At 43.6% G+C, this 72,089-nt stretch overlaps 1 protein-coding gene across 1 annotated transcript; it reads left to right on the top strand.

Annotated features, from left to right (window-relative positions):
- The first annotated feature begins 23,407 nt into the window (after positions 1-23,407).
- LOC148139365 (interferon-induced protein 44-like) lies at positions 23,408-58,193 on the top strand. The gene is made up of 7 exons (XM_087980727.1): positions 23,408-23,465; positions 23,548-23,593; positions 23,690-23,891; positions 32,056-32,184; positions 46,691-46,850; positions 46,944-47,041; positions 56,391-58,193. Exons 1-7 carry the CDS (start codon positions 23,456-23,458, stop codon positions 56,553-56,555), a joined length of 810 nt encoding a protein of 269 aa, XP_087836853.1. The 5' UTR covers positions 23,408-23,455; the 3' UTR covers positions 56,556-58,193.
- Positions 58,194-72,089: the final 13,896 nt, after the last annotated feature.

Below are 72,089 nucleotides of genomic sequence, written 5' to 3'. Positions count from 1 at the left end.
CCTCAGCACTGACCCTCTGACAGTGAGGCGCTCCCTCAGTACTGACCCTCCGACAGTGTGGCAGTCCCTCAGCACTGACCGTCCGACAGTGCGGCGCTCCCTCAGCACTGACCCACTGACAGTGTGGCACTCCCACAGTGGGTTTATTGGCACAACCAGTCAGTTACCAATCACCAATATCCTGTAGGGAAGAATACCTTACCTGGTGTGGCCTAGGCTAACATGATTAGATCGGAACTGCACTTTAAGGAAGCCTAACCAGCCCCTCTGTAACCATGTCTAGGTAACTAGGACTGTCCATACCTTTAGAATTTACTAAAGTCCACATTCTGAGAATTAATTACCCAACAGGAAAGGGTACGTCAAGTGTAAATAACTCTTTGCTCCTTTCAGTTGGGGGAGTACTTACTGTCTGTGTTTCTGGGTCCAGAGCTAAAAGGAATGCGTTAATGGTGGATGATTTTCCAGCTCCCATCGGTCCAAGTAGCAAGATGTTTAAATACCATCCACACATTATTTTCATGGACTCAGCTCCACTTACCTGCCCTCTCACCATAACACTTAATTTCTTAATTGTTCAAAAAAATTATCTATCTGAGGACAACGCAACTACCTCCCTGGACAGGGAATTCCACAGATTCACAACCCTCTGGGTGAAGAAGTTCCTTCTCAATTCAGTCGGACATCTGTTCCCCCAATCTTGAGACTATGCCCTCTTGCTCTAGTTTCACCCGCCAATGGAAACATCCTCTCTATTTCCATCATCTCTGTTCTCTTCATAGTGTTACCAAAACAAAATATGATCTACCAAGACAGATTTCAGGCTGGAATTTGACTTATTCAGGACGAACCTCAGCTGATATTGTAATAGGGTCTTTAAAAGATTACCCAACAAAATGATCTTACGTCTACTTCTGTCTAACAGTAATGACAACTCACATTAAATATACAAAGAGGTGTACAGTGACCATGTTTTCTGCAAACGACTGGTATCAGTCTTGAGTCTGAGCATTACTGTACTTGAAGGTCAGAGTTAAAGAATAATCCCCTCGCTCCCCTGTGCTGCAGGAAGACCCAAACTTACTCTGTGTGTTCAATACAAAGGAAATCTCAGCAGGGAAAACAACCCAGAATTCTGGAAATTCGGCTCAACTACCAACATCTATGCTACTGGTAACCTCCACCACACTGATTGCAAAGTTTAACTATCCAACTATCTTCATCATCAATTCCAAGATATCTCTGTATATACATAGGGGTGTCACGGTGGCTGAGTGGTTAGAACTGCTGCCTTACAGCGCCAGGGACCTGAGTTCGATTCTAGCCTTGGCTGACTGTGTGGTGTTTGCACGTTCTCCCTGTGTCTGTGTGGGTTTCCTCTGAGTGCTCCTGTTTCCTCCCACAATCCAAAGATGCGCAGGTTAGGGTGGATTGGCCATGCTAAATTGTCCCATAGTGCCCAGGGATGTGTAGGTTAGGGTGGATTGGCCATGCTAAATTGTCCCATAGAGTCCATAGATGTGCAGGTTAGGGTGGATTAGCCATGGGAAATTGTCCCATAGTGCCCAGGGATGTGCATGTTAGGGTGGATTAGCCATGGGAAATTGTCCCATAGTGCCCAAGGATGTGCAGGTTAGGGTGGATTAGTTTGGGGTAAGTGTAGAGTAATTAAGTGTAGAGTAATAGAGTAAGGGAATGGGTTTGGGTGGAATACTCTTTGGAGGGTCATTGGGGACTTGTTGGGTTGAATGGCCTGTTTCCACACTGTTGGGATTCTATTCTATTCTGTAGGTATTATCTATCCTTCAGTTTCTAAATATTTTTAGACTCTTCTTATTTCTAATAAATGTATCTGATGACACAAAAATAGCAAGTTGTGAGAGGGTCACGAATAGTTTACAGAAATACATTGATGTGTTAAGTCAGTGGGCAAAAGATTAACAAATGGAGTATAATGTAAAGCTAGTCATTTTGGAAGGGAGAGCAAAAGAACAGAGTATGATTTACATGAAGAAACGCTGCAGAGAGGGACGTGAGAGCTGGCACACAGGCAGCAGGTAATCAGGAAGGGCCATGGAATGTTGGCCCTTATTCCAAAGGGGTTGGAGGATAAAAGTAGGGAAGTCTTACCGCAGCTGTATTTTGCTGTTCCTGTTTTTTTTATTGTGGACTGAAATTGGAAAAGGACTATCTAAAATTAATATTGTTAAAGAATAATTGCATTTATTTAAGAAGAAAACAAGTCATTGATATTCATTGAAAGTGCTAAACTGCGACGATGCTGTGGCTTAAAGAGATTATTTTTGTCCTGTTTTTCTTAAAAGAATGAACCAGAAATGCTGAGAAGTCTGTAAGAGAGTAAGCAGCCTTTGGGGCCTTGGATTTTATTGATGTTCGAACAATAGAAGCAGCCTGAATGGGTGTGGTCAAACAATAATAGAACCAGCATCTTCAGTTTTTTTTTCAGGCGTTCAGTTGCAGAAGCTGCTGGAGTTGTGAAAAGCTGCCACGTCTCCCTTTGCTACAGGTAAAAGCCAGAGTTCATTCTCTCTTACAGGACTGTCCTTTCATGTTCTTTCCTTCTGGATTGGAGAACTGCATATGAGACAATCTGTTTTCTAAATTTGCCTTTTCTCAAGGGTGTGTTTATGGAATGTTAATATATTAGGACAGTTAATGAGTAATAGTTACTGTATCTACGGTTGTGTTGAGTTTTCCAATAGATTTGTTATTCCAATTCCTTTTTTTAAATCTTTATTTTAAATCTGGTAATTTGACCAACTGAATAACATCTGGAATGCAGTACCTGACATTTACCTTTAAAATAAGAAAATATTAAGGTCTAGGCCACTTTCTGAATATATTTTGAGGTGAGGTGAAAGGGAAAAGAGAATAGTTCTGGCTGAAACAAAAAAGAAAGAGAAAAGGAAATGAAACATTTTGAATTCCAATTGAAAGCAGAGGAAAAGCAGAAAGAGAAAGAAGAAATGGAGAAAGAGAGAATTTGAACTTCAAAAGGTGGTAATTAGAGAGGCGAGTGGACTTAAAAGGGAAGAGGTGATGGTAGAAGGTAGGCTTAGTGAGGAGTCAAAGAGTGTGGTGCTGAAAAAGCACAGAAGGGCAGGCAGAATCCGGGGTCCAGGAGAACTGACTTTTTGGGTCATTCCTGATGAAGAGCTTATGCTTGAAATGTCAATTTTCCTGCTCCTCGGATATTGCCTGGCCAGCTGTGCTTTTCCAGCATCACATTCTCAACTCTGATCTACAGCATCTGCAGTCCTCACTTTCTCCTAGGCTTAGTGAAGAGGTTGGCGATTACAAGCAAACTCACCATAGCCAAAGGCCCAGTGGGGATCTGTTTAAAATTGTTCAAGCATTGCCTAAGTTTGACTAGAAGGATGTAGAGGCCTTTCATTTCATTTGGGAAAATGGCTAAACATACGAAATGGCCGGTGACCATGTGGGTATTGCTGATCCTATCAGAAGAAATATCTGGGGATTATAATGAAGTGAAAAATTCTTCAGTGCATATGAGCTTGTGGCAGAAGCCTGCAGACAATGTTTCACGAATCTAAGGAGGGATCCTACTCAAACCTATGTTGAGTTTGAAAGGATCAAACAAAGTAATTTTGATAGATGGATAAGGGCATTAAAAATAGAGCAAACCTATGATGCTCTTAGCGAGACGATTATTTTGGAGGAGTTCAAAAATTCACTTCCTGAAGTAGTGAGAACTTATGTGGAAGAGCAGAGAGTTAAAACAGCAAGGTTAGCAGCTGAAGTAGCTGTTCCTTGGGTCATAAATCAAATCATAGAAATGGGGGAAAAGAGAAATTCTCAGGTGCTAAAGGAAAAGAAGATCCCATTAAAGACAATAAAGATATTTTATCACAGGGTCAAAAGGGAAACCCATGAGGAGGTAAGAGAAATAAAAAAGCTCAGAGGTTTTCATTGCAATAAAGTGGGTCACATGAAATCACAGTGTTGGTGGGTTGGGAAAAGCACTAGGAAGGCGGATATGGGAAGACAGGATCAGCCAGTGAATTTTGTTGAAGTGGTTAAGGAAAGCATAGTGGAAGCTAAAAACCTGCAGCAGAATGTACAACCTGGTCAGGGGTTGGTTGAGAAGAAAGTGCCAGATCTCTTTTAAAGAATTTAATCGAGGGTAAGGTTTACTCAAATATGCCAGGAGCAGCAGGTAAAGAAATTGAAATTTTAAAGAGATATGGCAGCAAGTCAGCCTTTGATGGTGAGATTTTTATTTATTTAAATCAATTGTGGGATGTAGGTGTTCCTGGCTGGGTCCAGTATTTATCAACCCCTGTCCCTAGTTGCCCCCTTTGAGAAGGTGGGGGTGAGCTGCCTTCTTGAACTGCTGCAGTCCATGTGCTGTGGGTAGACCCACAATGTCCCTGAGGGAGGGAGTTCCAGGATTTTGACCCAGGAAGGAACGGCGATACATTTCCAAGTCGAGTTGGTAAGGGGCTCCGAGGGGAGCTTGCAGGGGGGGGGGGAGGTGTACCTGCTGCCCCTTGTCCTTCTGGATGGAAGTGGCCGTGGATTTGGAAGGTGCTGCCTGAGGATCTTTGGAGTTGCTGCAGTGTGTCTTGTAGATGGTACACACTGCTGCTACTGAGTGTCTGTGGGAGGAGGGAGGGGATGGTACACACTGCTGTTACTGAGTGTCGGTGGGAGGAGGGAGGGGATGGTACACACTGCTGTTACTGAGGGTCGGTGGGGGAGGGAGGGGATGGTACACACTGCTGCTACTGAGTGTCGGTGGGAGGAGGGAGGGGATGGTACACACTGCTGTTACTGAGGGTCGGTGGGGGAGGGAGGGGATGGTACACACTGCTGTTACTGAGCGTCGGTGGGGGGAGGGAGGAGATGGTACACACTGCTGTTACTAAGTGTCGGTGGGGGGAGGGAGGGGATGTTACACATTGCTGTTACTGAACGTCGGTGGGGGGAGGGAGGGGATGGTACACACTGCTGTTACTGAACGTCGGTGGGGGATGGAGGGGATGGTACACACTGCTGTTACTGAGTGTCGGTGGGGGAGGGAGGGGATGGTACACACTGCTGTTACTGAGCGTCGGTGGGGGAGGGAGGGGATGGTACACACTGCTGTTACTGAACGTCGGTGGGGGATGGAGGGGATAGTACACACTGCTGTTACTGAGTGTCGGTGGGGGAGGGAGGGGATGGTACATACTGCTGTTACTGAGCGTCGGTGGGGGAGGGAGGGGATGGTACACACTGCTGTTACTGAGCGTCGGTGGGGGATGGAGGGGATGGTACACACTGCTGTTACTGAGCGTCGGTGGGGGGAGGGAGGAGATGTTACACATTGCTGTTACTGAGCGTTGGTGGGGGAGGGAGGGGATGGTACGCACTGCTGTTACTGAGCATCGGTGGGGGGAGGGAGGGGATGGTACACACTGCTGTTACTGAGTGTCGGTGGGGGAGGGAGGGGATGGTACACACTGCTGTTACTGAGCGTCGGTGGGGGAGGGAGGGGATGGTACACACTGCTGTTACTGAGCGTCAGTGGGGGGGTGGGAGGGGATGTTTGTGGATGTGGGGCCAATCCAGCTTTATCCTTGGTGGTGTCGAGCTTCAAGTATTCCATCACACCCTGACGCCTCCCCCTTCCAGATGGTGGAGGATTAAGACACTCCAGCCCCAGCTTGTCTGCCCCGCCCCATCATTTTTTCTTCTCCTGTTTTCGTCTTGGTGATTTGTTTCTTTTACCCTCATCTTCTCTCATGGCTTCTGATGATTTCTGGCCTCAGGTGACGACTCCCAGCCCCCGCCAACTCCCAGCCTAGCACAGTGGCCTCCTGGTGATGTTGAAGAACCTATGCCCGAAATGTCGACTCTCCTGCTCCTCAGATGCTGCCTGACCTGCTGTGCTTTCCCAGCACCACAGTTTTTGAGTCTGACTGTCCAGCATCTGCAGTCCTCACTTTCTACTTGTCAACCTAAGCTTGGATAATGTGCAGGTCTTGTTGCATTTGAATGTCTCCTAATTTGGTATCTGAGGGATCGCACATGGTGCTGAACATGATGAAATCATCGGTGAACATCTCCACTTCTGAGTGTATGACGTTAACATGATTAGTCAATGAATCTTCAAAAAGTCTTTGAGTAATGAGACTTTACAAATCGTCATCAACAAATGGCCTACCCCTGCCTGTTTGTCTGTATTAGGTTAAACATAATCTTGTAGGTTTACACATTTCTCACAAAAAAACGTTTGCAACAAGCAGTACTCTGTAATTTAGTGGAAATTGAAAATGGAACTCCACACCTCTCAAAAGGAAAGGCTAATTCCTCATCCGCACCTCCCCCGATCAATTAATTTCTTGAATAGCCTTCCACAAAGCATCAACTGTGCTTATGATGCTCTTCCTGTTAAAACTCCTGTGCAGAACAATAGGGAGGAAAACCAAAGACCATGTTGGTTTTAAGGATGATATCGCCACTCAGTGAACATGATTCGGAGATGCCGGTGTTGGACTGGGATGTACAAAGTTAAAAATCACACAACACCAGGTTATAGTCCAACAGGTTTAATTGGAAGCTCGTGTGCTTCCAATTAAACCTGTTGGACTATAACCTGGTGTTGTGTGATTTTTCCACTCAGTGAAGGAACAATGGATAGCAGCTACAATATTTGCATTTGTGTCACCCCTAAACAAATGAATAAATGTTCCCAATTTCATGTACATATAATATATACATGCATATATGTAGCCCTCTCTCTATATATATATATATATTATATGTATATATATATATATATAGAGAGAGCTGCATATAACGTTCTGGAAAGATAAATAATGAATGTCATTATTATAGAAAATACTAAACACCTCTCTCTCTCTATCTACATATATATATGTGGAGAGACAGAGAGGTGTTTAGTATTTTCTATAATAATGGCATTTATTATTTATCTTTCTAGAACGCTAATTTGAAAGGATCTCAGCAATCTCCTTCAGTAGACATTATACACCTGTATATCACCTGGCCTCTTCAATGTCAATGCAGAAGCAATGGTCAAAGAAGTGTTTGAACATGGACTCGTTCCATGATCTATGGAATGAAAATAAACATTGGCCAAACTAAAGTGATGAAAATCTCAAAATTACCAATAAATGGACCACCTCACTGTTTGAGTTTTGTATTCAGATTCGTCTTCCATGATATGGCCATCGCCACTGCCACGCTGTTCTCATTCTTTGATGCACCTTCCACCCAGAGATATGCTTCCTAAAGACTAAGTACTCTTCCTTCTGTTAATATGAATATTTATTTGTAATTTTGAGATTTTCATCACTTTAGTTTGCCAATGTTAATTTTCATTCCACATTTCATGCCTGGTGTTACTGGTCTATCTGTCAGTTCTTGTAAATCCCCTTCTGTGCTTGTGGACAACGCTTTCTCATGTGAAAATCTAAGTGATAGTTTTCTTTGCCACTCCTGCTCCCAATATTAATGGCAGATATTGTGTCTTCAAACACTTCTTTGACCATTGCTTCTGCATTGACATTGAAGAGGTCAGGTGAGATACAGGTGTATAATGTCTACTGAAGGAGATTGCTTAGGTCCTTTCAAATTAACGTTCTGGAAAGATAAATAATAAATGCCATTATTATAGAAAATACTAAACATCTTTTCTCTCTCTCTCGCTTGAGGGCTGCATATATGTACATACATGTATATATTACATATATATGAAAATGAGAACATATATTCGTTTCTTCAGGTAGTCAAACAAATGCAAATATTGTAGCTGCTACTGTTGGAATACTGCATGCAATTCTGGTCTCCTTCCTATCGGAAAAATGTTGTGAAACTTGAAAGGGTTCAGAAAAGATTTACAAGGATGTTTGCAAGGGTTGGAGGGTTTGAGCTACAGGGAGAGGCTGAATAGGCTGGGGCTGTTTTCCCTGGAGCGTCGCAGGCTGAGGGGTGACCTTATAGAGGTTTATAAAATCATGATGGGCATGGATTGGGTAAATAGACAAGGTCTTTTCCCTGGGATCGGGGAATCCAGAACTAGACGGCGTCGGTTTAGGGTGAGAGGGGAAAGATATGAAAGAGACCTAAGGGACAACTTTTTCACGCAGAGGGCGGTATGTGTATGGAATGAGCTGCCAGAGGAAGTGGTGGAGGCTAGTACAATTGCAACATTTAAGAGGCATGTGATTGGGTATATGAATAGGAAGGGTTTGGAGGGATATGGGCCGGATGCTGGCAAGTCGGACTAGATTTTGTTAGGCTATCTGGTCAGCTTGGATAAGTTGGACCAAAGGGTCTGTTTCCGTGCTGTACATCTCGATGACTTTATCCAAAACTGAGACGTGCCAGACAGATCTCATCAAAGTGGGATGTGTGGTAAGAAGATCTAACATGGCCTCTGGTTCATCGGTGTGTCTCCCAGTTGTGAAGTCCCATTATGATGGAGGCCAACATGTGCTTTGCCTTGATATTTGCTTGCTGCGTCTTTATGCCAATTTTTCATGATTAAAGGACAAGTAGATCCAAATCCTTCCAGACACCCATGATTTCCAGCCTTTCCCCAATTAAAAAAAATACATTTATTTTCGAACTACCAAGGTGAATAATTTTGAAACTATTCACATTATATCAACAGGAATTCCTCAGGGTAGTGACACCATCCAGGATAAAGCAGCCCCTTGATTGGCACCACTTTCACAAACATCCACTCACTTCACCACTGACTTTCAGTAGCAGCAGTGTGTACCATCTACACTGCTGAATTTCAGCAAAGATCCTCAGACAGCACCTTCCCAAACATAAAACATAGAACCAATACAGTGCAGAAAAGGCCTTTTGGCCATTGATGCTGCACCGACCTGTGAACTAATCTAAGCCCATCCCCCTACACATTCCCATCATCATCCATGTGCTTATCCAAGGACTGTTTAAATGCTCCTTATGTGGCTGAATTAACTACATTGGCAGGCAGGCCATTCCACGCCCTTAAAACTCTCTGAGTAAAGAACCTGCCTCTGACATCTGTCTTAAATGTATCACCCCTCAATTTGCAGCTATCCCCTCTCATACAAGCAGATGTCATCATCCTAGGAAAAAAACTTTCACTTCCATCCTTTCTAATCCTCAGATCATCTTGTATGTTTCTAGTAAATCCCATTTTAGCATTTGTCTCTCCAATGAGAACAGACTCAAGTCCCTCAACTTTTCCTCATACGACCTTCGCTCCAGACTAGGCAACATCCTGGTAAATCTCCTCTGCACCTTTTCCAATGCGTCCACATCCTTCCTGTAATGGGGCGACCAGATTGACACACAATACTCCAAGTGAGGCCGCACTTGCATTTTCTATAGTTGCAGCATGACATTATAGCTCCGGAACTCAAACCCTCTACAAATAAAACCTAACACACCGTATGCCATGCCACAACTTCCACTTAGAAGGACACTGGCAGCAGAAACATGGGAACTCTATCACTTGCAAGTTCTTCACCACTCGTCATCCTGACTTGGAAATACATTGCTTTTCCTTTACTGTTGCTGGGTCAAAATCCTGGAATCCATGCGCCCCCCCGCCCCCAACAGCATTATAGGTTTACCTACAACACATAGACTGCAGCATATTAAGAAGGCAGGTCACAACCATCACCACCTTCCCAAAGGCAGCCAGGGACTGGCAATAAATGCTGGCCAATCAGCAATGCCAACATCCCATGAATGAATTTAAAAAAAAAACTCCATTGGCCATGCTCTTGCACTTTCATGTAGCCTTTCCAAATCCGCTTGAAGACTCTTTGTATCTCCCTTGTTTCTCATATCTCCACCAAACTTTGTGTTATCAGCAAATTTTGCAGCATTATATTTAGTACTCATCATCAAATTATTTTTATAAATTGTGAATAGGGTCCAAGCACTGATCTTTATTGTCTCCCATTCTTAACAGCTTGTCATTCTAAGAATGATCTGTTCTCTATTTTCTGTCTGTTCACCAATTATCAATCCATGCCAATATATTACCTGAAGTCCTGTGCACTTTAATTTTATTTACTAACTTCCTATCCATAAAACTTTGAAAAACTAAATACATCACATCCATTCGTTCTCCTTTATCTGTGCTGTAAGCAACATATTCAAAAACTCAAGCATATTTACCATAGAATCCCTACACTGTGGAAACAGGCCATTCAGCCCAATAAACCCATAATGGCACTCTGAAGATTAACCCACCCAGATCCATTCCCCTACCCTATTATTCTACATTTACCCGCCTCATGCACCTAACCAACCCATCCCTAAACACTATGGATAATTTAGCATAGCCAATTCACCTAACCTTGCACATCTTTGGATCAAACATGAATTCCATTTCATAAATCCATTGTCGAATCATATCATTGTTTTGTAAATGCCTAATTATCCCATTCTTAAAATAAATTCTTCCCTGTTGATATCAAACTAATACTTAATCTCTAGTCTTCCCCTCCTTTCTAACGTAATTGGGTTATCTTTCCTGTTTTCAAGTCTGCAGGAACTTTTCCAGGATCTATAGAATTTTGAAAGATCACCACCATTGCATCCATTATCTTTATTTCCATGTTCTTAAACATTGATAGTAATTTCTTTATCTAATTTTTAGAAGTCCCTTGGTTTCTTATTATTTCTGGGAGATTTTCTGTACCTTTGTCCATGAAAATAGACAATATAACGGTTTAGTTGCTCCATCTCGGAATTCTTCATGAAAAGCTTTCCTATTTCTGCCTGCAATCGACTCATATTTCATCTTGTTAATATTTTCCCTTACACATACGTAGAGACATTTTTACAGTCCACCTTTATATCATTTGCTATGATCTTGCTTCCAGCACCTTTTAGAGTTCCAAAGACTCTCAATTCTGATCATTTCTCTATCTCTGTCATAAATGAGTGACCCCTGATTTTTAAGTAGTGAGCTCTAATTCTACAGTCTCCCATAAGATGAAACATCCTCTCCACATCTGCTTTGTCAAGACCCCTCAAGTTCCTGTATGTTTCAATCACGTCACTATAGGCTCCAACATATACAAGTCTAATTGTTCAGCCCTTCCTCGGAAGGCAACCCACCCAGCCGTATTCATCTTATAACTCTTCTCTGAACTCCACCAATGCATTTACATCTATCCATAAATAGGAAAAGCAATACAGTGCACAGTACACCAGGTATGCCTCAATGTTCTGTATAACTGAAGCATCAATTTTCTACTTCTGTATTCAATTCCCCTCATAAAATGCAATAAAAACATTTTCTGGTTTCCCAACAACTAGCTGTGTTTATTCACTAACCTTTTGTGATACAACTACTTGTACATCTAGATTCCTCTGCATCTCAGGTCATTTCAATTTCTCATTATTGAGGCAAGATGATCTTTATTCTTCTGCCGAAGTGGACACATTTATATTTTCCCACAAGACCAGATCTTTGGTCATTCTCAAAGCCTGTCAGTATTATCTTGTAGCTTCGTTGCTTCCTCCTAAAAAATGGCTTCTTATCTATCTATGTGTCATCAAATTTTGCAACTAAACCTTCATTCATCTAAGTTGTAAAGAGTTGAAGACCCAGCTCTGATCCCTGTGGCACACCACTTGTGTCTTCCAACCAGGAAATGACCCACTTATGGTGTTGTCAGAATGTACCTGAAAGTGTTAACTGACATCTCAAAATAAGCTCTGCGCAAGAGGCCATAAATTACTGTTCCTGGGTGGAATTAATGAGTAGTTGCAAAATAGCTAATCATGTGATAAATAGTTAACTGTTTGCAGAGTAGCAACATGTGAATTCACTTTTATGTATAGCCTGAAACTCTCAAGTGAAACAATCATGTGTCTCAAATGTAATATAAACACCAATTAAATAATATTTAATAAACCTATCAACTGTTCATCGAGATGCACCTATCACCTACCTCAGATGTTGTGTGCAGGTCCTCTGCCACATGGTATCAGTAATTTCGTGTTTGAGTGGAACCCAGAAGGGTAATCAAAGCTGTGAAAGTCTCAGCTTAGTTGCATTATAAATCAAGAGAAAGGCAATCAAACTTCCAAGATCGGGTATTGAAAGAAACAGTTATATCAGGCCTACAGTTGTAATAGAGTGAATTCTCTCTGACTTTTGAGTACCGTAATGTGATGGTTTCATGTAAAACAAGACAAAATATGATTTATCAAACCAGGTTTCAGGTTGGGATCTGACTTTCCAGGTAATATCATCAGCTGGGAGCATTACACAGATATTGGGGGAAAAGCACAGCAGGTCTGGCAGCATCTGAAGAGAAATCAGAGTTAACGTTTCAGGTCCAATGACCCTTCCTCAGAAGTAAGGAACTGAGAGAACATCAAAATACTTCTTAAACATTGAGGGTCTATGCTTCTATGACTCTCACAGACAGAGAGTTCTAGATTCCCACCACCCTCTGGATGAAAGAAAAAGTATCCTCATATTCTAAACCTCCTACCCCTTACCTTTAATCTATGTCCCCTAATCATCAAACCCTTCACCAAGGGGAAATATTCCTTCCTACAGGAATATTACGCCAACCATTATTTTATACATCTTAATCATGTCCTTTCCCTCAGTCTCATCTGCTCCAAGGTAAATGATCCCGGTCTGTCCAATCTCTCCACATAACTAAAACCTTCTAAACCAGGCAACATCTCCACCCTTTCTAATGCAAACTCATGATTTGGATAAGGAAAGTGAATGAACTATCAAGTCTGTAGATGACACAAAAACCATTTGGGAGTTCAAGTGGTGAGGATGCCACATTAGTACACAGAAGGGCAGAGACAGAATCCTTACAGTGTGGAAACAGGCCATTCGGCCCAGCAAGTTCTCATCGACTCTCCCAAGAGCATCCCACCCTGACACCGCCCACCTTATCCCTGCATTTCTCATGGCTAATTCACCTAACCTACACCTTTCTGGACACTTTGGGCAATTTAGCATGACCAATCCACTTAACATGCACATTCTTGGACTGTGGGAGGAAACTCACACAGATACGGGGAGAACATACAAACTCCACACACAGTCTTAGGGATGTACAGAACAGAAACAGACCCTTCGGTCCAACGTGTCCATGCCGACCAGATATCCCAACCCAATCTGGTCCCACCTTTTAAATGTTGCATTTGTCCCAGCCTCCACCACTTCCTCTGGCAGCTCATTCCATACACGTACCATCCTCTGTGTGAAAAAGTTGCCCCTTAGGTCCCTTTTATATCTTTCCCCTCTCACCCTAAACTTATGCCTTCTAGTTCTGGACTCCTCCATCCCAGGGAAAAGACTTTGCCTATTTATCCTATCCATGCCCCTCATGATTTTATAAACTTCTATAAGGTCACCTCTCAGCCTCACACTCTGCAAGGAAAACAGCCCCCTCGCCTATTTAACCTCCCCCTGCAGTTCGAACCCTCCAACCCTGGCAACATCTTTGTAAATCTTTTCTGAATCCTTTCAACATCTTTCCGATAGGAAGGAGACCAGAATTGCATGCAATATTCCAACAGTGGCCTAACCAATGTCCTGTACAGCCACAACTCCTGTACTCAATACTCTGACCAATACGGGAAAGTATACCAAACGCCTTCTTCACTATCCTGTCTACCTGCGACTCCACTTTCAAGGAGCTATGAACTTGCACTCCAAGGTCTCTTTGTTTAGCAACACTCCCTAGGACCTTATCATTAAGGTTGAAGTCCTGTTAGGATTTGTTTTCCCAAAATGTAGCATCTTGCATTTATCTAAATTCCATCTGCCACTTCTCAGCCCATTGGCCCATCTGATCAAGATCACGTTGTAAAGGCTGGAATTGAACCCAGGTTACTGGCATTGTGAGGCAGCAATGCTAACCACTGAGCTACTGTGTCGCCCCACAAGTTAAATGAGTAGGTAAAAACTTATGCATGTTAGCAGCAAGAGGTGCTGAATATTATTTAAGTTGAGTGAGAGTGCAGAAAGCTGAAGCACAAGAGATTTCAGAGTCCTTGCACATAAATCACAAAAAGTAAGCAAGCAATTTCAGCAGCTAATAGGGAAGGCAAATGGAATAAAGAAAGGGAGGAAAAAAAATAGGGCAGTCTTGCTGAATCTGTACAAGGCACAAGTTAGACCACACCTAGAATACTATGTTTATCCTCTTTTCTAAGGAAAGGTGTATTGGCATTGGAAGTGGGGGTTGGTTAACTCAGTTGGCTGGGCAGATTGAGTTCGAGGCCAATAACGCTCTTCAGGTGTGATTTTACTTTACAAGCAATATGAAAATGAAAATTTGATCTTAGAACTCTGTTTAAACAGGGATATCTGCACATAGATCTGAGTGGGAGTCATAAAATGTAATATAAATCAATAAATAGTTAGAACAAAGTACTGGATGAATTTGTAGAGGAAGAGAAAGTAACTGGCCAGTATCAGGATGACTGCTCCTTTTTTGTATTTAACGTATTTGAGCATTAGATCAAAGGACATAATTTCAAAGTTCAGATTACACCAAACTCAAATGTAGTAAACCAATAAAGGACTGTGGCTGCTTTCAGCAGAATGAAAGACACCACTTGTAAAGAAATTTTCACAACTTGCAGGTTATCTGAGCACAGGTTCACCAAATGTCTCACATGGAGGTTCACATTTTGACATTTTTCTCTCACTTGAGAAGGGAGGCAATGAGCAAATATCAGAAAGGCCAGCTTAGCCACAAACATAAACATGAATTTCATAAAAAGAAGCAATTCCAAAAGCAAACGATTGATCATTGTCACAACTCGCTGGGATAGCGACAGTGGAAATCAAGCGACATTATTCCCAGAGTCATCACAAAAGTTAAACGGTTTTAAAAGAAACAAGTGAAACCCTTAAACTACCTGATTTTTCAGACCCAGGTTGGGAGAAAACATGGACCATGTTTCTGTACTTAACAAGAATTAATATTTATCACAGGTCATTAGATTCTAGCTACAGGTAAACTAATAAATTTAAACTTTAAACCCATTACTAAATGGCTCTTACACAGATAGACACAGAGATAAATAAAGAAAAAACACACATGGACAAAGGGGACACTGGAAAAGTTCAGAGTCTTTGCTCACAAGATCTTTTGAGTTGCTTCTTGACCTTCTGTTTCTGAATGCTGTCATTGGTTTGCAAGAGACACAGGGTGGTTGGTTCACCTATAAAAAGTCTCTGACTTGTCAATTAAAAATTATAGCTTACAGTAACTGCTGAAGGAAAGATAAACTGATTTCTTCTGGCTTAGAGTGACATTGCAGAGAACAATGAGTGACAGCACCTGGCCTGCTGTTTGCATTCTCTCTGTGTCTTGTCCAAGCTGCTCAACTACCTGACAACCACATCATGGTGAGCAGGCTGGAGACCACTGTCACTGATAATTACTCACTATTCCACAAACCAATCCACTTCCTGTTGCCAACCCAAAATCCATCTCAACTATTTGGCTTCAGCTAAACTTCAATGACAAGCAGCTGGACAGACAGACAGACAATATTAACAATGAAAGTCAGGTTACTTGATTTTTAAAACATTCAGCAATCCTTGCAAATCTCTGGATTTAAAACTGTTGACTGTTAAAAAAACTATATCTTCCACACAACTGCCATTCTGTCCTTGATGTACAAAATAACTCTCGTTATCTGAGAGGAGGTTCAAATCAGGATTCCTTCAGAAATGCAGTGCCACACTTCCATTCTGATAGCTGTCTCATGGTGCATATCTAAAGGCTAACTGCATCCCTTTTCACAGCAGTCAGCTGCCGTATTCTGAAACATAGAAGTATAGAATCATGGACATTATTTTGAGACCGGCTCTCCAGTGTGTGTCTCAAAGGTAAATGTGAGGTTATGGGTCTGTGAGTGCCTAATGCCTGCTTGAATGGGTGTTACAGAGTGCCAGGTAAGTCGAGGAATGGGTGTCAGGTGGAAATATATCTGTGGGAAAAAATCTGCCCCCCTGCCAACCCATGATAGGCCCACAAAAGCAGAATTGGTCAAAAAACACCCAGAATTCCCAAGCAAGTTCACAAGCCAAATCAGATATCCCATGCAGACAAGAGAATACACTTCAAGCTTCCCACTAACAATGACAGAGCACCACAGGTATCTCAAAGCCCCAAGGGCAATTTCACAACCCAGCAATACCAAAGCCACACAAAGTGCAGATTAGACAGAAAGGCAGCAGCAAGGAAATGCTCCAGGAACAGGACAATGGAAGCACCATACCACTTCAGAGGAGACATTAACATCTACCTGTGAAGAGGAATGGAACCTTCAATATTGTTAGGATGTTGCATTGTGTGAAGGAACAGGACATTCATCCGATAACTATTTTCCAATTAGCATCCTTGTAAGTAGATTACTCCATTTCCAGATACTTTGAATTTTCCACATTTCTTAATCAGCCTGATTGTGCAGCATTATTATAAAAACTGGGAAAAGAAATTCTGATCTACCTGTACAGACTGTCAGTTCTGTGTCAGTCTAGTCATTTTCTCTTCCAGTGATATCACTTGCAATTAACTGTTTGTCAATTTCACTTTGAGCTGTGCTTTGTGATCTCTAACTTCTTGGGCAAATTTCTCCAATAATATCACAATTCCTTCACTGTCACTGGGTCAAAACCCTGGAATTTCCTCCCTCAGGTTATTGTGGGTCAACCCACAGCAGGTGGACTGTAGCAGTTCAAGAAGGCAGTTCACCATCACCTTCTCAAGGGGCAATTAGGGATGGACAATAAATGCTGATCAGCTAGCAATACCCACATCCCATAAAGGATTAAAAAAAATCAGCTTTGCTTTGGCAAATTCACTTCTAGCCATATTTATAGTTAAGTTTGCTTTCAAGTAGTTTCTTGAACAGTTCTGGGCTTTTGCTGCTCCTCGGATGCTGCCTGACCTGCTGTGCTTTTCCAGTATCACACTCTTGACTCTGATCTCCAGCATCTGCAGTACTCACTTTCGCCCACTCAAACAGTTCAGTCAAGTGACGTAAATGTTCATGCTAGGTTTAGCTAAAGCAATTTAAATAGCTGCACAGAGGTCAGTGTTCATTCACCAAGTCACCCTTTATTCACACCTACACATGACACGGTCTCTGAGCCAGTGCCTAGAACTAGGAAACTCCTGAACGTCCTGTTGTTCTTCACACAATTTCCATTTGGAACCTTTTGCCAGTTTTTTTTCTAACCACCTTCACCCTCCACAATTTTGAAAAGGAAGCCCTGTGTCAAATAGGAATAATTCCTTAACTTGCAAACAACATTTGTGCCATCTCCAACCAGAGAAAGTCTAGCCATCTCTGAATATTCAATGGTATTACTATTGCTAATTAAACTTAAGTAGACTGAAATAACTGTAGAGGATGGTATCCCATTACCAAAGAGCCTTTTGTTTACATGTGCACTGTACATGCGCTGTGACCAGCCAGCTCAGAGCAGGTCTCTAGACTGGGGAAACCTTCTGAAACTGCTATTGATTTTATTAAATAGTACAAAATACAGTTGACAATAAACAATTTAAAACAGCAGTTCACAGAAAAACCACAATATACAGGGGGAAGGGCAGCAAAGCCAAACACATCCCCCCCCCCCCCTCCCCACCACCACCGCGACAACTGTTCAACCAGTTGAGGACAAAGCTCAAATCCCACTCCCATTTATCACAAAGAGAACAGTAACAAACACAGACAAGACCATGCAATCAAATAAAAAAGTGCATAGAACACAGACCCAATATAACTATAAAAAATGTATCTGACACCCATCCGTACCACATTCTGATCAGACCATCCTTGGCTAGCCTTCCTGCAGGACAGTCACGGCCTTCCAGCACTCGACCGCCCACATACTGACTGACCCTTTCTCCTGGCCAGCGTTCCTACGGACTGGCCATTGGCTGTCTGGCTCCCAGCCTCCCTGGGTACTGACCCGTCCTCCCCCGGTCGACCTTCCTACAGGCTGCCGACAGCCGCCTGGCTCAGTCTCCCCACGTACTGACCAGCCTGCCCTATACTGGCTTTCCTGCCAGGACACTATCACTTGCCTGCCTCCGCCTACCCCCTGTACTGACAGGCTCCTCCTACCCACTTTCCTCCAGGCCGGTCATCGAACCTCTGGCCCCCAGCCTGCATATTGGCTGCCTAGCCCCCAGCCACCCTGCATACTAACAGATCCACACCCAACTCAATTTCCCCCAGGCTGGTCATCGACTCTCCAGCTCCCAGCTGCCCCACATACTGAATAACCCACTCTTGCCCGCACTCAAACACAATTACAAAACCCACATACATTAACAGAATTCACAAAATCCTCAAAGGATACTCCCGAAGGCAAAAATGCACACCCTGCAGCACACACACAGGTATTCAGTCTCCATAGGGCCTGGTTTATCTTTAGAGATCCAGGCCTACTCACAGGAACACAGTACATTGTGAAGGTGCAGTTAACTCTCAGGGGTTTGGTCCACACCACACATGCAGGTGTTCAGTCTCCACAGAGGCCTGGTCCATCCACAAAGGACCAGGCTTACTCACAGGAACACAGTACATTGCAAAGGTGCAGTTAACTCACTGTTGTTGGTCCACTCCAGGATGCAATTGCTCACCTCTCAGCACACACACAGGTGTTCAGTCTTTACAGAGGCCTGGTAACTCACGGAGGGCCAAGCCTACCCATAGACGGCCGGCTCATCTGGAAAAATATATTTTCTCAGAGCAGTTCAATGCAAACACCAAAAAAGTGAAAACACATTCAAAAAAAAGAAAACCAGAATGCAAGGGCTAAGCCCTGCCACAAAAACAACATGTCCTTTTCTCAAAGTAAAAGAGTAACATACAGCCTATAACCAGCCAGTGAAACAACAGTTCCCTAATGAGAACTGAATTATATCTGAAACACATTGACTGTGTAGATCAGGCAGTTTAAAAATCAGTCCTCAATAAAAAGAAATACAGTTAACAAACTGACGATATAATTCAGGCCAGTTCAGGAATCAGGTTTCCTCCAAAAACAAACAGAAACCAACAGGAGCAGTACACACAGGATGTGGTCCTCCCTGACACAAATTAAGAGTCCTTGACACTGATCCAGCTCCCTCACAGCCAGCTCTCAGAGTGATCAGAACCTCTGACACTCCAGTTTATTTCTTTTTCTCTGACACTCGTTTTTTTTTCTTTCCCTCCCCACGCTATTTTCTGCTTATTTTTCCCCAACATCAATGTCATATGTGTACAGGTATAGGACACAGTGAAAAACAAGAACATAAATCTTTATTTATATTCCACTACCAGGAAAAAAGGAAACACCCGAGTAGCCAGTGAGAAGCAGTGCCCTTCTCATCAAAGGGCAATGCTGCGTGATCAAAAAAGTGAAGGAGAGGGCAGAGATTAATCAAAATAGAGTTGGAGGGTGAAATAAGACACTTCACTCCCCGTGATGCCCATCTCTCCCTGAAAATCTTAAAGGTGTTTGTGGACACCATGTGCTACCTTCTCCAGGGACATTCGGGCTCAGATGTAGCCGCAGACGAGGGGCAGGCTATAATGACCCCCTCCATGGCCCGCTGCCCTGGACCTGTTTATGGCCAGGCCCAGGAGAAGACCCACGAGGTGGTCCTCTGACCTACCCTTCTCCCCTCTGCACTGGGGACACTCCTGTTTATATTTTTCTCTTTCATCCAGGCTGTTCAGAAGTCAGTCAGCCAGTTTCCTCTCCTCGTTAACACAGAAAAGTGGAGAGTCCTTCACTCATTGATCCAGCTCTGAATGAACAGAACCTCTGACACTCCTGTTTATTTCCCCACTCCCCCACACTACCACCTGACAGCAGCAGTACTTACTTTCCCCCAGCACCCATGTCATGTGTGTGCAGGTGTCAGACACAGTGAAGAACAACAAGTTTGGAAATCTTTATTTATATTTTACCACAGGGAGAAAGGAAACACCTGAGTGGCTAGTGACAAGCAGTGCCCTTCTCAGAGGGCAATGCTGCGTGATCAAACAGTGAAGAGGAGGGCAGGGATTAAATCAAAATATAGTTGGAGGGGGAAATAAGACACTCCACACCTTGTGGTGCTCACCTCTCCCTGAACAGCTCGAGGATGTTGGTGGACACTGCGTGTTCCTTCTCCAGGGACACCTGGGCTCTGACATAAACGCGGAAGAGGGGCAGGCAATTGGCCCTAATGACCCCCTCCACAGCCCGCTGCCTGAACCTGTTTATGGCCAGTTTGGCCAGGCCCAGGAGCAGACTCACGAGGAGGTCCTCTGACCTACCCTCCCCCTCCGCACCAGGGACACTCCTGGTATTTTTTTCTTTACAGAGTCAGTCTGCTAAACCAAGGAGATCCTAAATCACCTGTTAATATTTTTTTCTTTTACAGGGTCAGTCCCCTTAACTGAGGAGATTCTAAATCACTTGGTTATATTTTTTTGTGCTTGTATTTTCCCCAGCACCCATGTTGTGTGTGCAGGTGTGAGACACAGTGAGAGACAACAGATGGACAAATCTTTATTCAATTCCCACCACCAGGAAGAAAGAAAACACCAGGGTGGCCAGTGACAGGCAATACCCTTCTCATCAAAGGGCAATGTTGAGTGATTAAAAAGGTGAAGGGGAAGGCAGGGATTAAATCAAAATAGAGTCAGACGGGAAAATAAGACACTCCACTCCCTGCAGTGCCCACCTCTCCCTGAACAGCTCGAGGGTGTTGGTAGACACCGCGTGCTCCTCCTCCAGTGAACTCCGGGCTCGGACGTAGCTGCGGAAAAGGGGCAGGCAACAAGCCCTGACGAGCCCCTCCATGGCCCGCTGCCTGGACCTGTTTATGGCCAGGCCCAGGAGCACACCCAGAAGAAGGTCCTCTAACCTACACCCCCGACCACCATTCTCTGTACAGGAACCACTCCTGTTTATTTATTTATTTTATTTTGTAGGTAGGCCCAGGCAGCAGCAGTGGTGCAGGCAAGGTCCAGGCTCCAGTATTCGGAGCAGGCCCAAGCTTGTAGCAGCAGCAGCAGTGATGGTAGTAGCTGCCTGTGCAGTTGAGCACAGCTTCAAGTGAGCAAAAAAGAAAAGCCAGAAAACAAACAATCACAACAACAATAAAGAAGAAACAAAAAACTTCGAAATAAACTCTTCCTCCTCAATGGGAAGACAAAAACAGAATCAATCTCCTCTCCTCTTTTAACACAGGAAAAAGAGCAGAGTCCTTCTCTCCACACTGATCCAACACTCTCAGAGCCAGCTCTCAGAGTGAAACACAATCGTTGACTTTTTTTTCGTTTTTATTTCAGAATGTCTGACACTCCTGTTCTTTTTCTTTCTTTCTTTTTGTCCCACACTACCGCCGAACTGTGGTAGTGCTTGTATTTTCCCCAGCATCCTTGTCATGTGTGTGCAGGTATGGGACACAGTGAAAGACACAAGGTGTACAAATCTTTATTCAATTTCCATCACCAGGAAGAAAGGAAACACCCAAGTGGCCAGCGACAAGCAGTGCCCTTTTTAGAGTGTAATGCTGCGAGATCAAACAGTGAAGGGGGATTAAATCAAAATAGAATTGGAGGGAGAAATAATACACTCCACTCCCTGTCGTGCCCACCTCAGGCAGAAACAATGGGTCTGTCTGGACAGTCCTGATTATGGAAGCTGGGGAGAAAGTAGAAGCAGACTGTACAGGGTGAGGGGACTATGAGCTACAAGGCTGTCTAAGGGAGATGAGATGAGATTGCTGATGGTGATGGACACAATTGCCTGATGCTGAATGGTGGGGTCATATCCAGGAGGAGATAGGAGATGGTATCTGAGAGCTGGTGCTGACCTCAACAATGTAGAGATTAGTCCGCCAGACAACACCAGCATCAATCTTGTGGGCAGGCTTGATGATAAAGCCATGTTTGGAGCTGAGAGCATGGAGCCCCTTCAGTTCAGAGGGAGTTAGGTTTCAATGGGTGAGGGGTGGGGCAGAGAAATTCAGATGACCGATATGACATTGACAATTCTCAATAAACAGGTCAATTGCAGGTAAAAGGTCAGAGGGAGGGTCCAGGTGGATGGAGAGTGTTGGAGGTGGGGGAAGGGTAAAGTCATTGAGTCATACAGTACTGAAACAACCTTTTTAGTTCAAGCAGTCTGTGCCAACCATCATCCCAAACTAAACTAGTCCCACCTGCCTGTCCTTGGCCCATTTCCCCCAAAATATTTCTTAATCATGTACTTGTTGGAATGTCTTTTAAACGTTGTAACTGTAACAGCATCTACTCTGGAAGTTCATTCCACATATGAACCACTCTCTGAGAGAAAAATAAAACTCCCCTCGTGTCTTTTTAAAATCTTTCTCCTCTCACCTTAAAAATATGCTCCCTCGTTTTGAAAGCCCCACCTTAGGGAAAAGACTTGTGCCAATCATCTTATCTATACCCTTCAGCTCCTATGTTCCAGTGAATAATGTTCCAGCCTATCCAGCCTCTCCTTGTAACTCAAATCCTCCATTCCCAAATGCTGGAGATTCTAAAACAAAAAGAAAATTTGCTGGAGAAACTCAGCAGATCTAGCAGCATCAGTGGAGAGAAAGAACAGCTGTATTGAGTCTGGTGTCTCTTCATCAGAACAGACAGCAGTTACGAAAATATAATATTTACAGCGAAGATGAGATTGTTGTGGGTGGATGTGGGGGAGAGGTGAGGGGATAGATGGAGACAGATTCCAGAGCAGGCAGACAAGAGGATTATTGAGAGTAAGCCAGGACTGAAAAGAAGCTGAATAAATAATAATGAGGGCTAAGAATATGAGAAAATGGTTAGGCTGTGTCAAAACCCAGCAGAGAAAATGAAAGTAATGATGGTGAACAAAAAGAAAGATTAAATCAGAAATCCTGTCCGAGAGAGCAGCAGATGTATACCCACCTTGAAGAAATTTCTTTGTATTTGACACAGTCTATCCATTTTCTACAAAGGGACATTTGCACATTACCATAGAGCTTCAATTCATTGGTTAGGGGTCAGCTGGACAGTGCTGACAATTCTGGGTATTTAGGAATAATGTTAAAGTCTTGGGAGGGTTAATCATGTCTTACCTCAGACAATTTGGTTCACAACTCGAATGGAAAATTCCAGCCCTTTGTTTCCGACATGAGGGCAAAGCAAATATCATGCAAAAGAGAATAGCATTTTCATTCATTAATGTTGGAGACTTACAGCTTAAAGGTGCTGAGGAACGGCAATGAAAGAATAAATATATAAGAATTAAACCATCTTCCTGCTGAGCAAGTTCTCTTTCTGTCACCAAATCCATCGCTGAGCAGAAGCAAGAGGCAGAGTCCGGAATTTCCAAACCCGCCTTAGGTCGTTTCTGTTTCACAGATTAGAGTTTGTACCTGGGCTGAGTCCAGACATGGGAAGCTGTAAGTCAATAATTTTGTGGTTCTCTGATTCTATACTCGTATTTTAAACTAAATAATTTAATACATTCTCTTTTTATTTCAGCTTATTCGAATGATAATGCTGTTCACAGTCCAGTTTTCAACCGACGGTGAGTTTCTGGACCAGCCAAATCAATTCATAAATTATGTAAACAAAAAGCACTTCAATTTTAACTTTTTACACCCTTCTTATATTTTTTTGGCAGAAAGCTGGAATCTCTGAGGGACTATCTGTTGGACTACCAGCCTCCCAGAGAATGTGGGAAGTATATAAACATCTTGCTGTTTGGAATGGAGGGAGCTGGTATATCAGCCACCATTAACACATTTCTCTCAGCTCTGGATCCAAAAGGAAGAATAACGAACCTTGCTCCAATTGAGCGGAATCGGAAATCTCTCACACCCACGGTACTGTCTGCTGCTTTTATTTTAATAATTCTTTGTATGTTGCTGCAACTGGCAATCCTGTTTATTGTCCAACTCTGATGAGAGGATCCAAAGGGATAAAAACAAACCGGTCAAAACAGGAGTAATACCTGGAAATGAATGTACTGGTTCTAATGAAGCTCTGTTTAAAAGTATACAATACAAATGGACCAGTATGTCTCTTCTACTGGACTTCCTGGATTTTCTAATCATTTTGCACAACAGCAACAGCAAGTAGTGTGCTGAGCCATTTCAGAAGGCAGTTAAGTATCAGCACATCAGTGTAGGGCTGGAGTCACACCTTGATGAAAGCATGGCCACTAAATGCCAAAACACTTTCTTGCCAACAAAGTGCTTTGGAAATGTAGTCATTACAGGAAACACTGAGCCAATAGGATAATATAACAAGATTTAATATCCTTCCTTCTTTAAAATCTACAACCCATACTGTTCCAATGTTACGAACTAAAGAAGATTCTGTTCTGATTCCAGATTCAAACTTGGTTTGATGTAGCATATGTTTAATTATTTAACTTTTTTGCAGTTGACTGTTGGAGTGCTGAGTTAGTGAAATACATTTATGGGGTTGGAAATATTCTTTAACTCTCGAACATAAGAAATAAACATTATTTTCAATATATTGAAGACAGATAGAAAGGTCTCAACACAAGCAGCAACACAATGTTTCAGACTATTTACAAAGATTATCTTTTGACATAGTCAATTACAGAGAAATAATTTTTAAATCTTTACTGAACTGACTCTTCCCAGTTTCTTTCTCTTGGATGCTGAGACTAATTTTTGATTCTACGATTCATTTTTGAGACTGGAGCCATGAACCTTACCCAATTCTGATAGCCTAAACAGTCTTCATTCTAACAAGTATGTCCACAAGGGCTGTCACAGCTTGAAAGCTCCACAGACTGGAAACCACTTCCATTGGTTGACTGGTCGACATGACATGACTTGACTCTTCTGCTGTGAAGTCCAAAACAAAACTAGTGCCTTGATCTATTTACTCTGCCTGCCTTAAACTCAGGCAAGCAGAGTAAATAGATCAAGGCTATCTTGGATGGGTAGGAGAAAGTGAGGACTGAAGATGCTGGAGATCAGAGTTGAGAGTGTGTTGCTTGGAAAGCACAACAGGTCAGGCAGGATAAATATTTAATCTATTAACACCACAGACATCCTAGGAGGCAGTTGACTGAAGTCACATGACTTCTGAGAAATTATTAGATTACTTACAGTGTGGAAACAGGCCCTTTGGTCCAACAAGTCCACACCGACCCGCCAAAGCGCAACCCACCCAGACCCATTCCCCTACATTTACCCCTTCACCTAACACAATGGGCAATTTAGCATGGCCAATCCACCTAACCTGCACATTTTTGGATTGTGGGGGGAAACCAAAGCAAACCCACGCAGTCACGGGGAGAATGTGCAAACTCCACACAGTCACCTGAGGTGGGAATTGAACCCGGGTCTCTGGTGCTGTGAGGCAGCAGTGCTAACCACTGTGCCACCATGCCACCCAAATGATGTACTTAGGCCACTATCCAAACGACTTTTTGACCTTTTTTATTTGAAGACTGATCAAATTCCAACTGCCCCTTTTCTTTAAACACCAATTTGAGAGGTAGTGATATATTAGACATATTAATTAGTTTTCTTGGACATTGTGACCTGAACTATTTATTGTGGACTCATAACGTGTGTTCTTCTCACAAACTACCATTGATGGTATCACTTAGGTCATATCACTAATTTTATATTCAGTTATGAGACGAGAGTGTTACTGGCTGTGCCAGCATTTCTTGCCCATTCCTGATAGACAGAAGAGATCGAGTGAATCCTTAGAAGAGTATAAAGGCAGTAGGAGTATACTTAAGAGGGAAATCAGGAGGGCAAAAAGGGAACATGAGATAGCTTTGGCAAATAGAGTTAAGGAGAATCCAAAGGGGTTTTACAAATTCGTTAAAGACAAATGGGTAACTAGGGAGAGAATAGGGCCACTCAAAGATCAGCAAGGTGGCCTTTGTGTGGAGCCGCAGACAATGGGGGAGATAATAACGAGCATTTTGCATCAGTATTTACTGTGGAAAAGGACATAGAAGATATAGAATGTAGGGAAATAGGTTGTGACATCTTGAAAAATGTCCATATTCCAGAGGAGGAAGTGCTGGATGTCTTGAAATGCATAAAGGTGGATAAATCCCCAGGACCTGATCAGGTGTACCCTAGAACACTGTGGGAAGCTAGAGAAGTGATTGCTGGGCCTCTTGCTGAGATATTTGTATCATCCATAGTCACAGGTGAAGTGCCGGAAGACTGAAGGCTGGCTAACGTGGTGCTACTGTTTAAGAAAAGTGGTAAGGACAAGCCAGGGAACTATAGACCGGTGAGCCTGACCTCGGTGGTGGACAAGTTGTTGGAGGGGATCCTGAGAGACAGGATGTACATGTATTTGGAAAGGCAAGGACTGATTAGGGATAGTCAGCATGGCTTTTTGCGTGGGAAATCATGTCTCACAAACTTGATTGAGTTTCTTGAATAAGTAACAAAGAGGATTGATGATGGCAGAGCGGTAGATGTAATCTATATGGACTTCAGTAAGGCGTTCAACAAGGTTTCCCCATGGTAGACTGGTCAGCAAGGTTAGATCTCATGGAATGCAGGGAGAACTAGTCATTTGGATACAGAATTGGTTCAAAGGTAGAAGGCAGAGGGTGGTGGTGGAGGGTTGTTTTTCAGGCTGGAGGTCTGTGACCAGTGGAGTGCCACAAAGATCCGTGCTGTGTCCTCTACTTTTCATCATTTATATAAATGATTTGATGCGAGCATAACAGATATAGTTAGTACATTTGCAGATGACACCAAAATTGGAGGTGTAGTGGACAGCGAAGAAGTTTAGAGCTGAAAATGTGTTGCTGGAAAAGCGCAGCAGGTCAGGCAGCATCCAAGGAACAGGAGAATTGACGTTTCGGGCATAAGCCCTTCGTCAGGAATGAGGAAAGAGGGCATTACAGTCATAGAGATGTACAGCATGGAAACATTCCTGACGAAGGGCTTATGCCTGAAACGTCGATTCTCCTGTTTCTTGGATGCTGCCTGACTTGCTGCGCTTTTCCAGCAACACATTTTCAGCTCTGATCTCCAGCATCTGCAGTCCTCACTTTCTCCTCCAGCAAAGAAGGTTACCTCAGATTACAACAGGATCTTGATCAGATGGGCCAATGGGCTGAGAAGTGGCAGATGGAGTTTAAGTTCGATAAATGCGACATTTTGCATTTTGGGAAAGCAAATCTTAGCAGGATTTATACACTTAATGGTAAGGTCCTAGGGAGTGTTGCTGAACAAAGATACCTTGGAGTGCAGGTTCATAGCTCCTTGAAAGTGGAGTCGCAGGTAGATAGGATAGTGAAGAAGGCGCTTGGTATGCTTTCCTTTGTTTGTCAGAGTATTGAGTACAGGAGTTGGGAGGTCATGTTGCGGCTGTACAGGATATTGGGTTAGGCCACTGTTGGAATATTGCGTGCAATTCTGGTCTCCTTCCTATCGGAAAGATGTTCTGAAACTTGAAAGGGTTCAGAAAAGATTTACAAGAATGTTGCCAAGGTTGGAGGATTTGAGCTATTGGGAGGGGCTGTTTTCTTTGGAGCGTTGGAGGCTGAGGGGTGACCCTATAGAGGTTTACAAAATTATGAGGAGCATGAATAGGATAAATAGACAAAGTCTTTTCCTTGGGGTCGGGAAGTCCAGAACTAGAGGGCATAGGTTTAGGGTGAGAGGAGAAAGATATAAAAGTGACATAAAGGGCAACTTTTTCATGCAAAGGGTGGAATGGAATGAGCTGCCAGAGGAAGTGGTGGAGGCTGGTACAATTGCAACATTTAAGAGGCATTTGGATGGGTATATGAATAGGAAGGGTTTGGAGGGATATGGGCCGGGTGCTGGCAGGTGGGACTAGATTGGGTTGGGATATTTGGTTGGCATGGACGGGTTGGACCGAAGGGTCTGTTTCCATGCTGTACATCTCTATGACTGTAATGCCGTAGAGAAGGTGGTGATGATCTGCCAACTTGAACTGCTGCAGTCCACAGGGTGGGTGCAAATGCAATGCTATTCGGGTGGAGATTCCAGGATTTTGACCCAAAGTCACTGTAAGCATGGTGATGTATTTCCAAAGCAGGGTGTAGTGTGGGTTGGAGGGGAGCTTGTAGGCGACGGCATTCCCATGGATCTCCATTAAATGGCAAAGACTGTTTCTAAAAAGCGATTCTTCTGTAACGCGGGTGTGCACAAGAATGCAACAATTGCGTTATAGAAGAACTACCTCCTACTGATGTCCTCTAGCTCCACATACAAATTACCTTCCCTTTGTCCCTAATGGGCCCTAGTCTTTCCTTGGCTATCCTCATCCACTTGGTAGTTTAGAGAACTTCTTGGGATACAACCCAATTATACCCACCAGTGCTTTTTCATGACCCCTGCTTTCTCCCTGAAATAAGTCCCCAGAGGTTGGTAGCCCATCACCAACTGTCCCTTTATTTATATATGATCAGTCCATAACTATAGTACTGCCTCATATAGAGTCAGGCATCAGGATGTCAGTATCTCTGACACTCTTTTTTTATCTGTCAGCCAGAGCTCCCTGACTGGGCCAGATTAACAGTGTCAAAACGTGTGGCGCTGGAAAAGCACAGCAGGTCAGGCAGCATCCACTGAGCAAGAGAGTTGACAGTTTGGGCATAAGCCCTTCATCAGAAATATCCCACATTCCTGATGAAGGCTTATGTCCAAATCGTTGACTCTCCTGCTTCTTGGATGCTGCCTGACCTGCTGTGCTTTTCCAGCGCCATACTTTTCAATTCTGATCTCCAGCATCTGCAGTCCTCACTTTCTCCCATGTTAATAGTTCCAAACAAGGAACTCATTACCTCTGAGGTCCAGTTGGCTGCCGTTGTTACAATCACTACATCTTTCTGACTCTGAGTCCAAGGACATAGGCTGATGCTTTTTCTTGGCGAGACTTCTGCAGTATTTCAGCACCGGGTTAGGTTCTTCCGACTCGGTGTCTGACATAGGCGGCATATAATGCACGGGAGCTTGCCTCTTAGAATTTCACATCGTACTAGAATTTCACTCTCCTCTTAGATATCTTTGGCCAATTCGGTCATTTCTGATTCAGAGGACTCAACACTCTCCTAGTGGGCATAAGTTTAAGGTGAGAGGGGAAAGATTTAAAAGGGACTTGAGGGGCAACTTTTTCACAGAGAGAGTGGTGTGTGTATGGTATGAGTTGTCAGAGGAAGTGGTAGAGGTGGGTATAATTACAATATTTAAAAGACATTTGAATAGATACACGGATAGGAAGGGTTCAGAGGGATATGGGCCAAACACAGGCAAATGGACTTGTTCAGTTTAGGAAACCTGGTCGGCATGGATGAGTTAGGCCGAAGCATCTGTGCTGTTTGACTCTATCAGTCTATCTTGCTCTGTCTCCCAAATCTTTATTTGCAATCATTTCATTTCCATTTTCATTGTTTTCAATTCCATCACCATTTCCTTATCTTATTTTGATCTTTAATTTTCTGCCACCTCTAGTTTCTTTATTTTTTCCACATGTTCAAACTGCTTCAACCATAATTAAATATCACTTAATTCCAATGTTTCATGACTCAGAGTACATACTCTCCCTCTTCTAAACCGAAGTACGGTGTTTGTACCTCAATGACTTCTGCTATCCTGGCTCTGTCAAGCAACGCTACCTCTAGTTTACCTGCCAAATCAATTGGCTGGGACTTTGAAAATGCATTTAACTCTATCAGGGACAATTCTGCAACCTGCAGTAAATCCTTTGTCATTTGCAGTGCCAATTTCTAAATCTGGTACCAGATCTAAATCAACTAATCTGGCCATGAGACCTTATACCTTGTCATGCTTCACCGGAGTCCCAGAGCCATTACCAAGTTCCAATTTACTTGTCAGCTAGACTCAGGTGAACATAAAACATGGGCCAGGTTTTTGAACTTAACAAGAATTATTTTTAGTTTTACAAATAAGTAGATGCTGAACACAGGGAAACAGCTATGAGCTGGTGACATGAAACATAGCTAGTTGAAAGACTTACTAAGCCAAGACACACATGCCAACCATCAAGAAACAATGGTCTGATGGGTGGAGGAAAAAGTACTAGGGCAGCAGTTCATGGCCCCAGTTCACAGGGTTCACTGAGATGATACTTTTGCTTGCAATGATTTTCTGTTCTTCAATCTCTTCTCTCTAGATTTTTTTAGAACATAGAAAATAGAACAATATGGCACAGTACAGGCCCTTTGACCCTTGATGTTGTGCCAACCTTTTATCCTACTCTAAGATCAACTAACCTACATACCCTTCATTTTGCTGTCATCTATGTACCTATCCAAGAGTCGCTTAAGTATCTCTAATGTATCTACTCTAACACCACCATTGGCAGTGTGTTCCACACACCCACAACTCTCTGTATAAAGAGCCAATCACAGACATCTCCCCGAAACCTTCCTCCAATCACCTTAAAATTATGTCCCCTTGTGATAGCCATTTCTGCCCTGGGAAAAAGTCTCTGAATATTCACTGTATCTATGCCTCTCAACATCTTGTACATCTCAATCAAGTTGCCTCTCACCCTTCTTTGCTCCAATGAGAAAAGCCTTAGCTCCCTGAACCCTTCTTCATAAGATATGGCCTCCAGTCCAGGCAGCATCCTGGTAAATCATCTCTGCACTCTCTAAAAAGCTTCCACATCCTTCCTGTAATGAGGCGACCACAACTGAACACAATATTCCAAGTGTGGTCTAGCCAGGACTTTATAGAACTACAGTATAACCTCGCAGCTCTTAAACTCAAACCCCTGCTAATGAAAGCCAACACATCATACTCCTCCTTAACTGCCCTATCTACTTTTCAGTTCTTCATTGGAGTTACAGGCAATTTATACATTAATTGCAAGTTTCATCAATATTGGTTAAAGATCCCAGCCTGCAGCAATTAGTGAGGGAAATTATACAAGCTGTAACTATTTTACTAGAGAAAAAAGACATAACATTTGTTTGTGCCAGGATTTTACTGAAGAGGAAGACACAACATCTGCATCTTGCAGCAGTCCAAACATATGTGTAAGTATTGTTTGCATCCAGCAGCATCTCAACATCCAGGAGTCAATCAGACATTTGTAGTCTGACTGAAAGCCTTTGTGATCCAACTGGTCACAGCCTCACAAATCAATCAGCTACCTGTTGCCAGCCAAATATCACTTTCTGCTCATCTGCAAACAAACTCCTTCCTCAGCTTGAACAAAACAGTGGTGTAAACACAATTGACAATGAATTTCAATGATTTGCTCTTAAGTATAGATTCCTTCCATAACCATTTTCCCACTTTGCCAAGCTGATCTGCTATCCTGTAATTAAAATAAAAAATGTTTTCTTTACAATTGTAGCAGTAGAAAAACTTTGTCTTCCAGATTGGAATGGTGCATGAACTTATTTTCCCTGGAACTATCACACCTGGACAGTTCACACAGTTATATGATTCCTGTGCCTATTGTGTTGTCAAATTCACTGCCATTTTCCAGTCTACAAATGCTTTGATTTATTTTCCTCCCCAGTTATCCTGTTGCTCTGGCTCAGGAAATTTATAGATTTTCTTTCCTGCTTCACTCTGCACACCTTTTCTCAATAATTGGCCTTTCTACAAACTGCAGATTGACGCCTGTCAAGAACATTTGCTTCCAATTGTAAATTCATGTGATAGTCCACAGCTCCTGCACATCTTTGGCTCTGTTTGGTCTATCTTCTTATGTTTCTTCTCATTGCCTCAGCAGCTTATCTGATGGTTAGTTTTTCTGTGTAGTCAGTGTCTTCATCTGTCTGCTTGTGGCTTCATGTGCACTGTCAGTGTCTACAGCTTGTGACATTGCAAACTCATACTTTCCAATTCATACTTTCTGTACTTCAGGAACCCGTGATGAGCTGATCTACCAAACTTTCATTTCTGTTCTTAAACCGACATGTGGCAGGCAGGAGACTGTTTGCAACTTGATGATGTAACCTGTAAACCACTGAATTTTAATGTAATTACATTCATACTTGTTCTCATGTAACAGCTCAATTACTGTGGGTCAAACTATCTCAGGTTTTGGGATCTGGCTGGTTGGAATGCACTCGAAAATAAAAACGATCCAATGCAAGTTTTCAATATGATCCTTGAGGGAAGAATACTACCAGGAACCGATGTGAGTATCCTCCATTAGTATGCACTTTGACACTTTAAAGATTCTCATTAAAATAAAAAAAAACATTGGAGTGAAAAATGTGTAATAATTAAGAGGCCTAGTCTCTACACATCAGGTATGAACTATATTTTTAAAACATTTACAGGACATAGGCATTGCCAACTCGGGCCACATTTATCGTCCTTCCCTCACTGCCCTTGGGTAATGAGCTGTCTTCTTGAACCATTGTATTCTTTGGGATGTAGGTACATTTCCAAGACTAATAGGGAGAGAATTCCAGGATTTCGACCTAGTGACAGTAAAGGAATGGCAATATTTTTCCAAGTCAGGATGGTGAATGACCTGGGATTTGATCTTGCACAGGGTGGTATTCCCATTTATTTGCTGCGTTGTTCTTCTAGATGGTAAAGGTTATAGGTTTGGAAAGTGCTGTTTAAGAATTCTTGGTAAGTTTCTGCATTGCTGCAATTAGGTGTCAATGGTGGAGGGAGTGGATGTGCTGTCAGTCAAGCTGATTTGTCCTGGATGTTGTCTTCTTGAGGGTTACATGTATTTGAGAGGGAATGACAGCTGAATTGTGGATGATGTAAGGGGGAGAAGACTGCAGAGTGGATTGGCCTGAGAGAGGTGGTAGGGAAAGGAATGGAAATGGAGAGACAAGTGAAAATCACGTGGTGGAAGAGCTGGGCAAGGCTAATGGGGACAAGCGAGAGGAGGTGGATATGGGAGGGTTTGAGTGGGTGGAGGCCAATAAGGAAGGGGTAAACTGGGAAGAGGTCAATGGCGGAGGGTTCATGCAGGAGGAAGCCAGGGATGAGATTGGGGGAACACACGTGGAGGCCGTGGGAAAGTGGAAGGAGGCCAATGGGAGAGAGGATGGAAGGATGGGGAGGAAGTTGGAGGAGGTCAAGAAGGACAGGAGAATGGCTGAGGGGAGCAGGAAGAGGGCAAGGACTGGGGACATTTGCGAATGGAAGATGTAATGGTTATAACTGGGTCAGTCAGGTCAACCTCATAGAATATGAGAACTCTGATTGGGGCTGTTAACGGATCCACTCAGGAAGCCCTGCCTGACAAATATAAACAGGAGTGTCAGAGATTCTGTTCACTGAGAGCTGGTTGTGCGGAGCAGGATCAGTTCAATGACTCTCTACATGTAAATAAAGGGTGACTTAGTGATGGGATATCAGCCTATGTTATTTCTGTGGTAACGAGAAAAAAAACCCTCCTGAAGAAATTGGCTCACAATAATTGTCTTTGAGTTGGGGGTAGCATTTCTGGCATTATGCTGTTGTTTGGGAAGCTTGACTTGTTCAATCCTGCCATCAAAGACTGGGCCCAATATGTGGAAAGAGTATTATTTTTCTGGGAAAATAGCACTAGGGCAGATAAAAAAACAGAGTAAAAGCAAATTTGTCAAGGAGCTTTGACAAAGGGTCAGTTAGACTTGAAACGTCAGCTCTTTTCTCTCCTTACAGATGCTGCCAGACCTGCTGAGATTTTCCAGCATTTTCTGTTTTGGTTGGGGAAAAAAAAGAGTAATTCTCCTGACATGCCAAATGTTTCCTGAGGCACCAGATATTACAACCTTTCAAGAGATGACATACATAATTAAGGAATATTACAGCCTCAAGTCTCTTCTAATTCTGAGACACTATTGGTTTTACTTGGCAATTTGAGAACCAGGGGAATCCTTATTGGGATCTTTGATAAGGTTTAGACGACTGAAATAAGCATGTGATTTGGGTTAACCCTGAATGAGATGCTGAGAGACTGTTGGCATGTGAAGTTAATGATGTAACCATGCAAAAGTCCCTTCGAGCTGAAGCCCAATTGGACTTCAAACAGGCACTGAAACTGACCCCGTCATTAGAAAAGACGACAACTGGAGCATATGAGTTACAGAGAATGTCACTGGAAGTGGACACCTTCACCAGGCCAGCCAGTTTGGGGGGGGTCACCACTTGAGTGAAAGCAATTGCATAGCCTCAATCAGGACATCACCTGAACAGAGGGACACTCGGTCAGCCCACAGCAAAACCCCAAAACAAAGCCAAGCCTGAGCCAAATGGTTAAAATTTTCTTCAGGGTCTGGGCCAGCAAACCATTGTATTTGCTGTTGGTATGCAGACTTGAGACAGCAAAAGAGTCCCACTAGGCCTGAATTGAGTAAAAGAACTCATAGGCCAATACTCAGGAAAGTGCACAACCTGAAAAGCCAACTTGGAACAGTTAAATTGCTTAGCAACATCCAAATCAGAACAAAATCAAAACAAACATTTGGTTAAATGGTCATCTGGTTCTAATGGAATCAATACTGATTTGGCTATGTCATTTATCACAAGACCAGTCTTTAACAAATTTCACTCTAAACTCCAACCATTAAGTTTGGGTAAGACCTTGGCTAGACTGAGAACTTATACTGGAGAATCTTTACAGATTAAGGGTACAACTTTGGTTCGATTCGCGTATTTGTAACAGCTACTTCAGTTTCCACTGATTATAGTAAAAGGCTCAGGCCCAAGACTGATGGGGTGAAATTATTTGAGAATGATTCATCTTTATTGGCTCAACATTTTTCAATTAGAAAATGGCTGCCTGAGAGAAGTCCCAATTAAACACAGATTTTTTTCAGGAAGCTCTAGGGACTATCAAAGGTGTCTTACTTATTGCCCAGGAAACATTTCCGCAATTCTGCAAGGCCTGCTCAGTGCTATTTGCCTTATGGACAAATGTACAAGCAGAAATCAGGAGGCCGGAAAGTGAAGGAATCCTCAAACCAATCCAGTTTGCGGAATAGGAAGCACCAGTCGTACCAATTATGAAGCCTAACAGGTCAGTTCACCTTTGTGAGGATTTGAAACAGACTGTAAACTGCTTCTCACAGCTGGATAAATATCCAGTCCCTCACACTGACAACTTGTACACAGAGCTAGCAGGGTGGGCTGTTCTTCACAAAGCTTCATGAGCCATGTGTACCTGAAATTGCAGTTAGATGAGGATTTCCAGAAGTAAGCTACAACTAATATCCAGAAAGGTTTGTTCCAATATCTGAGACTGCCATTTCGGGAATCATCAGCCTGTGCCATTTTTCGGTGAACGATGGAGAACATTTTACAAGATCTAACCCAGGTTGCCATTTATCAGGATTACATGCTCATAACAGGGTAGGGCATTTACTGAACATAGTCCTCAGAAATTTTTCAAGGCAGGCATACACCTTAAAAAGGAAAAATGTGTGTTCCATGTGCCCCAAGTGACCTACTTTAGTTAAAGAATTGACAAGACCAGATTACATCCATCAGAAGAGAAAGTAAGGTTGATCAAAGGTGCCCTGGCTCCCATGTCTGTACCGGAGGTTAGGTCTTCCCTCGGAATGGTGAATTATGATGGAAAATTGATAATTACCCTGGCCTCCATTCTGGCATCCTTACATCGACTATTGGAAAAGTGGGAATGGTCTTGTCGCCAGGACATAACCTTTAGGGAAATGAAGAAGCAACTGTCATCACTGCTGCCACACAGCGCCAGAGACCCGGGTTCAATACCCGCCTCAGGCGACTGATTGTGTGGAGTTTGCACATTCTCCCCTTGTCTGCATGGGTTTCCTCCGGGTGCTCTGGTTTCCTTCCACAGTCCAAAAATGTGCAAGTTAGGTGAATTGGCCATGCTAAATTGCCCGTAATGTTAGGTGAAGGAGTAAATGTAAGGGAATGGGTCAGGGTGGGTTGCGCTTCGGCGGGTCGGTGTGGACTTGTTGGGCCGAAGGGCCTGTTTCCACACTGTAAGTAATCTAAGTAATCTAATCTAAGATGCTGGCACAGTACAATCCCAAGCAAGCTATAGTGCTGACAGGCAATGCCTCCCCATACAGTATCAGGGTCATGGTGGTTCACAGATGACCCAATGGAGAGGAATGCCCAGTAGCGTATGCGTCCTTGACTTCGGCTGATGCTGACTGAAGATAATCTCGATGTAGAAGGAACATTTGGTGTGAGAAAGTTCCACCAATACCTCTATTGATAATAGTAACAGACCACAAACCCCTGCTAGGGCTAATCAAAGTGGACAAGGTGTGCTGTCCATTGCATCAGGTCAAATTCAGCTGTCATTCTAAGTGCGAACAATTACAAGTTGGAACACCACCTGAGAGGCCAAGTCACAAATGTGGATGCCTTGAGCCTCCTCCCACTGGCAGAAACACCAAGAGTCTATTGTGGTTTTAAATTTTCTGGACACCCTTCCGGTCACCGCTGATAATATTAGCCTATGGACACCAAACAATCCGGTCCTGGCAAACTAAAACAGCTGGTGGTGATGGGGGAATCAAAAGGTACACCGCAATCAGAACTGAAATCTTTCTAGATTCAGTTAGACCAGATCACTGTAGAGGACAGGCATTTTATTATGAGGAGCAAGAGTGACTTGTCTGATTAAAGGTCACTATCAGGTATTCGTTTAACTCCAGCAGGGTCATTCAAGGGTGTCCAAAATCAAGATGTTAGTGAGAAGTTATGTCTGGTGCCCAGGATTAGTTACAAATGTAGCCACATTGGTGGGGCAGTGCCCAGAGTACCAACATAGTTGGGACTGACAGGGTAAACCCTGGATTCAGTTATACATCAGTTATGCCAGCCCTATCATGGACTCAACATACTGATGTTGATGCCAACTTAAAGTGGGTGGATAGCAGACTCGGGGATCGATTCAAGCAGCATCTGTGCCCTGCACGCATCAACAAACCTGAACTTCAGTTAGCCATCCATTTCAATTTCCCCTCCCACTCCCTTGGAGAGATGTCCATCCTTGGCCTCCTCTACTGTCAAAGCCAGACATAAACTAGTTCATAAGATCATAAGATATAGGAGCAGAATTAGACCATTGAGCCCATTGCATTTGGTCCACCACTCCATCATGTCTGATATGCTCCTCACACCCATTTTTCTGTCTTCTCTCCATATCCCTTCAAACCGTTACTAATTAAAAATCTGTCTAACTCCTCCTTAAATTTACTCACCGTCCCATTTGCACTTTGGGGTAGCAAATTCCACAGATTCACAACTCTTTGGGAGAAATAGTTTCTCCTCAAGTCTGTTTTAAATTTGCTACTCCTTATCCTAAGACTATGACCTCTCGTCCTAGAATGCCTCACAAGAGGAAGCATCTGCTCCATGTCTGTTTTATCCACACCTTTTATCATCTTGAAAACCTCAATGTGATATCTCCTCATTGTTCTAAATTCCAAAGTGTATAGGCCTAAATTGTTCAAGCTCTCTTCATACAACAAACCTCTCATGTCTGGGATCAATTTTGCGAACTTCCTCTGAATTGCCTTCTATGCCACTACAGCTTTCCTTAAATAAGGGGATCAAAGTGAGTGAGGCCTCTTTCAGTCATGGTTGACCACGGGTTGCATCCTCGTTGTTCTGGCTTTTCGCTTGTGACCGAAGAGACCAATGCTGGAGTGACAGTTCAGGTCACAGAGGTCACATCTGTATGTGGTCGTTGATCTGATAGAACTGTTGGAACTCCTGCCTTCGTGCCCACTTGTCTGCTGTAGCGATCAAAACTGTGCACAATACTTCAGGTGCAGTCTCACCAATACCTTGTATAGTTGCAACAATGCTTCGTTACCTTTATATTCCATTCCTTTAGCTATAAATATATTATCCGCAGTGCCTGCATGCTAGTTTTCTATGACTCATGAATGAGTGCATCTAGATCCCTCTGTACCAGAGCACCCCGAAGTCTCTCCCCATTAAGATAAAAGATCATCTTCCCATTTTCTCAACCCAAATGCATGATCTCTCACTTATCTACATTATTCTCCATCTGCCATATTTTGGCCCACTCTCCCAACCTATCTATATCCGGATGCAAGATTCTTATTTCCTCATTGTAATTTGCCACCCCGCCTATTTTTGTGACATTCGCAAATTTGGCTGTAGAGCCTTCTATCCCTGTATCTAAGTCATCAATGTAGATTGTAAATAGCTGGGGTCCAAGGACCAAACCCTCTGGCACCCCACTAGTTACATCTTGCCCTCCAGAAGAAACCCCATTTATCCCAACTGTCAGTCTTCTGTCCATCAGGCCAGTCATCGATGCAGGCTAATAAATTACTCCTAATCTCGTATAATCCAACCTCGTTAATTAACTTTTTGTGCAGCACCTTATCAAACACCTTCAGGAAGTCCAGATGTGTTACATCTACAGCATCCTATGATCTACTTTACTTGTTGCATCTTTGAAGAAGTCCAGCAACTTATCAAACATGATTTGCCCTTCATTAAACCATTCGGCTCTGATGGATAGCATTTTGACTTTCCAAATGTCCTAATATTGCTTCCTTGATAATTGAAGGAACAACGCCTCATATTTTGCCTGGGGATCTCATAGCCCAATGGCCACAGTATTGAATTCTCCAGCCCTCTCTCTCCTCACCACCTCCCTCACCTGTCCTCACCTGTCCATCCTCCTACTCACCTATCCACTTCACCCTTCACAATGAACAATCACAATAACTCCCTACATGCATCCAACTATCACCATCCCACCTACCCTTGCCCCACCCAATCCCCAGACCCAAAACATTGACTTTCTTGCACCTTGGATGCTGTCTGATCTGCTGTGCCTTTCCAGCTTCACATCTATTGACTCTGACTTCCAGCAAAGAGTCATAGAGCCATAGGGCCATAGGGAAGTACAGCACGGAAACAGACCCTTCGGTCCAACTTGTCCATGCTGACCAAATATCCTAACCTAATCTAGTCCCATCTGCCAGCACTTGGCTCATATCCCTCTAAACCCTTCTTGTTCATATACCATCCAGATGCCTCTTAAAACCTGCAATTGTATCAACCTTCATTACTTCCTCTGGCAGCTCATTCCATATACGCACCACCTTCTGCTTGAAACCATTTCCCCTTAGGGTCCTCTTATATTTTTCTTCTCTCACCCAAAACCTATGCCCTTTAGTTCTGGACTCCCCCACCCCGAGGAAAAGATTTTGTCTACTTACCCTATCCATGTCCCTCATGATTTTATAAACAAACCTCTATAAGGCCATCCCTCAGCTCCAATGCTCCAGGGAAAACAACCCCAGCCTGTTCAGCCTCTCCCTATTGCTCAAACCCTCCAAACCTGGCAACATCCTTGTAAATCTTTTCTGAACCCTTCCAAGTTTCACATCTGCAGTCATTACTATCCACCTTTCTGCTCTGGCTGTTTCCCTTCAGCTTAAAACAAATAAGTTCCAGATATTCCAAGCAAACAAATAAAGGCCATTGTAAAGCTCCAGTCCCTAAACTGTTTTAAAAGAAATGACTATCGCTACAGAAATACCTAAGTTAATTATTAACATCAATCAGATGTACAAAGTTTGGATACAAACTCAAACACCAGAAACCCAAACTTACAATAAGTAATATTTTACAAATTTCTGTATAAGTCCATATATTACACCACACCTCCCTCACTGAAGAATGAAAATGTATTTTGAGAGGCATTTACCTTTTTCATCAAAAGTTATCTTACCACATCGTTAGAATCAGGGCGGGTCCCAGAGGACTTGAAAATTGCTAATGTGACACTCCTGTTTGAAAAGGGAGTAAGGCAAAAGACAAAAAAATTACAGACTGATTAGCCTAAACTCTGTAATGGGTAAGATCCTGGAATCCAACGTGAAGGATGAGATTTCTGAATACTTTGAAGTGTATGGTAAAATAGGGCAAAGTCAGTATGATTACATCAAGGGGAGGTCATGCCTGACAAATCTGCTAAAGTTCTTTGAGGAAGTAACAAGCAAGTTAGACCAAGGAGAGCCAATGGATGTTATCTGCCTGGATTTCAAGAAGGCCTTTGACAAGATACTGCACAGGAGGGTGCTGTGTAAGATAAGGGTCCATGTTGACGGAGGCAAGGTGCTAGCATGGGTAGAAGCTTGGCTTCCTGGCAGGAAGCAGAGAGTGAGGATAAAAGGATCCTTCTCAGGATGGCAATCAGTGACAAGTGGTGTTCTGCAAGGCTCAGTATTGGGACCACAACTTTTCACTTTACACATTAAATGTCTAGATAAAGGAATTCAGGGCATTCTGGCTAAATTCGCCATTAATATGAAGATAGGTAGAGGGACAGATAACATTGAGGAGGCAGGGAGACTGTAGAAGGTTAGGAGAGTGGGCAAAGAAATAGCAGATGGAGTAGAACGTGGGAAAGTGTGAAGTCATGCACTTTGGTAGGAAGAATAGAGGCATGGACTTTTTTCTAAATGGGGAGAAAATTCAGAAGTGCAAAGAGACTTGGGAGTTCTAGTCCCGGATTCTCTCAAGGTAAACTTGCAGGTTGAGTCAGAAGTTAGGAAGGCAGGTGTAATGATGGCATTTATTTTGGGAGGACTTGAATATAAAAGCAGGATGTACTACTGAGGCTCTATAAGGCTCTAGTCAGACCACGTTTGAAGTACGGTGCACAGTTTTTGGCCACACATCTCAGGAACGATATATTGGCCCTGGAATGGGTTCAGAGGACGTTCATGAGAATGGTCCCAGAAATGAAAAGCTTAACATATGAGGAATGTTTGATGACTCTGGGTTTATACTCGACCGAGTTAGAAGGATGAGGGGGAATCTCATAGAATCATCAAGATATATAACATGGAAACAGACCCTTCGGTCCTACTTGTCCATGCCGACCAAATATCCCAATCCAATCTAGTCCCACCTGCCAGCACTTGTCCCAAATCCCTACAAACCCTTCCTATTCATATACCCATCCAGATGCCTTTTAAATGTTGCAATTGTACCAGCCGCCACCACTTCCTCTGGCAGCTCATTCCATACACGCACCACCCTCTGTGAGAAAAAGTTGCCCCTTAGGTCTCTTTTATATCTTTCCCCTCTTACCCTAAACCTATGCCCTCTAGTTCTGGACTCCCCCACCTGCTTTCCAAAATGCACAACTGGCTCCCTTGGTAGATTAATTGTTTCTGCTTGCCCCACAGAACCCATTTCTTCCTACCTCGAATAGATTTCTTCTGCCCTTCTCCAGTCCCTTCCCACTTATATCTGCAATTTCTCTGATGCTTTTACGTCAGTTCCAGAATTTCCAGTTTGCAGGTTCGACCTGTCTCCTCTTCACCATAGACGTGCAATTCCTTTACATCTCCACTCCCAATCAAGATGATATCAGGACTTTCTGCTTCTTCCTTGGAAAAAGGCCTGAACTGACCCCATCCACCATCAACCTTCTCCGCCTGGTCGAGCTCATACTCATCCTAAACAACTTCTCTTTTAACTCCTCTCACTTTCTTCAGGTACCATGGATATCCACATGGGTCTCAGTTATGCCTATCTCTATGTGGGGTAGATGGAATATTCCTTGTTCCAGTTGTATTCCTGCCCTCAGGCACAACTCTTTCTCTAGTATATCAATGATATAATTGGTGCCCCTTCCCCCTCTCATGCGGAACTGGAAAAGTTGATCAATTTTGCTTCCAATTTCCACCCTGCTTCCAACTTCCCTTCACCTGGTCCATCTCTGACTCATCCCTCCCCTCCCTCGACATCTCTGTTTTGATTTCTGGGAATAGGTTAGCCATCTATATCCACTGTAGACCCACCTACTCTCACAGTTACCTTGACTATATATCCTCACACCCTACTTTCTGTAAAGACTCGATTTCATTCTCCCAGATCCTCCATCTATATCAGATCTGTTCTGATGATGACAGATTCAATAAGGGAGCCTCCGAAATATCCATCTTCTTCCCCAGCACTGCTGCTGACATGGGTCTGACCCATTCCCCGCATTCAGTATTCACTCCCTCTCTTCCATTCGACAACAACAATAGGGTCCTCCTTGTCCTTATCTATCTTCTCACCAGCATCCACATCCAGAGGATCATTAGCTGCTATTTCCACCACCTCCAGCAGGATGCCACCACCCAACATAAGAACTCAAAGCAGGAGTAGGCCATCTGGCCCTTTGAGCCTGCTCTGCTATTCAATAAGATCATGGCTGATTTTCTCTTGCCTCAGCTTCACTTACCCACCCTCTCACCATAACTCTTAATTCCTTTACTGTTCAAAAATTTTCATCTCAGCATTAAAAACATTTAGTGAGGAAGGCTCAATCACTTCATTGGGCAGGTAACTGATTCACAAACCTACGGGTAAAGAAGTTTCATCTCCATTCAGTCCTAAATCTGCTCCCTCTAATTTTGAGGTTGTGCCCTCTTGTCCTAGTTTCACCTGCCAGTGGAAGCATCATCCCTGCTTATATTAGATTAGATTACTTACAGTGTGGAAACAGGCCCTTCGGCCCAACCAGTCCACACCGACCCGCTGAAGCGCAACCCACCCATTCCCCTACATTTACCCCTTTACCTAACACTACGGGCAATTCAGCATGGCCAATTCACCTGACCTGCACATCTTTGGACTGTGGGAGGAAACCGGAGCACCCGGAGGAAACCCACACAGACACGGGGAGAATGTGCAAACTCCACACAGTCAGTCGCCTGAGTCAGGAATTGAACCAGGGTCTCTTGCGCTGTGAGGCAGCAGTGCTAACCACTGTGCCGCCCATCTTATCTATTCCCTTCACAATTTTATATGTTTCTATAAGATTCACACTCATTCTTCTAAATTCCAATGAATAATCCCAGTCCAATTACTCAGTCTCTTCTTATAAGCCAAACCCCTCAACTCCGGAATCAATCCAGTGAACCTCCTCTGCACCCCTTCTAGTGCTAGTACATCCTTTCTCAAGGAGACCAAAACTACACGCAGTACTTCAGGTGTGGCCTCACCAGCACCCTATATAGTTGCAACATAACCTCCCTGCTTTTACACTCAATTCCTTCAGCAATGAAGGACAAAATTACATTTGCTTTCCTAATTTCCTGTTGTACCTGCAGACCATTCTTCAGTAATTCATGCACAAGGACACCAAGGTTCTTCTGCACAGCAGCGTGCTGCAATTTCTTAGCATTCAAGTAATATCCTTGTAACAGCAATAGCCACATATTCCCCTCCATTACCTGTCTGCCTTCCACAGGAACTGTTCCTTCTGGGACACTCTTTGGTCCCACTAACCCTCACCCCACAGTCCCATGGCACCTTTCCCTTCTACTGCAGAAGGTGTAACATCTGTCCATTTACCTCCCTCCTCAGTATGCAAAGACCCAAACGTATCTTCCAGGTGAAGCAGCACTTTACCTGCACTTTGCTTAATCTAGTCTAATGCTTTTGCTTCTCGCAATGTGGTCTCCTCTACACTGGGGACAGAAGTGTAGTCTGGGTGACTGCTTTGCAGAACACCTATGTTCTGACCACAAAAAGACTCTGAGATTCCAGTTGCCTGCCACACAGCACCTTATTCCCTGGCCAACATCTTCATCTCAGGCTTGCTGCAGTGCACCAGTGAAGCTCAGCTCAAGCTAGAAGAACAGCACCTCATTTTCTGCTTGGCAAGTCCATGGCTTTCTGCACTCAATATTGAGGTCAACAATTTTAGGGTTTGAGACACCTTCTCCAATGTCGTTACCCCAACCCTGACACACCATGCCTTGTTATCAGATGGTTTGTTATTGCACACAACTCGTTGTTAGCCACTAATAGTCTCCATTAGTAGCTATTTATTCTCCTCAGCTAATTGTTATTCACCACCTTGACTGTCCAACAGTTCATCTTATCTTAACCAACTTATTTTTCCTTCAGTAGCTAATTCAAGCTGTGACTTTGAATTTGATCAGTCAGTGACTTTTCATAAGCAAACCAGCCATCCTGTGCCTCTTGCAAACCAGTGGAAGCATTCGAGTAAAGAAAAGATCATGGAGAAATCTCTGAGTCAGCAAAAACCCACTAAACAGATCTTGCAAAAGGTTTTTCCAGTTTTCTCTCCATTCGTGTAATTTTTTTCCCATCTTTAAATTTCTCTGCATTTATATTTGTGCAGGAAATAGTTCATAAGGGTTTGGAGTTTTAATTTCTCAAGTTTACTTCAATTTATTGGTTACCTGTGACTAGATTTTAATTACCTCAAATAATTAGTGACTCTGGTTAAGTACGAACTCTAGTCCATGATTCCTATCAACTTGGGTTAAAAAATCACGCAGTTTGGGGATTTTACATAATCTTTCAAAATCTTTAGTTTTTGTGATGATTCCAGGAATAGTGAGGCTTGATTTTCAGTGTGCTATCCCAGACGAGTCTTCACAAAATGCAAAGGCCAAAACAGCCTCAAAAAGTTGTGTCAATATTCATACAAAGCATAATAGGTGTTAGGTTCAAACAGCACCAATAATCATACCAAATTCCAAGGGAATCACATGCAGGGGGTGGAGGACAGAAATGACAATGGTGTTGAAGAAGAAGCTGAGTAAGCTGTGTGAAATCAACTTTAGTACCGAGATGTTGTATGAACAGATTGAAACATTCTGTTTTCCTTCACAGCCACACATTCCCCAAGCCTCATCAATGCCAAATGATGCCATTTGCCCACTCACATGACACCTCATATCTCCGACAACACCCCTTGTCCTTTAAGCACCCCAGTGACCGCTGATATCTCCAAAGCCAATCTACGTCTCTCTTCCCAACCCCTATGGCCCTGATGTCACCCATGACAACTCAGTGCTAACTCAGTCCCAACCTATATCCCACAGCTTCCTTTGCCTTTACAGCACCATTCTAACTCATGGTCTCCCCACTATGGGCAGACCTCAGGAGCGACGCTGAGAGGAAACAAAATGAAGCTGTAATTGCAGATTTTATTTAAAAAGATTTATTCATTCATAAAAAACACATTCTCTCTTTAAATTCCTCCAACTCCTTAATTCTGCATACATGTAAAGACTCTATTCAATTAGTGAATGCCTTGTGAAAGCACATATTTGGATTCTTAGCCCAACATGAAAGACTTTCCATCTCTTGAAGCTATTAATCAAACTGTGAAAGAAAGGCCCCTCATCGTAGTAAAGGTAATCATATGGCATGATTTCTATAATGGTGGCTCCCTGGTTTATGTCAGTAGACATAATGACATTGCAAGCACTGAATATTATAAATGGTAGACTTTTTTAAACTAAAAGGGCAATGGATTTAAATACTGAGCAAGCTTGACCATTTCACTGATATTATTCCCTTTTTATGCATTTTCATGTCTCCACTTGGCAAACACAAAAATAACTTTCTCCTAAAGTGTTACCTTGACTGATCAAAACGGGATCTTTGGACCTATCTAGAGGGTCTGTTGTCTCTCCAAATAACCTGGGAAGCTCTTCAATGTGCAGTTTCTTCCATGAACCACGAGTGTGAAAGATTCAATCTGTTTCCATCCCCTGAAACTCCCACTTCACCTTCTTCACTAATGAGTGTTGGGTTTAAGGATAGAACTTCCAGAACTGGGGCTAAGTTAGAGTCTCCTTTCATTCCTGTTAAACAATTGAGGACATAGAAAATAGTTGAATTGTAACTGAGAAATTAAAAGCTCGTGTTAAATATTACCATTTTCTCCATAGTTATGATTGCAATATGATTGGTTGACTTCTAGCAATGATTTGTGAGAAGTGTGACTCAGACTCAAGTGCTTTTACATAAGAAGAAATTCTATACACATGTATATAGTTGTTTAGGTTGACATTAAATGCAGGAAATACTCATCATGTCAGGCAGCATCTGCACAGAGAGGGACAAAGTTAACATTGAAAAATAACTGTTCGTCTCACTGCAAATAGGAGAAAATGAGGACTGCAGATGTTGGAGATCAGAGTCAAAAAGTGCAGTGCTGGAAAAGCACAGCTGGTCAGGCAGCATCGGAGGACTAGGAGAGTTGACATTTTGAGCATAAGCTCTTCATCATCACATTCCCGATAAAGGGCTTATGCCTGAAACATGTATTCTTCTGCTCCTCGGATACTGCCTGACCAGCTGTGCTTTTCCAGTGTCACACTTTTTGACTCACCACAGATAATGTCTGGCCTGCTTTTGTGTTGAAACAATTAAGTGATTTCATTCACAAGGATCAAGATGAGATGAATTGGGGCAAAATATCAAAAATGGGAAGAGGCAAAAGTTGTAGCTGAGTTTGACAGAAAGAGAGAGGGATGTTCTGACTAATTGACCTAACACTGAGATGGAATTAATCTAGATCTGTGTAATGTTAATGAATGTGATGATCAGGCCTACTCTGATCAGCTGATGAATACCTCCAGCAGATAAACAACTTAGTACTCACAAGTAGATTTTGAATCACTACACTGAAAGTGATCTTTACTCAACATAGTAATCTCCGAAAATTCTGCATGCACACAAACACCCTATTGAGGACTGCCCTATCTACAAACAAGTGGTGGAATAATCGCCTTAAACTCAACAACTGAGGAGGCAGTCACTTGACTCAAGGGATATGGATTTGCTGAATCAATAAATAAGTGCTCAGGAATTGTAAGTATTTATGCTGTTGGGAACATTCAGTATAACAGAAACATTTTTCTTTGATTTAGTTGCATGAATTTAATCCCAGTTTTGAAGATAAACATTCAATCATTCCAGAAAATATCATTCATGGAGTGGCTTTCGTTTTTGATATGAACACATTCGACAACATTGATCCGTATATAATGAAACAGTTTCAGGAGCTCCAAACTCTTGTGGCTCAGAAATGTAAGTCTCCATTTTGCTTTCAGACTTATAACCTTTATTGCCATTCAGTACCCTGTTGAACATTAATATTTTTACTGAATTCTATCTTTTCAGATATTTACAGGATTGTGATTGGGACCAAATTTGACCAATTAGGGATACCAGAGAGACATTATAGTTACATATACAACTACAAGCTGCTACAAGAGAAGGTAATAGTTTTAGTGCATAGTATCACGTATATTGATGTCAGTACAATTTTTTTTAGTTTGTGATATGGGTATTATTGGAAAGGTTAGTACTGATTGCCCATCATGTATCACCATTGACAAAGTAGTGTGTTGCATTCATGAAATGCTACAGTTAATTGACTGAAGATGTTTTGATACAGTAATCCCCAAGTTTCGACATTGGCGTGGACTCTCAGCCCAAGCTCCTCCAATTAACTAAATGTGTCAATGTGAGGATGGAAGGGCTGAATGGGGCACTCAAATACACTCAATTCAGGAAGCAGGTTTTAGCCTGAAGATATCTCTCAGTGAGGGGGCACAGGCAGACAGGAGAACATTCATTGGTCTTCTAAGTCAGAGGGTGTAGGCAAAACTCCCATTGCTGAAACATCAGCCTAAAGTCTAGACTGATGCTCCATACTGAGAGAGTGCAGCACAGTTAGAGATGAATTGTCCAGAATGTGATGCTTAACTGAAGCTCTGCCTGCCTCTCTAGGCACAATTCAAAACACAATCAGTGCTACAATGCACTGGACTAATGCACCATAAATCTAGCTCTTTTTTTGTCTAGAGTTCATTTGTTCAGTAGATATAGGAGTAGAATTAGGCCATTTGGCCCATTGAGTCTGCTCCGCCATTTCATCATGGCTGATATGCTCCTCGCCCCCATTTTCCTGTCTTCTCCCCATAACCCTCGACCCATTAGCAATTAAAAATCCCGCCTAGCTCCTCCTTAAATTTACTCACTGTCCCAGTATCCACCACACTTTGGGATAGCGAATTGCACAGATTCACAATCCTTTGGGAGAAATAGTTTTTCTTCAACTCTGTTTCAAATGTGCTACCCCTTATCCTAAGACTATGTTAGAATGCCCCACAGGAGGAAGCATCTACTCTACATCTAGTTTATCCAGACCTTTCATCATCTTGAAAACATCAATTTGATCTCCCCGCATTCTTCCAAATTCCAGAGATTTCAGGCATAAATTGTTCAATCTCTCTCCATATGACAAAACCCTCATCTTTGGGATCAATCTTGTAAAACTCCTTTGAACCGCCTCCAATGGCACTACATCTTTCCTCAAATAAGGGGACCAAAACTGAGCACAATACTCCAGGTGTGGTCTTATCAATGCCTTGTGTAGTTGCAACAATACTTCCTTACATTTATATTCTATTCATTTAGCTTTAAAAGCCAACATTCCATTCACTTTCTTTATTATCTGGATGGCTGAATGCTAGTTTTCTGTGACTCATGAATGAGCACACCCAGATCCCTCTGTACCGTAGCACCCCAAGGTCTCTCCCCATTTAGATAATAGGTTGCCTTCCAGTTTTCTGACCAAAATGCATGACCTCACACTTATCCACATTAAAATGCATCTGCCACATTTTGGTCCACTTTCCTAACACTTCCTCATTGCATTATGCTGCCTATTTTTGTGTCATCTGCAAATTTGCCTTTGAGCCTCTATCCCTGCATCCAAGTCATTAATATTGATTATAAATAGCTGGGGCCCAAGGACTGAACCCTGTGGCACCGCACTAGTTATTTATTGCATCCAGAAAAATAAAATTTATCCTGACTCTCTGTCTTCTGTCCATCAGTCAGTCACCTATCCAAGCTAATACATTACGTATAATCCCATATGATCCAATATTGTGAATTAATGTTTTGTGTGACACCTTATGTGGGTGGCACGGTGGCACAGTGGTTAGCACTGCTGCCTCACAGCGCCAGAGACCCGAGTTCAATTCCCGCCTCAGGCGACTGACTGTGTGGAGTTTGCACGTTCTCCCCGTGTCTGCGTGGGTTTCCTCCGGGTGCTCCGGTTTCTTCCCACAGTCCAAAGATGTGCAGGGTCAGGTGAATTGGCCATACTAAATTGCCCATAGTGTTAGGTAAGGGGTAAATGTAGGGGTATGGGTGGGTTTCGCTTTGGCGGGTCGGTGTGGACTTGTTGGGCCGAAGGGCCTGTTTCCACACTGTAATCTAATCTAATCTAATCTAATCTTATCAAATGCCTTCCGGAAGTCCAGTTATTTTACATCTACAGGATCCCCTTTATCCACTTTGCTTGTTACATCCTCAAAGAATTCTAGCAAATTAGTCAAACATGATTTTCCTTTTACAAAAACCATGCTGAATCTGACGAATAGTGTTTTGACTTTCCAAATGTTTTGATATTGCTTTTTGATAATTGATTCCAAGCAAATGTACACACAGTGCGTCCAGTTGACCCGATTTTCAGACCAAGGTTGATGGAAAGCACAGACTTACACTAACCAAGAATTAATTCCGATAATGATTAAATTCAGCTACAGATAAAAAGATACAAGCTATTGGCACATCACACTACCAACTAAAAATCTAATCCTTTGATAAACTCCACCCCAAATGAAAAATACAGACAAAACAGTGAAAACAGACTAACGATGGAGGTAAACAAAAACTGGAAACTCCATTGATTAGCCTTTGCTTCTTAGTCCCAATGCTGAGGTGAACCGTCTTTGGCTCACCAGGCCCTTGGTGTGCAATGTCTTTCTTTTAATATTTCCACTAGTTTGTAAGTGGCAAATAAATTAAATTAGAGTGGATGATGCATTTGTACAGTGCTTCTCATTTCTGAATTCAAACATTGCTGCTCACAATTGCTGCAGGCAGGAAAACTGGTTTTATAGAGTCATAGAGATGTACAGTACAGAAACAGACCCTTCGGTCCAACTCGTCCATGCCGACTAGATATCCCAACGCAATCCAATCCCACCTGCCGGCACCTGGTCCATATCCCTCCAAGCCTTTCCTATTCATATAACCATCCAGATGTCTTTAAAATATTGTACCAGCCTCCATCACTTTCTCTGGCAGCTCATTCCATACACATACCACTCTCTGTGTGAAAAGGTTACCCCTTATGTTTCTTTTACATCTTTCCCCTCTCACCCTAAACCTATGCCCTCTAGTTTTGGAGTCTTCCCCCCCAGGGGGGTAAGACCATGTCCATTTATCCTATCCCCTCATGATTTTACAAACCTCTATAAGGTCACCCCTCAGCCTCTGAGGCTCCAGGGAAAACAGCCCCAGCTAAGGCCTCTCCCTATAGCTCAAATCCTCCAACCCTGGCAACTCCCTGTAAATCTTTTCTGAACACTTTCTAATTTTACAACATATTTCCAATAGGAAGGAGACCAGAATTGCATGCAATATTCCAATAGTGGTCTAAACAATGTCCTGTACAGCTGCAACATGACCTCCCAACCCCTGTACTCAATACTCTGACCAATAAAGGAAAGAATACCAAACGCCTTCTTCACTATCCTATTTACCTGCAACTCCACTTTCAAGGAGCTATGAACCTGCACTCCAAGGTCTCTTTGTTCAGCAACACTCCTGAGGACCTTACCATTAAGTGTATAAGTCCTGCTAAGATAGCACAGAGACAGGTCCTTTGGCCCAAACTGATCCATGCCAACCAAAATGTCATTCCATGCTGACCCCATTTCCCTTCACTTGGCCCATATCATTCTAAATCTTTCCTTTCCATGTATTTGTCCAAATGCCTTTTAAATGTTGTTCATGTACCCGCCTCAACCACTTCCACCAACAGTTCATTCCATATGCATACCACCCTCTGTGTAAAACAGTTGCCCCTCAGGTTCCCATTTATTCTTTCCCCTCTAACCTTAAACTGTTGGCCTCTCGTCCTCCAATTCCCCAACCTCGGGAAAAAGACTGAGTGCATTCACCCCATCCATACTTCTCAGAATCTTATACACTTCTGTAAGATCCCCCCTCAGTCTCCTACATTTGAAAGAAAAAAAGCCCTAACCAGTCCATCCTCTCCCAAAAGCTCAGTCCCTTGAGTCCTGGCAATATTCTTTAATTTTTTTATGCATTATTTCCAGTTTAGTAACATTCTTCCCAAAGCAAGGTGACCAAAACTGAACACAATATTCCAAGTGCAGCCTCACCAATGTCCTGTACAACTGTGACATAATTTCCTAACTTCTATACTCAATGCCCTAACTGATGAAGGCCATTATGCCAACAGTCTTCTTCACTGCTGTGTCTGGGATGGCACGGTGGTACAGTGGTTAGCACTGCTGCCTCACCGTGCCAGAGACCCGGGTTCAATTCCCACCTTGGGTAACTATCTGTGTGGAGTTTGCACATTCTCCCCGTGTTTGAGTAGGTTTCCTCCGGGTGCTCCAGTTTTCTCCCTCAGTCCGAAGATTAGGTGCAGGTTAGGTGAATTGGCCATGCTAAATTGCCTGTAGTGTTAGGTGAAGGGGTGAATGTAGGGCAATGAGTCTGGGTGGGGTGTCTTCGGAGGGTCGGTGTGGACTTGTTGGGCCGAAGGGCCTGTTTCCAGACTGTAAGTAATCTAATCTAATCTACCTATGACTCCATTTTCAGAGAAGTGTGCACCTGAACTCCAAGGTTCCTTTGTTCCACGATACTCCTTCAGGCCCTAACATTCACAATGTAACTCCTGTCTTGATTTGACTTTCCAAACTGCAACATTTCACATTTATCTGTATTAAACTCCATTTGCCATTTATTGGCCCCACTTCCCCAGCTGATCAAGATCCTGCTGCAATTTCTGATAACCGTCCTCACTGTCCAGGATAGCACCTAGTTTAGTGTCATCTGCAAACTTATTAATCATGCCTTGTATGTTCTCATCCAAATCATTGATATAGATAACAAACAGCAATGGGCCCAGCACTGACCCCTGAGTCAATCCACTAGTCACAGGCCTCCAGTCCGACAAACATCCTTCCACTATTACCTGCTGCTTCCTATTATCAAGCCAATTGTATATCCAATTTGCCAGCTTGCCCTGGATTCCATACGATCTACTCTTTCAGAAAGCCTACCGTGCAGAATCTTATCAAGGGCCTTATTGAAATCCATGCAGTCTATTCCTAGTGCCCTGTCTTAATCAACTTTCCTAGTCATTTCATCAAATAACTAATAAATTTGTGAAGCTTGATCTCCATCTACAAAGTCATGCTGACCACTCCTAATCAAACCCTGTCTTTCCAAATTCATATTTATCTTATTCTTCAGAATTTTCGCTTGTAATTTACCTACTGTGCAATTTGTAATTTACCTTCTTTGCAGCCTTTCTTGAATAAGGGCACAACATTTGCTCCCGTCCAGTATTCTGGGACCTCACTTGTAGCTAACGATGATGCAAATACCTGCAATTTCTTCTCTTGCCTCTTGCAATGTTCTTGGCTATATCTGGTCAGGACCAGGAGTTTTATCCATCTTCATACATCCTAACATGTTCAATATCTCCTCTACTGTGAAATGGACTGTCCCCAAAATATCACCACTAACTTCCCCAAGTTCCTTAAGTCTTCTTGTCTTTCTCCATGGCAAACACAGAGGAGAAATATTCATTGAGGAACTCACCCATTTCCTCTGATTCCATACATATGTGTCCACTTTGGTCCTTGAGAGGTCCTTTTCTCTCTCTAGTTACTTGTTTTTCTTTAATAAATTTAAATAATCTTCTCGGCCAAAGCTATCTCGTGCCCCCTTACCACCCTCCTCATTACCTTCTTCAGTAAACTCCTGCATCCCCTGTATACCTCCAGGGATTCTCAATCTCAGCTGCCCCTACCTGAGCCATGTCTACGTTTTTGTTTCTAGTCACAGCTTCAATATCTCTTGTCTGGGTTCCCTACTCCTGCCAACCTTGCCCTTCATCCTCACAGGAACGTATAGACCATGAACTCTAGCTATTATACTATTAAAGATCACTTGCCAGAGGTTCCTTTGCTTGCAAACAAACTACTCCAATCCACTCTTGCAAGCTCCTGTCTAATTCCTTCAAAATTTGTCTTGCCCCAGTTTAGAATTTGAACCTATGGATCAGTTTTGTCCCTCTCTGTAGCTATTTTAAAATTATTAGAACAATGGCCACTGCTGCTAAAGTGCTCCCCAGCTGTCATCTCAATCACCTGTCTGGCCCTATTCCCCAAGAGTAGATGGTGTTTTGCCCCTTCCCAAGTATGACACTCTATGTACTGCTTTAGGAAACTTTCCTGAACACACTTAACAAGTTCCATTCCATCTAAGCCCTTAATTCTATGTTGTTTTACTGCTGGATTCTGCTGGGGAAAGCAATTCCACAATCATTTGTGTCTTTCTCTCTTTTCGTATCTCTATGACTTGCTTCAACCTGCTCAGTTAACTAAGAACCAATTAGCTTCATGTGTGAACAACTCCTCCTCTTTGGATCATCTGCATATTAAGGAACCCACAGCCATAACAAAAATTCACAGCAGTTACCAAATGCCTTGCTGTGAAATTATGCAGCCATCCTGGTAAATTCCTGTTTTTAAAAGCAGTACTTTCTCATTGCACGACACATTCTAAAAGTCCTTATGTGCCCCCATCCTTAACGAAAATTAAATGTCATTTCCAAAATGCATGTAATTACAAATCCATAATATACAGACAGCAAGACTTTCATTCTTCCTCCCCATTTATATAAATTTACTGTTTTTGGAACTTCTTACATTTTAATGTATTCTAACATTTTACTTCAAGTTTAGCCATAGCTGCAGTCACTGCACATAATGGAAAAATTTCCACAACCTGTTCCTGCAACTGTTCCATTTCTACAGCCTCAGCCTCAACAACACTGCCACCTGCAGCAAAATATTTGTTGTTCCCTGTCTTAACTGCAGTACACAATCTGGTGTTATTTTTACAATAGATGGAAATGTGTTGCTGGAAAAGCGCAGCAGGTCAGGCAGCATCTAGGGAACAGGAGAATCGACGTTTCGGGCATTAGCCCTTCTTCAGGAATGAGGAAAGTTGGTCCAGCAGGCTAAGATAAAAGATAGGGAGGAGGGACTTGGGGGAGGGGCGTCGGAAATGTGATAGGTGGAAAGAGGTCAAGGTGAGGGTGATAGGTCAGACTGGGGTGGGGGCGGAGAGGTCGGGAAGAAGATTGCAGGTTAGGAAGGCGGTGCTGAATTTGATGGATTTGACTGAGACAGGCTGGGGGGAGGGGAAATGAGGAAACTGGTGAAATCAGAGTTCATCCCTTGTGGTTGGAGGGTTCCTAGCCGGAAGATGAGGCATTCTTCCTCCAACCGTCGTTTCGCTGTGGTCTGACGATGGAGGAGTCCAAAGACCTGCATATCCTTGGTGGAGTGGGAGGGGGAATTGAAATGTTGAGCTACAGGGTGGTTGGGTTGGTTGGTCCGGGTGTCCCAGAGGTGTTCCCTGAAACGCTCCGCAAGCAGGCGGCCCGTCTCCCCAATATAGAGGAGGCCACAGTCATATCCTCATTGCTTCTGTATCCAACACAGTTCATTCCAATCCAAACCCAGGCAAACCCACAGGGGAAGTTTGCTGTAAATCAAACTGCAATCTTATAGGAGTGTATAAAAATACACACAATACCCTAATTAACTTGACTTTCAAGGAGAAAGTGAGGACTGGTAAAAAGCATAGACTAGGTTTTACTCTAACCAAGAAATATTATTTATTCCAAGTAATTCGAATATAGCTATAAGTAACCAGAGATAAACCATTGGCATGTATTATCATTACCTAAAACATTAGTCTCTTTGCACACGTACACAGACTATTCAATTTCCACCACCAGGAAGAAAGGTAACACCAGCTGGCCAGTGACAAGCAGTGCCCTTCTCGGAGGGCAGTCCTGCAAACAGTGAAGGGAAGGGCAGGGATTAAATCAAAATAGAGTTCGAGACGGAAATGATACACTCCACTCCCTGCGGCACCCACCTTTCCCTGAAAATCTCGAGAATGTTGGTGCACACAGCGTGCTCCTTCTCCAGGGACACCCAGGCTCTGACAAAATCGTGGAAGGTGGACAGACAATCAGCCCTAACGACCCCCTCCACGGCCCGCTGCCTGGACCTGTTTATAGTCAGTTTGGCCAGGCCCAGGAGAAGACCCATGAGGAGGTCCTCTGACCTACCCTCCCCCCTCCGTATTGGATGTTCAAAGATCAGGAGCGTGGGACTGAAGTGTATCCAAAAACAGAGGAGGAGGTTTTTAAGGAAGTCAAAAAGGGAGTGCAAGTGCCCACACCTAATATATACATGGTCCATGGATGCCAGAGCACCACAGAACAAACAGTTGGGCTGGGAGTCCGTGAACCACCACAATCTGCAGTTGTAGGGGACTGCCACATGCAGCATCCTCAACCCCAGATCCCTGAAAGGGGGCGGACTCCCACGTAGACAACACTCCATTGGGGATCCCTGCTGCCCGGTGGCAAATAGGCATGCCAAGGCGTGTCTGGGAGGTGGATGAGGGAGAAGAGGTGTGGGGCACAGGTTCCCGGGGAAAGTATGGTTCCTTGGGGCTAATTCCGTTCGGACAGGAGTAAACCCAGATAGGATTCCACCGCACATCTGAGCATCGTCCAACTGGTGCACTATGTTGAGTCCGAGCACCGCCGTTTTAAGGCGTCGAATGGCAGTGGCCACGAACCGGACATCTACCGCTGCCCTGCTTGCTACATCCTGTGGCAGCATCCAGCCCAGACTCCCGCCATCCAGCACGTCTTCGACCCTAGCTACGGCCTTGCAGCTACGGCCATACCTTCTGAAAGCCACTTGAACTCGCGAGTACGGAGGTGCAGATTCCTGAGCAACGGCTCTCTGACGACCGCTGCTACTCCTGCGAGAGGATAAGCGTGATGCGATTCAACCATGTTCCAGACAGTGATCAGGTTCTGGTAAAAGATAGGCATCATCCTCCAAACGACTTCCAAACCATTACAGTTAATGAAGAGGAGTTGCGTCCCCTGTTAATATTCAACAACCCCAATCAACAACCTCATAGTCAACAAAGTCAACGGAGTTCCAATCACGACTAGTTCTTTATTTTTGTTCTCCAAGTTTTTAAAGACATAAAAACAACAAAGTAAAGTCCTTCTATAAAGTGCTGGGATGAAGGGGTTTGGGGATGGGGGAATGTATAGCCCCTATGTCCTGGCCAATGTTTACACCTCTATCAGCTCTGAAAGATCACATTACCAAATGATTCACTCATACATTGTTTATGGGATCTTGCTGTGTAAAATATGGCTGTCCAATATGTTGACAGACAAGCCTCTACGTAATCCTGTTCACAAATGCAGCCAATAAAGTATAGCCACTGTTTTCATACAATAAATATGAGCCAATTTGAGCACAAATAAAAGATAAACAATAATGATCATTTTTTTCAGTGAACTTTATACCAGATTTATGATTTACATTGTGTCATCATTTTGACAGATTTATATACTTACTGTTTGAAACCTCTCTGTCCTTTTTCTCTTAGTTTCAAAAGCTGTCGGAATACACTGGGTTCGACAGGAGGACCATGTTTGCCATTATAAATACATGCAGAGGCGACAAGATAGGACAGACGAGATGTATACTCACTTTGTATATATTGGAAAATTTGGTCAGAAACATCAACAGATACTTTAAAATGACAGAATAATAGACAATCCAATCTGAAACATAATATTGCAGCACAGAAACATCTAAACTACAACAGTGTTTAAACACGTGCTTCATTCCACCTTTCTTCATCCCAACCTATCAGAATAAACTTTTATTCCTTTCACACTCCTGTGATTATTCAGATGCATTCCCTTTAATACATACCTGCTATTTACCTCAACCAATCCTTTTCACTCTGTGATGAAAAAAATTTCTATGCTGTGATGAAAGAACAAAGAAAACTGAAGAACAAAGAACTGAACATCACAGAAACAGGCCCTTCGGCCCACCAAGCCTGCACTGATATACAATGCCTTTCTAAACTAAAATCCTTTTCCCTCTATGCAATCTGTATCCCTTTTCTCCACACCATTAATGTATCCAGCAAGAAGCCTCTTAAATATTGTCATTGTATCTGTTTCCCCCATCTCTTCTTGTAGCACATTTTAGGCACTACCACCCTCTGTGTAAAACAACTGCCTCTTGATTCTCCTTTAAACTTTCCCCTGTTATCTTCTCCAAAGAATTTGCACAACCACAGTTTTCTCATCAAAAATGCCTTCATGATCTATATCGATTGGCTTACTCGACATAATGGCTCAGGGATGGACAGGACTGGCAGCTTAAGGTTCCAGGATACAAATGCTTGAAGTACAGAAAGGGAGGCAAGAGAGCAGGGGGAGTGGCGTTTTTGATAAGGGATAGCATTACAGCTGTACTGAGGGAGGATATTCCTGGAAATACATCCAGGGAAGTTATTTGGGTGGAACTGAGAAGTAAGAAAGGGATGATTACCTTATTGGGATTGTATTGTAGATCCCCTAGTAGTCAGAGGGAAATTGAGAAACAAATTTGTAAGGAGATCGCAGCTATCTGTAAAAAGAATAGGGTGATTATGGTATGGGATTTTAACTTTCCAAACATCGACTGGGACTGTCATAGTGTTAAGGATTTAGATGGAGAGGAATTTGTTAAGTGATTCAGTATGTGGATGTACCTACTAGAGAAGGTGCAAAACTTGACTTACTCTTGGAAATAAGGCAGGGTAGGTGACTGGGGTGTCAGTGGGGGAGCACTTTGGGGCCAGTGACCATAATTCTATTTGTTTTAAAATAGTGATTGAAAAGGATAGACCGGATCTAAAATTTGAAGTTCTAAATTGGAGGAAGGCTAATTTTGATGGTATTAAGCAAGAATTTTCAAAACCTGATTGGGGACAGATGTTTGCAGGTAAAGGGACGGCTGGAAAATAGGAAGCCTTCAGAAATGAGATAACGAGAGTCCAGACACAGTATATTCCTGTTAGGATGAAAGGAAAGCCTGGTAGGTATAGGGTATGCTGGATGACTAAAGAAATTGAGCGTTTGGTTAAAAAAAAGAAGGAAGCATATGTCAGGTATAGACAGGATAGATTGAGTGAATCTTTAGAAGAGTATAAAGGCAGTAGGAGTATACTTAAGAGAGAAATCAGGAGGGCAAAAAGGGGACATAAGATAGCTTTGGAAAATAGAGTTATGGAGAATCCAAACACATTAAGGACAAAAGGGTAAATAAGGAGAGAATAGACCCCCTCAAGGATCAGCTAGGCGAAAGTAAAGACTGCAGATGCTGGAGATCAGAGTCAAGATTAGAGTGGTGCTCGAAAAGCACAGCAGGTCAGGCAGCATCGGAGGAGCAGGAAAATCAAAGTTTTGGGCAGGATCCCTTCATTCCTGATGAAGAGCTTCTGCCTGAAACTTCGAATTTCCTGCTTCTCGGATGCTGCCTGACCTGCTGTGCTTTTCCAGCACCACTCTAATCTTGCCCCTCAAAGATCAGCAATACGGTCCTTGTATGGAGCTGCAGGAGATGACGCAGATACTAAACAAATATTTTGCATCAGTATTTACTGTGGAAAAGCACATGGAAGAGATCGAATATAGAGAAATAGATGGTGACATCTTGAAAAATTTCCATATTGCAGAGGAGGAAGTGCTGGTATCTTGAAATGCATAAAAGTGGATAAATCCCTAGGACCTGATCAGGTGTACCCTAGAACTCTGTGGAAAGCAGGGGAAGTGATTGCTGGGCCTATTACTGAGATGTTTGTATCATCGATAGTCACAGGTAAGGTGCCGGAAGACTGGAGGTTGGCTAATGTGGTGCCACTGTTTAAGAAAGCTAGTAAGGACAAGCTAGATACTATAGACCAGTGAGCCTGACGTCAGTGGTGGGCAAGTTGTTGGAGGGAATCCTGGGAGACAGGATATACATGTATTTGGCAAGGCAAGGACTGATTAGGGATATTCAACATGGCTTTAGTGGGGAAATCATGTCTCACAACTTGATTGAGTTTTTTGAAGAAGTAACAAACAGGATTGATGAGGGCAGAGCAGATGTGATCTGTATGGACTTCAGTAAGGCATTCGACAAGATTCCCCATGGGAGACCCGTGAGCAAGGTTAGATCTCACGGAATACAGGGAGAACTTGCTATTTGGATACAGAAATGGCTCAAAGGTAGAAGACAAAGGTTGGTGGTGGAGGGTTGTTTTTCAGACTGGAGGCCTGAAAGGATCCATGCTGGGCCCACTACTTTTCATCATTTATATAAATGATTTGGATGTGAGCATAAGAGGTATGGTTAGTAAGTTTGCAGATGACACCAAAATAAGAGGTGTAGTGGACAGTGAAGAAGGTTACCTCAGATTACAACGGGATCTTGATCAGATAGGCCAATGGCTGAGAAGTGGCAGATGGAGTTTAATTTAGATAAATGTGAGGTGCTGCATTTTGGGAAAGCAAATCTTAGCAGGACTTATACACTTAATGGTAAAGTCATAGGGAGTGTTGCTGAACAAAAAGACCTTGGAGTGCAGGTTCATAGCTCCTTGAAAGTGGAATCGCAGGTAGATAGGATAGTGAAGAAGGCGTTTGGTATGCTTTCTTTTATTAGTCAGAATATTGACTACAGGGGTTGGTAGGTCATGTTGCGGCTGTACAGGTCATTGGTTAGGCCACTGTTGGAATATTGCGCGCAATTCTGGTCTCCTTCCTATCGGAAAGACGTCGTGAAACTTGAAAGGGTTCAGAAAAGATTTACGAGAATGTTGACAGGGTTGGAGGATTTGAGCTATAGGGAGAGGTTGCATAGGCTAGGGTTGTTTTCCCTGGAGTGTCGGAGGCTGAGGGGTGACATTGTAGAGGCTTATAAAATTATGAGGGGCATGGATAGGATAAATAGAGAAGGTCTTTTACCTGGGGTGGGGGAGTCCAGAACTAAAGGGCATAGGTTAGGGTGAGAGGGGAAAAATATTAAAAGAGACCTAAAGGGCAACGTTTTCACACAGAGAGTGGTACATGTGTGGAACGAGCTGCCAGATGAAGTGGTGGAGGCTGGTACAATTACAACATTTAAAAAGCATCTGGATGGGTATATGACTAGGAAGGGTTTGGAGGGATATGGGCCAGGTGCTGGCAGGTGGGACTAGATTGGGATGGGATATCTGCTTGGCATGGATGAATTGGACTGAAGAGTCTGTTTCCGTGCTGTTCATCTCTATGAATTTATTCTACACTCTTTCGAATAAAATCACAGCACGTACATCTCTCCTTTTCAATGTTCACTTCTTGTTGTGGAATTAACAGGGATTAGTCATTTTCCATTTATTTGTTTGCATTGTGAATATTTTAATGTCAAAGATTATTATTAAAGAATCACATGACAACACAATGTAAGACGTTATTCAGCCCATCATGTATTGCCAGCTCTTTCAAAGAGCTATTAAATTAGTCCCACTTTTCCACCTATTCACAAACCAATGCCACGGATGTTAGCAGTTTAAGTATTTAATTATCTTTAGAAAGTTATTATCAAATCTGCTTCCGCTGCTTTGAATTGTCAATAATAATAATAACATAAAAATCCTCCTCTTGAGAACTTACAGCACGAGGAAGCCATTCTATCTGCTGTACCTGCATTGTCTCTTTGCTCTCTCCTTGACAAACCTGCAAATTACAAAGGTCAGATGGAAGTTGATTCAAACATCCTTGCATATTCCAAATCTTAATGCACTGTGTGAAGCATTTTTTCTCATTCTTTTACTTCTTTGTTCTGAAACCCCGAGTGACCTATCCATTGGTCTGGAGGAAGCACTATCTGCCAGCTACCTCTATTAAATCCATTATTCAGGACAGCTTCAGTAAATATTTACTTCACCTTCTCTTCTCAAGAACAATGAACAATACAGGAAGATCTAAAAGTTAAAATTATAAATTGGAAGAAAGCCAATTATGAGAATATTAGGCAAGAATGTTCAAAAGTTGATTGTGGGCAGATGTTCACATGTAAAGGGGTGGCTAGAAAATGTGAAGCCTTCAAAAATTAGATAACGAGTCAAGGGAACGTATATTCCTGTTAAGGTGAAGGGCAAGGATGGTAGGTGTAGGGAATGCTTGATGACAAGAGAAATTGAGTTATGAAAAGGAAGGAAGCATATATCAGATGTTGACGGCAGAGATCAAATGAATCCTTAGAAGAGTGAATCCAGAGGGAGACACAGTGGCTCACTAATTAGCACTGCTGCCTCTCAGCACCAGCAACCTGGTTCAATTCCAGCCTCAGGCGATTGTCTGTGTGGAGATTGCACGTTGTCCCCTAGTCTATATGGGTTTCCTCTGGGTGCTCCAGTTTCCTCCCACAATCCAAAGGTGTGCAGGTTAGGTGAATTAGCCATGCTAAATTGCCCGTGGTGTTCAGGGATGTGTAGGTTAGGTGCTTTAGTCAGGGGTAAAAATATAGGATATTAGGTTAGGGGAATGAGTCTTTGGAGAGTTGGTGTGAACTTGTTGGGCCAAAGGGCCTGGTTCCATAGGGATAATAGACAATAGGTGCAGGAGTAGGCCATTCTGCCCTTTGAGCCAGCACCACCATTCATTATGATCATGGCTGATCATCCTCAATTCTGTAAAAAAAAGTATAAAGGCAGAAGGAGTATACTTAAGAGGGAAATCAGGAGGGCAAAAAGGGGACATGAGATAGCTTTGGCAAATACAGTTAAGGAGAATCCAAAGGAATTTTATAAATACATTAAGGACAAAAGAGTACCGCGTATACTTGATGAATAGTTGATCTCATAAAAGTCAACCCCCTATTTTTGGCCACATATCCTAGAGTTTTCCATATATCTCATGTAAAAGTCAACCCTAGTTCTTCACAGATAAAAGATCAACATTTATGAGTCAATGCTCCAGCTTTCCAGTCTGTTGATTGTTCCGCTCTGCTCCTGGTCTTCCAGTCCATTGGCTGTTGTGTTCCGCACTGAGTTTTCAAAATTACCATAATTTGTTTTTTTTATTTGTTTCGAGATCATTTGGGCTTCTGCTAATGATACAGTATGAAATTTGATGGGCATGAATGTCAGCCCCTCAAAAGTAGTATCCATGTAATAGTCGACCCCATAAGTTGAACCTTTAAAAGTAGTCAAAAAACATTTGACTATTACTCATGTATGTACGGTAACTAGGGAGAGAATAGGACTTCTCAAAGATCGGTAAGACAGCCTATGTGTGGAACCACAGGAGATGGGAGATACTAAATAAGTATTCTGCATCAGTGTTTACTATGGAGAAGGACATGGAAGATATAGAATGTGAGGAAATAGATGGTGACATCTTGAAAAATGTCCATATTACAGAGGAGGAAGTGCTGGATGTCTTGAAATGCATGCAAATGGATATATCCCCAGGGCCTGATCGAGTGCACCCTAGAACTCTTGTGGGAAGTTAGGGAATTTATTGCTGGTCCCTTGCTGAGATATTTGTATCATCAGTAGTCACAGGTGAGGTGCCGGAAGACTGGAGGTTGGCTAACGTAGTGCCACTATTTCAGAAAGGTGCTAAGGAAAAGCCAAGGAACTAAAGACTGGTCAGCCGGACATCAGTGGTAGGCAAGTTGTTGGAGGGAATCCTGAGGGACAGGTTTTACATGTATTTGGAAAGGCAAGGACAGATTAGGGATAGCCAGCATGGCTTTGTGCGTGGGAAACCTGGATGTCTCATGAACTTGATTGAGTTATTTGAAGAAGTAACAAAGAGATTGCTGAGGGCAGAGCAGTAGACGTGATCTATATGACGTTCGACAAAGTTTCTCATGGGAGACTGGTTAGCAAGGTTAGATCTCATGGAATACGGAGAACTAGCCATTTGGATACAGAATTGGATTGCAGGTAGAAGTTAGAGGGTGGTGGTGGAGGGTTGCTTTTCAGACTGGAGGCCTGTGACCAGTGGTGTGCCAGAAGGATCAGTGCTGGGTCCACTGCTTTTCATCATTTATATAAATGATTTGGATGTGAACATAGGGAGTATGGTTAGTAAGTCTGAGATGATACCAATTTGTACGTGTAGCGGACATTGAAGAAGGTTATCTCAGAGTACAATGGGATCTTGATCAGATAGGCTGAGGAGTGGCAGATGGAGTTTAATTTAGATAATTGTGAGGTGCTGGATTTTGGTAAGGCATATCAGGGCAGGGCTTATACACTTAATGTTAAGGTCCTGGGGAGTGTTGCTAAACAAAGACACCTTAGAGGGCAGGTTCATAGTTCCTTGAAAGTAGAGATAGTGAAATAGGACAGTGAAGAAGGCACTTGGTATGCTTTCCTTTATTGGTCAGAGCACTGAGGAGTTGAGAGGTCATGTTGTGGTTGCACAGGATATTGGTTCAGCCACTTTTGGAATACTGTGTGCAATACTAGTCTCCATCTTATAGGAAGGATGTTGTGAAACCTGAAAGGGTTCAGAGAAGATTTACAAGGATGTTGCTGGGGTTGGAGGGTTTAAGTTATAGGGAAAGGCTGAATAGGCTGGGGCGATTTTCCCTGGAGCATTGGAGGCTGAGGGGTGACCATACAGAGACTTATAAAATCATGGGGGGGCATGGATAGGGTAAATCAACATCTTTCTCCTGGGGTGGGGGAGTCAAGAAGTAGATGGTATAGGTTTAGGAGAGAGGGGAAAGATTTAAAAGGGACCTAAGGGGCAACTTTTTCATGCAAAGGGTGGTGTGTGTATTGAATGAGCGAACAGAGGAAGACTGATACAATTACAACATTTAAAAGACATCTGGATGGGTATATGAGTAAGAAAGGGTTAGAAGAATACAAGCCAAATACTGGCAAATGTGACTAGATTAATTTACAATATCTGATCAGCATGGACAAGTTGGACTAAAGTGTCTGTTTCCGTGTTATGCAACTCTATGACAGGTACAGGCTGTTTGGCCACCAAGATTGCACTGGTACACAACACCTTTCTAAACAAGAACATTTTTGCCTCCATGTGGTCAATATTTCTCTATTCCCTGCCTATTCATGGATCTGTCAAAATGTCTGCTAAATGTTGTGACATCTATTTTACCATCTCCTCTAGCAGTGCATTCCAGGCACTTACCATTCTCGACATGAAGAACTTGCCTTGCAAATCTCCCTTAAACTTTCCTCCTTTTACCTCTAACCCATGTCCCCTTCTTAACTGACATCTCTACACTGGGAAAAAGACTCTGACTCTCCATTCTATCCATGCCTCTCATCATATTGTAATCCTCTATCAGGTTGTCTCTTATCCTTTGACATTTAAGTGAAAACAATATGTAAAATGTTTCACCTTGCATTTATCTGGGTTCAATTCTATCTGCTATTTCACTGCTCAAATGTTCAGCCTGTTTAATCATTGTAAACAAAAGACGTGGTTACTGTTGGAAACATGTTTTTGATGTAATGTTTCTGTTGGGACCTGGAGATCTCCTTCGGATAATCCGATTTTCGGATAATTGGTATTTGGATAATCGAGGTTCCTCTGTACAAACAACTGGGGTGCCAGCACTGATCCCCGCAGAACACCACTGCTCACAGATCTCCAGTCAGAGGGACACACCAACGCTTCTCTCTGTCTTCGATGACCAAGCCAATTCTACGTCCATCTTACCAGCTCATCGTGGATCCCATGTCACTTCACCTGCCTGTCATGAGGGACATGTAGAAACATCCACCACTCTGTCCTTATAAATCATCTCTCACTTCTTCAAAAATCTCAAATCAAATGTGTGAGATACAATCTTCAAAGTTTGCGAGAAGATTTGTAGCTCGGGTGCTCATTGTTGTGGTCTGTTCGCCGAGCTGGGGATTTGTGTCGCAGACGTTTTGTCCTCTGCACAGAGCGACCTTCGGTTGACGGAAATGGTACCCGAACACATCGCCGCTCTTCACCAAACCGACCACCTCCTTCCCGCCGCCTGTCAGCTTCCCGCCCTTTCACCGCACCGCCTTGTCAATCACCCACGGCCCTCTCCTTATTGGTCCGGGGGGTGATGAAGCTCCACCCATCGGCCGCGCGGTGATCGGTTTAGCATAACGGTCACCTAATTAGCATAACGTCCACCTCATTACCATAACGGTCTGCTCTCAGAATCTACCGACGGACATTCAGATGAAAGTATTCGACGTTTGGAGGGGGACAGTACCCGGGATGTAAGAGACAATCCGCGGAGGGAGAAAAACAGATTTAACGCTTCATCAGAAAAAATATTTTTTTCTAGTGTTGAGTTGAGTGTCGGTGTGGCCACTCAGTGAAAAAGAGCAATTGTGCTCATCGTGGACTGGGAGTCACCCTGTTACCAACTCCGTAACAGGTTCAAACAAAAATAGTTGCGCCATGTGTCTTGCCCAGTAAAGGGACACCGTGTGTGTAACTTGTGAAATGTGGTCAGAGTAGAATTTATTGGATCAACTTTTCCTTTTTCAAAATAAGACAGCCGACGGTTGCAAAGGTGGTTGTTCAAGGGTTACCTGAATTCACATGCGGATTTGAAGCTACCATACTCGCTGAAGAGTACAAGAGAAAACGTTTGTAGAGAGTGGGCCTTCCTGTTTCCATTCCTTGTTGCCTTCCTAACGGTATTTCCTCATAGGAATGGATCGTTCTGAAACAAAGATGATCACCTCAAAATAAATGTATTCAAGCAATGACCAGGGATGGTGGCGGTGACTAACCAATCACTTATCATATTTGGAAGAGGAAACTGTGATAAGACACATGGCAACGATGTTTTTGCTTTACTTAATCAGTCGGGAGCAATTCTCAAAAATCAGTTTATGAATAACAGCTTCAAACAGCCGAGGGAGCAGAACCTGTACCTTGAGAGCTGGAGGCTATCAGTAAGGTCACCCCGCTGTAATTTATATCTATTTATTTTAGAATTGGAACTAGTGGAAGTGGATTTAGGTCTCTGTTTATCACTGGGTTTATTGACTAATGCTTCCTGCAGTTATGGTTTGTTTCAAAAAATAAGCTTTCAGTGTAAACTAGCAGGTAATATAAAGATGGACAGTAAATGCTTCTTTCAATCTATAACAGGGGAGAGTGAGGCCAAAGTAAATATAGTCTAATCATGGAATGACTTAAAAAAAAAATTCATTTGTGGGCCAGCATTTATTGCTCATCCCGAGTTGTCTTCAGCAGGTAGGCGTGAGCTCTGTCGGTTGACACACAATGCCCTAAGGGAGAGAATTCCAGGATTTTTATCCAGCAACATTTATTCCAAATCAGGATGGACAGTGGCTTGGAAGGGAACTTGCAGATGGTGGTATTCCCATGTATCTACTGCCCTTGTCCTTCTAGGTGGAAATGGTTGTGGGTTTGGAAGGCACTGTCTGAGGATATTTGGTGAATTTCTGCAGTGCATCTTGTAGATAGTACAGGCTGCTACCAGTGAACCATCAACAGGCAATGAGCCAATTGTCTTTGGGTAAAGGGCACTTGAAATTTCTTTGTTGCATTCTGTTAGAAACGAAAATCGCTTCTCAATAATCGCTCTAGACAAATTCAGGAAAACAAAGTTTTATTAACAAGTCTGCAGAGTTGGGCACCCTTGAAAAAAAAAGGCGCGCCAGGCTAACAAAGTTTTCGATTAAATACAGTTCAAGCTCCTCCCTTCTATAGCGCTAAAGAGTCACGAGGTTCACATTCTCACAAAGTCTGCAACAGTTTCCCGAGTTGTTTTTCTACCCTGTAGTCTTATCAGTCAAGGACTTATTCTTCTCTGTCAGAGTTAGTGGTCTTATCAATCAAGGACTTGTTTTTCTACTCTGTAACAGCAGATGTCTCGTCCTTTATTATAGAGAAGCATGTTTTACCCTACCCCCACGGCTCTATTCTCCTTAGACTCTGAGGTCATGCTCATCTTAACTATTTGTACCGAAATCGTCTCTCACACATTCCAACTTATGCATCCACACAATAAGGTTTACCAAATGCAGCATTTTAGTTAGCTATTCTGCTTACTGAACACACATTCTTATTGTTAAAGAGATCTGGCAAACATGGTGTGCTTCTTAACCCCTTTATCACTATTCCTGTCCTGTTACTTGACTGGCCAGAGGAGAAGTTATTTTATTTATTTTGATTATTTTGTTGTTTTGTGACCAAAAGAATGGTAATATCAATGAAAAACATTACATATTATTTTGTTTAATGATTGTAGATGTCTGTTAATGTTTGTTTCATCTTTGTTCCTGGATCTTTGTATAATTTCCTCTGTGCCTGGGAAAAGGACAGTGTCAACTGCATTTCTTGGATAATTTCGTTTGAAAAGTTAGAGAATTTGGGATCTCTAAGCATGCCAGAGGCAGGGAAATTATTGGAGAAGATCTTAGGGACAAGTTTTACTCACATTTGGAAAAAACATGGACGTATTAGCAAAAAACAGTATGGGTTTGTGTGGGAAAGATTGTATGTTGTGGTTCTTGATCGTTTTATTAGAGTACTTACAGTGTGGAAACAGGCCCTTCAGCCCAACAAGTCCACACCGACACTCTGAAGAGCAACCCACCCAGACCTATTCCCTTACATTTACCCCTTCACCTAACACGACAGGCAATTTAGCATGGCCAATTCACCTAACCTGCACACCCCTGGACACTATGGGCAATTTGGTAAAAACAATGACTGCAGATGCTGGAAACCAGATTCTGGATTAGTGGTGCTGGAAGAGCACAGCAATTCAGGCAGCATCCGAGGACAGGCAAAATCCGAGGACAGGCAAAATCGACGTTTCGGGCAAAAGCCCTTCATCAGGAATAAAGGCAGAGAGCCTGAATCGTGGAGAGATAAGCTAGAGGAGGATGGGGGTGGGGAGAGAGTAGCATAGAGTACAATAGGTCAGTGGGGGAGGAGATGAAGGTGATAGGTCAGGGAGGAGAGGGTGGAGTGGATAGGTGGAAAAGGAGCTGGGCAGGTCGGACAAGTCCGGACAAGACAGGGGGACAGTGTTGAGCTGGAGGTTAGAAACTAGGATGAGGTGGGGGAAGGGGAAATGAGGAAGCTGTTGAAGTCCACATTGATGCCCTGGGGTTGAAGTGTTCCAAGGCGGAAGATTAGGCGTTCTTCCATGCGTCTGGTGGTGAGGGAGCGGCGGTGGAGCAGGACCAGCACCTCCATATGCTCGGCAGAGTGGGAGGGGGAGTTGAAATGTTGGGCCACGGGGCGGTTTGGTTGATTGGTGCGGGTGTCTCGGAGATGTTCCCTAAAGCGCTATGCTAGGAGGCGCCCAGTCTCCCCGATGTAGAGGAGACCGCATCGGGAGCAATGGATACAATAAATGATATTAGTGGATGTGCAGGTAAAACTTTGATGGATGTGGAAGGCTCCTTGAGGGCCCTGGATGGAGGTGAGGGAGGAGGTGTGGGCACAGGTTTTACAGTTCCTGCGGTGGCAGGGGAAAGTGCCAGGATGGGAGGGTGGATCGTAGGGGGGCGTGGACCTGACCAGGTAGTCACGGAGGGAACGGTCTTTGCGGAAGGTGGGGAGGGAAATATATCCCTGGTGGTGGGATCTGTTTGGAGGTGGGGGAAATGTCGGCGGATGATTCGGTTTATGCGAAGGTTGGTAGGGTGGAAGGTGAGCACCAGGGGATTCTGTCCTTGTTGCGGTTAGAGGAGTTGGGTCTGATGGCGGAGGTGCGGGATGTGGACAAGATGCATTGGAGGGCATCTTTAACCATGTGGGAAGGGAAATTGCGGTCTCTAAAGAAGGAGGCCATCTGGTGTGTTCTATGGTGGAACTGGTCCTCCTGGGAGCAGATACGGTGGAGGCGGAGGAATTGGGAATACGGGATGGCATTTTTACAAGAGATAGGGTGGGAAGAGGTGTAATCCAGGTAGCTGTGGGAGTCGGTGGGTTTGTAGAAAATGTCAGTGTCAAGTCACTCGTCACTGATGGAGATGGAGAGGTCCAGGAAGGGGAGGGAGGTGTCAGTGATGGTCCAGGTAAATGTAAGGTCAGGGTGGAATGTGTTGGTGAAGTTGATGAATTGCTCAGCCTCCTTGCGGGAGCACGAGGTGGCGCCAATGCAGTCATTAATGTAGCGGAGGAAGAGGTGGGGAGTGGTGCCGGTGTAATTACGGAAGATCAGCTGTTTTACATAGCCAACAAAGAGACAGGCAAAGCTGGGGCCCATAAGTGTGCCCATGGCTACCCCTTTGGTCTGGAGGAAGTGGGAGGATTCAAAGGAGAAATTGTTAAGGGTGAGGACCAGTTCGGCCAAACGAATGAGAGTGTCGGTGAAGGGTACTGTTGGGAACGTCTGGAGAGGAAAAAACGGAGGGCTTGGAGGCCCTGGTCATGGCGGATGGTGGTGTAGAGGGATTGGATATCCATGGTGAAGATGAGGCGTTGGGGGCCGGGGAAACGGAAGTCTTGGAGGAGGTGGAGGGCGTGGGTGGTGTCTCGAACGTATGTGGGGAGTTTCTGAATAGGGGGGATATGACAGTGTCGAGGTAGGTAGAGATGAGTTCAATGGGGCAGGAGCATGCTGAGACAATGGGTCGGCCAGGGTGGTCAGGCTTGTGGATCTTGGGAAGGAGGTAGAACCGGGCAGTGCGGGGTTCCCGGTCTATGAGGTTGGAAGCTGTGGATGGGAGATCTCCTGAGGTGATGAGGTTCTGTATGGTCTGGGAAATGATGGTTTGGTGATGGGGGGTGGGGTCATGGTCAAGGCGGCAGTAGGAAGAGGTGTCCTCGAGTTGGCGTTTGGCTTCAGCGATGTAGAGGTCAGTGCGCCAGACTACCACTGCGCCCCTTTATCCGCTGGCTTGATGGTGAGGTCGGGATTGGAGCAGAGGGATTGGAGGGCTGCGCGTTGTGAGGGTGAGAGGTTGGAGTGGGGGAGGGGGGTCGACAGGTTGAGGCGGTTAATGTCCCGGCGGCAGTTGGAAATGAAGAGGTCGAGGGCAGATATTAGGCCAGCGCGGGGTGTCCAGGTGGATGCAGTGCGTTGGAGGTGGGCGAAGGGGTCCTTGGAAGGTGGGCGGGAGTTCTGATTGTGAAAGTAAGCTCGGAGCCGGAGGTGACGGAAGAATTGTTCGATGTCACGGCGTGTATTAAATTCATTGATGCGTGGACGGAAGGGGACGAAGGTGAGTCCTTTGCTGAGGACTGATCGTTCATCCTCAGTGAGGGGGAGGTCTGGAGGGATGGTGAAAACTCGGCAGGGCTGGGAGCTGGTGTGGGTGTGGAGCTGGGAGTGGGGTCGGAGTCAGTACCTGGAGTGGCTGTGATGGTGGGGGGAATGGGGGTAGAGTCATGAGCAGGAGTAGTGTTCCCCTCAGGGTTCTGGGGGGTGGGGATAGTGACAGTGTGGTCTGTGGGGGGCATGTCAGCAGAATGCAGGTGAGTGGGGGCGGAAGTGGGGGTCAGACACGGCAGTAGGGGTGGTGGAAGTCACTGAGCGTGTGGCATCAGCGATGATGTGAGGGGCGGAAGTGGCTGTGGGAGTGGCCATGATGGGGGCAGAAGTGACATCATCAATCAGCGTGGGGGTGGTAGCTGCATCAGCCGCATGGCTATCAGCGTGTCAAACTATGGGCAATTTAGCATGGCCAATTCACCTAACCTGCACATTTTTGGACTGTGGGAGGAAACCGGAGCACCCGGAGGAAACCCACACAGACATGGGTACAGTTGCCTGAGGTGGGAATTAAACCCAGGTCTCTGGCGCTGTGAGGCAACAGTGCTAACCACTGTGCCATCGTGCCGCCCGTACTGCACAAGGTAAGAACCTTGTGAAACTGGCGGTCAAGCTGGGCTTCCGTTTGTCCGTGAGAAAATGGGAGGTAATTGCAGTGATAGCTCAGCATTGACTCTAGTGAGCCAGAGGAATACACTGACACTGTTTCCCCCCTCTGTTCACAAAGTACAACCTATATGTCCTGGAAGACCATCAATGGAAATTTTCACTGCTGGCTTTGAGCTGACATTCAGTTTGGGTATGTGCTTCATGATCCCTTCCAGGATTACTCATGCTTCCCCTCCTGTCTGTGACATGTTTTGCTGACCTGTTGCCATCTGTTATGTTTCTGACCTGACCTCTTCCATATCCACCAATCCCCCATTGCCCACTGTCTCTGTAACTTGCCTCTGAGATATTTATTGTAGTCATTCTTGGCTCTTGTTGTAGCAGCTATGCTTCCAGTCATCTAGCTTTTCAGATTAGATTCACTACAGTCTGGAAACAGGCCCTTCGGCCCAACCAGTCACACCGACCCTCCAAAGAGTAACCCACCCAGACCCATTTCCCTCTGACTAATACACCTAGCACTATGGGCAATTTAGCATGGCCAATTCACCTGACCGCCACATCTTTGGACTATGGGAGGAAACCGACGCTGACACGGGGAGAATGTGCAAGCTCCACATAGACAGTCTGCCCGAGGCTGGAATTGAACCCGGGACCCCAGTGCTGTGAGACAGCAGTGCTAACCACTGAGTCACTGTGCCGCCCAGATCCTCCATCCCAAAACCTTCATCTTTCTTCTCTCATTGACATGTCACCATCTAGTCCTAAAATCTACTTAGAGTCATAGAGATGTACAGCATGGAAACCGGAGCACCCGGAGGAAACTCACACAGACATGGGGACAGTTGCCTGAGGTAGGAATTGAACCCAGGTCTCTGGGGCTGGTGAGGCAACAGTGCTAACCACTGTGCCACCGTGCCGCCCGTATTGCACAAGGTAAGAACCCTTCGGTCCAACCCGTCCATCCCAACCCAATTTAGTCCCACCTGCCAGCACCCGGCCCATATCCCTCCAAACCCTTCTTTTCCATATACCCTTCCAAATGCCTCTTAAATGTTGCAATTGTACCAGCCTCCACCACTTCCTCTGGCAGCTCATTCCATACATGCACCACCCTCTGCGTGAAGACGTTGCCCCTTAGGTCTCTTTTATATCTTTCCCCTCTCACCCTAAACCAATGCCATCTAGTTCTGGACTCCCCAACCCCAGGGAAAAGACTTTGTCTATTTATCCTATCCATACCCCTCATAATTTTGTAAACCTCTATAAAGTCACCCCTCAGCCTCCGACGCTCCAGGGAAAACAGCCCCAGCCTGTTCAGCCTCCCCATAGCTCAAATCCTCCAACTCTGGCAACATTCTTGTAAATCTTTTCTGAACCCTTCAAGTTTTATAACATCTTTCCGATAGGAAGAAGACCAGAATTG

The sequence above is a fragment of the Chiloscyllium plagiosum genome, unplaced genomic scaffold (genome assembly GCF_037043375.1).
Source record: "Chiloscyllium plagiosum isolate Xiang-an unplaced genomic scaffold, Cpla_swu_hap1 HiC_scaffold_38, whole genome shotgun sequence".
NCBI lineage: Eukaryota > Metazoa > Chordata > Chondrichthyes > Orectolobiformes > Hemiscylliidae > Chiloscyllium > Chiloscyllium plagiosum.
Note: the sequence above shows the minus strand (reverse complement) of the source record. Positions and strands in the feature narration are given on the sequence as shown.

Coding starts and splice junctions, on each gene's coding strand:
- LOC148139365 (XM_087980727.1), top strand. Junction 32,185..46,690: donor GAATACTACCAGGAACCGAT/GTGAGTATCCTC, acceptor TCTTTGATTTAG/TTGCATGAATTTAATCCCAG. Junction 47,042..56,390: donor ACAAGCTGCTACAAGAGAAG/GTAATAGTTTTA, acceptor TTTTTCTCTTAG/TTTCAAAAGCTGTCGGAATA.